This window comes from Bos indicus, chromosome 16 (genome assembly GCF_029378745.1).
Source record: "Bos indicus isolate NIAB-ARS_2022 breed Sahiwal x Tharparkar chromosome 16, NIAB-ARS_B.indTharparkar_mat_pri_1.0, whole genome shotgun sequence".
Taxonomy (NCBI): domain Eukaryota; kingdom Metazoa; phylum Chordata; class Mammalia; order Artiodactyla; family Bovidae; genus Bos; species Bos indicus.
This window is the reverse complement of record NC_091775.1, coordinates 1,087,796-1,159,255: the sequence shown is the minus strand read 5'-3', so window position 1 is coordinate 1,159,255 and position 71,460 is coordinate 1,087,796. Positions and strand designations below refer to the sequence as shown.

The following is a 71,460-nucleotide window of genomic DNA, read 5'->3' as shown; positions in this document are numbered from 1 at the left end:
CTTGCCTCCTCCCTGTCACCAGCACTTGGGATTACTGAGATGTCCCAGACATGATTGCTTTTGTTCTTAACAACACAACACATCAACAAAGGTCACTTCTGACATCAACAGGGCACGGCAGGTGATGGAACACGGCAGGGTGACCACCAGGGGTCCGTGAGCACTGAATTGCCAGCCTTTGTGTTCACTGAAGAAAATCTATGGACCAGTGTGTAGCATTTGGAGGAAAAGCAAAGACTGCAGAAGAGGTGAGTTTCTGAGAAGACAAGAAAGGACTTCAGTAGAAGAGATTTAGGAAAAAGAATCAAATCTTGGTGTTAATGTAAGTATAAGGAGAGATCAGGTAAGGGCACTTCAGAAGTCCATGAAAGAAGGAGAATGTTAAATCCTATAAAATGGGATTATTGTAAATCTTCAGATGCTGCTGTTCTAAAATTTTTGAAAGGGACGAATTTGAATAAAGTTCTTGAGGAAAAAAATAATCCTATCTTGCCAATAGGTCTCTCCCTTTATAAAATTCATGAGCTAAAAGCAGGATCCATGTGAATGCTGGGGGCTATGAGAACGTGCTAAGTGTTAACTTGAATCTTAAATTGCTTTAATGATAGAAATTTTACATGTTCCTAGAATCTAGGTGTTACCTCTAGCACCTAAACCAAAAATGGAGGACTGACAGTAAACGTAGGAAAGGAACACTCCTTCCTTCGTTATTAATACCTAAAATAATATAATTTATTAGGCATTATGTCAGACGTTTGTCATAATAATGCTAGGAAGTAGGTGCTACCACCACTAGCATTTTCCATTGGTAGAAACTGAGGTTCAGAGAGGTTAAGAATCTGCTCAAGGTCACACAGCCAGTAAAAGGCAGATCTGAAATCGTACGCTGTCGCCGTCTCTAGAGTCTTAATCTTGTTGCTACTGTACTAAATTCTTTGAATCTGTACGTGTGTGTATGTTTGTGTGCATTGAGGTGGGGAACAAGGTTATTCGAAATGCTTTATCTTACCGAGTTCACAATGTATATCCTCAGAAATGCATACTCTACTAAGTCTAGGAGGCTGCTGCCAATAAGGTACTGTGTAATAAAACGGATGGTTAATTTGGTTTTAGAAGGTGGGTGAGACACAGTAGGGCGTGCGCACAGACAAGAAGACAGAAGGGCCCTAGTGACAAACGTGGGAAAACAAATGCTCAGATCCGGAGGGGCTTTGGAAAGACGGCCGAGGAAGTTCCATAAACCCAGAACTTCCAGAATGACTCAGAAAAGCCTGCACCAGCCTTGCCGGCCGTCAGGCTGTGGGGGACGTCTGAGAAACGAGGGAGACTTTCAGACTGAAGAGCCTGAGACGCTCCGGCAGCAGCAGCAGGAGGGAGGGGGCGGGCACAGCGGCCGCTTGCCGGCCCCCGCCGGCCCCCGCCGGCCCCCGCCCCGTCCCTCTCTCTCCCGCTCTGTTAACTCCTCTCCCAGACCGCGGGCGTCGGGGAGGGCTTTGATTGGTTCGCTCTGCCCCCCGGCCAGCCAATCAGCAGCTTGTTGCCGAGCTGCCCAGAGTGGGCGGAAGCTGTGGCGCCTGTCCTGTTGCCAAACTAGGAAAACCGAGTAGCGAGCGCGTTTCGCAGCTTGTCTAGGTCTTAGCCAACTCCTCGTAGGGACTGAGTGACGTGCTGAGTGGCCGCGGGCTCCTCCCTCGCCCCACATCCGGGAGGGAGGTAGGCAGACACCTGCCGGCCCTCACGCCCGCGCCCGGCCCGCCCTTACGCCCGCGCCCGCACGCCCGTACCCGGCCACAGCTTGCCATCGCTGGGGATGTGTGAGTCCGCGCAGCCCTCGCGGTAGTCCGCGGCTGTCCCTGGGTGACAGGCGTCACCGTTGTCCCCGGCGTGTTGAGAGTGGAAAACTGTGTCTCTGGAAGGCGAAGAAAGCAGCCCACCCCCGACGTTTGAGGCTGACCACACCGAGAAGTGAGGACAGGCTGCGGTACATTACACTGTGCCCCACGGTGAAAAGGACCCCCTCATTTCTTGTGCCTTTGTGGTCTCGGCAGGGCTAGTGAGAGTGAGAAGAGCCTCAGGAAGCAGAATTATATCTCAGGTCCCCTAGCCATTTGAATTTGTCATCCCGTCAATAAATTACTGCTAACAATAATGCCCAAACTGCCACGAAGTAAGGGTCTGGACCAGAGGGTATCAGAGCTCCAGACCTGGAGCTGTGTACTCGTCCTGGTGAAGGTGGAAGGGGGTGCAGGTGAGACAGGGGGGCTACCCAAACAAAACTACTATTTTAGCAATAGCAAAAACCACACTTCCAACCATAGCTCATTACAAATGGGAGAACGGGTGGAAGCAAATAACACCTTCATCAAATTCCCGGTTTCACTCAGTTCCCATTGTGTAGCCTGTATGAATGCCTCCTGATCTGGTAATGGTAATGACAATAATATTTAATAACATTTATTGTGTGCTTACAAAGAGCCAGACATTCTTCTAAGTGCTTTACCTATATTAATGCCCTCAACCATACTGATTGAACAATTTTTTATCCTCATTGTAAAGATGAGAAAACAGGCATTGAGAAATAACTTACTTATAGTCTCAGAGCTAGTACATGGCGAAGCTGAATTCAAATTGCATCTAACTAGTATGTTTCTTCTTAGGGACCTAGGGCCCCTATGTTCTGGGGGACATATGCTGCCTTTTGAAGCAGTGTGTGCTGCCAAAAGCAGGACCTCCAATTATTTGCTTTCTCAGTATTTCGATAGATTCACTGTATGGTCTCACTTTATAAAATGAAACTAGATAAATGGTGAATTTTGTTGCAGAAGTTTTACCACAGAAAGAAAGGAAAAATCCTCCTATCCATCTGCCTAGTCCCGGTCACCACTGAACCAATCTGGAGCCTCCCTAAGTGCTATTAGGTTGGTGCAAACATAATCGCAGTTTTGGACTGTGAATTTTAAATCATTATAACTAGGCTCAAATACATCTTTATTAATCAAAATAGGGACCATTATAATCAACACATTTTTGCTAATGAGAAATAAGTTTGTTTATTCCTGTAGCATAAAAATCCGTGCTTTAGGATTTCATGATCTTTTGGAAAGCATTTTCTGCATCCTGCTGGTTGTAGAAGCATTTTCTTTGCAAAAAGTTTTCAAGATGCTTGAAGAAGTGGTAGTCAATTGGCAAGAGGTCAGATGAATGTGGAGATAAGGCAAACTCTGTAGCCCAGTTCGTTCAACTTCTGAAGCATTGGTTGTGCAACATGTGGTTGGATGTTCTGGAGAAAAATTGGGCCCTTCTGTTGACCAATGCTAGCTGCAGGCATTGCAGGTTTTGGTGCATCTCATTGATTTGCTTAGCATACTTCTCAGATGTAATGGTTTTGATGGAATTCAGGCAGCGCTAGTGGATCAGACTGGCGGCAGACCACCAGTGACCATGACCTTTTTCTGGTGCAAGTTTGGCTTTAGGAAATGCTTTGGAGCCTCTTCTTGGTCCAGCAACTGAGTCAGTTGGTGCTGGTTGTCATATAAAATCCACTTTTTGTTGCACATCACAATCTGATCAAGAAATGTGTTGTTGTTGTTTCATAGAATAACAGATGACACTTAAAAAAGAAAAAAGATTTTTTTGATTTGTGGCACCCCACTCCAGTACTCTTGACTGGAAAATCCCATGGATGGAGGAGCCTGGTAGGCTGCAGTCCATGGGGTCGCTAAGAGTCAGACATGACTGAGCGACTTAACTTTCACTTTTCACTTTCATGCATTGGAGAAGGAAACGGCAACCCACTCCAGTGTTCTTGCCTGGAGAAGCCCAGGGACGGGGGAGCCTGGTGGGCTGCTGTCTATGGGGTCGCACAGAGTCGGAAACGACTGAAGTGACTTAGCAGCAGCAGCATGAGGCACCCACTTATCAAGCTTTTTCACCTTTCCAATTTGCTTCAAATGCCGAATGACAATAGAATGGTCAACACTGAGTTCCTTGGCAACTTCTCATGTAGTTACGAAAGGATCAGTTCTGATGATTCTGGGAACTGTTTGCTGTCAACTGCTGATGGCCCGCCACTATGCTCCTCATCTTCAAGGTTCTTGTCTCCTTTGCAAAACTTCTTGAACCACACACTGTATGTTTATTAGCAGTTCCTGGGCCAAATGCATTGTTGATGTTGCAAGTTGTCTCCACTGCTTTATGACCCATTTTGAGCTCAAAAAAATTGCTCGTATTTGCTTTTTGTCTAACTTCATTTCCCTAGTCTAAAATAAATATAAAATAAACAGCAAATAATGTCATTAGCAAAAAAGCATAAAGTGAGAAATGTGCATTAAAATGATGTATAACAACCACATTTATTTAAGAATGTATTCCAGATGAGGAGAATAAGATGGCAGAAGAGTAGGTGGACATGGAGTCCATCTTTCTCCATGGATACATCAGGAATACACTTTCAGACACAGAAGTACTTTCAGAACAACAGCTGAGAGCAGACAGGAGTACATGACCACTGGAAAGGAATATATAGACCCACGCAAAACTCGGGAGGATGAAGGAACCAGGGGGAGAAACAGGAGTGTTAGTAGGACTGGACCTGCCCTTGGCGGGTGGGGGAACTGAAGCAGGGGTCCCATCCCCACAGCGGGGCAATTGTCAGAGTCAGAGTAGAAAGATTTAAGGCTGGGAGTGAAACAGCTGACCTGTGGCAGCCTAAATGGAATGAGAATCAGACAGTCCTTGCCACAGCCATAGAAACCCTGGACAGGGACGCGGGTCCTCTGGAAGGCACAGCAGCTGGGAGCTGAAGTTTAGGGATTGTTGAGCAGTCCCATGGCGAGGGCTGCTGTTGGCTGTGGAGAGATGGATGAAGGGGATGTGAGGGAGGAGACTGTGGTGGGAAATGCCTGTGGAGGAAAGCTGGGAAGCCATGGAAGCAAGGCAATACTGCTAAGTCACACGTAGAGGGTGGAACCATCACCATAGCCTCTCTCTCCCCAGATGCCAGGATCGGCAGCTGAGCACTAGAGAGGCTGGCTGGCCCATCAAACGTCTGACACACTGAACTACAGAGCAGGACCCTACCCAGGGTGCTCCTTTAAGTGACTGATGCGCCAAACTACAGAGTAGGACCCCAGCCAGGGCGGCCCCTGTATGTGCCTGATGTGCTGAACAACAGAGAAGGACCCCAGGCGAGGGAGCCCTCTAAGTGCCTGAATAGGCGGAGCTACGGAGAAAGACTGGCCAAAGAGGCCTTTCGATTGCCAGCTACCAAAGGCTCGAAAAAAGACTCCAATAGGGCCATAACTCCTGCGGCGGAGGCAGTCCGTGTCCCTACATACTTGGTGCTGCCAGGGTCCCCGTGACCCAAGCAGCTGCACCATCTACGTGCTCACAGGGGCAGAGCTGCCACAAGCAAAAAAAGTCTTCTGTCTATGCACACTGGGTCATGTCGGTCGTGTCCAGCTCTTTAGACCCTCTGGACTGTGGCCTGCCAGGCTTCTGTGTTAGTGGGCTTCTCCAGGCAAGACTACTGGAGCGTATTGGCCACTACTGGTTGCCATACCCTCCTAGAGCACTATATTTCCTGCTGTCCTAGCTGCCAACTTCCCTGAGTACCTGGTGTTGCCAGAACCCTTGTGACCCAAGCAGCTGTACCACGTCCACACCTGGCCTTCACAGGGGCAAACCCAAGCCATCTAGGACAGCCTCAGGTGCTAAACCCCAGTGGACGACCCACATGCAGAGGTGGAAATAAAACCATGATTGAAACCCAGGGGTGGTGTGACTAAGGAAGAAGACCCAAAACCTTCCCACCAGCTGTACAAGTAGCAGATCAACTAGGCAGACTCTGTGTCTATGGAATATATAAAAGAATATTGAGAGTGCTCACAAAAGAAAACGCACTAGCTCTGATAGCTGTGGACATTGGAGGCAAGAACATAGGAGTAGCACCAGATTAGAATCTGAGCTGTCCCCACAGCAGGTCCAGAGACCAAGACAGTGTTGGAAGGCACCCTAAGGGAGCGAGGTGGACTGTGACTTCCAGGGAGGGAAAGGACCCTGACAGCAGTGACTCAAGAAAAATATTTACTATTGACTTGTTCTGCAGTTTCTTTAGGATTTTTTTTCTTTTTCTTTTTTTCCCTCTGTTGTAGTTGTTGATTTTATTAGCACTATGGAATCTCATTAAGGTTTTGAGGTTTTTTTTTTCAATTACACTTTTTCTTGTTGTTATAAACTTCTGCCTCTATGTTGGCCTTTTGCAGTTCTATGGATTTTTCCTTTTATTTATTTTTTTTTCCTACTTTTTTTTTCTCTTTCTATATTTTAATTAAAAAAATTTTTAAACCTATTATTTTTTCTACATTTATTCCTTTGTTTGCTTTTCCTACTGTTCTCTTCCCCTTGCAGTTAATCTTTAATGTATATAAATCTTCTTTATCTACCTCTATTTAACTTTGCATATCTATTCTTTCTTTACTTTCTTTGCTTTCCTCTCAACATATTTGTTAGTTAGTTAGTTTATTTTTAATTGCTTTATTCCCCACTTGGCACCTTGCTTTAGTTTTGTCTTCCAGTTTGTGCTTTAGTTAGTTTTGTTCTTAACTGGTAGATATCATTTTTGGTTTCCTTTGTTTGCTGGGTCAATCTGTTGTACTTTATTTTTGTTGGACTGTTTTGATTTTGTTTATGGGTGTATATATGTATATTCCATTATGTTAAGTATTACTTGCCTGATTCTATAACTGCCATTTGTCTGGGGTTCACCTTTGGTTTCCCATTTTTGGGTATTTGCTTTAATCTCACTTAATGTCATAACAAACCACTTGTGGAATCTTCATTCCTGACCAGAGACCAAGCCCTGAGCCTTTGGAGTGGGAGCACTGACTCCAAGACCCTAGACTACCAGAGAACTAACCGGCGGGAGTATCAAATAGTGAGAACTCCCACAAAGGAAACCACTTGAATACAAGGCCTGGCATCACCCAACCAAAAGTAGCACTGTGTGCAGGATGCCTCATCCAAACAACAAACACAACAAAAATACAAACCCAGTCATCAGCAGACAGGATTATCACCTCACTCAGCCCTGCCCATCAGAGGAAAACAAAACAAAACAAAACTCAGCACAAACCTCTCCCTATACGAAGCTTACACAAACCACTGGACCAACTTTAGGAGGGCAGAAACCAAAAGGAAGAAAGAATTCAACCTTGAAGCCTGGGAAAAGGAGACCTCAAACACAATAAGTTTTTTTTTTTTTTTTTTTTTTAATGAAAAGGCAGAGAAATACAGCACAAATGAAGGAACAAACTAGAAGCACAGAAACCCAGATAAATGAAGAGGAAATGTGCAAACTACTTGAAAAAGAATTCAGATTAATGATAGTAAAGGTGATCAAAAACCTTGAAAACAGAATGGAGAAAACGCAAGTATCAATTAACAAAGACCTAGAAGAATTAAAGAAGAAACATACACAGACAAACAACGCAATTACTGAAATTAAAAATACTCTAAAAGGAATCAATAGCAGATTATCTAAAGAAGAAGAACGGATCAGTGAGCTGAAAGATAAAATGGTGGAAATAACTGCTGAGAAGCAGAATAAAGTAAAAAGAATGAAAGGAACTGAGGATAGTCTCAGAGACCTCTGGGACAATATTAAACGCACCAACATTCAAATTATAGGGATCCCAGAAGAAGAGAGAAAGAAAGGGTATGCGAAAATTTCTGAAGAGATTATAATTGAAAATTTCCCCAACATGGAAAAAGAAATAGCCAATCAAGTCCAAGAGGCACAAAAAGTCCCATACAGGATAAACCCAAGTAGAAACACGTCAAGACACATACTAACCAAACTAATAAGATTAAACACAAAGAATATTAAAAGCAGCAAGGGAAAAGCAACAAGTAGCATATAAGGAAAATCGCATATATTTAACAGATAATCTTTCAGCAGAAACTCTGCATGCCAGAAGGGAATGGCAGGATGTATTTAAAGTACTGAAAGGGGAAAAATCTACAACATGGGTTACTGAAACTGGTAAGGATCTCATTCAAAATTGATGGAGAAATCAAAAGCTTTTCAGACAAGCAAAAGTTAAGAGAATTCAGTACCACCAAACCAGCTTTACAACAATTGTTAAAGGGACTTACATAGTCAGGAAATACAAGAGAAGAAAAAGATCTGCAAAATCAAACCCCAAACAATTTTTTAAAAATGGCAATAGGAACATATATATCAATAATTACTTTAAATGTAAATGGTTAAATGCTCCAACCAAAAGACACAGACTGGCTGACTGGATACAAAAACAAGACCCATATATATGCTGTCTACAAGAAACCCACTTCAGACCTCAAGACACAGATAGACTGAAAGTGAGAGGATGGAAAAATATATTCCATGCAAATGGGAAGCAAAAGAAAGCTGGAGTAGCAGTCCTCATATCAGACAAAATAGACCTTAAAATAAAGAAGATTACAAGAGATAAGGAAGGACACTACATAACAACCAAGGGATCAATCCAAAAGGAAGAAATAACAATTGTAAATAACTATGCACCCAACATAGGAGCACCTCAATACATAAGACAAACACTAACAGACATAAAAGGAGAAATTGACAGTAACACAGTAATAGTAGGAGACTCTAATACCACACTAACACCAGTGGACAGATCATCAACCCAGAAAATTAGTAAGGAAACACAAGTCTTAAATGATACATTAGATGAGATGGATCTCATTGATATCTTCAGGACATTCCATCCAAATGCAGAAGAATCCATCTTCTTCTCAAGTGCACATGGAACATTCTCCAGGATAGACCACCTCTTGGGTAACAAGTCAAATATCAGTAAATTTAAGATAATTGATATTATATCAAGCATCTTTTCCAACTTCAACACTATGAGACTAGATATCAATTACAAGGAAAAAAAACTGTAAAAAACACAAACACATGGAGATTAAACAATACACTTCTAGATAATGAACAGCTTACTGAAGAAATCAAAAGGGGGATCAAGTAATTCCTAGAAACAAATGACAATGAAAATACAACTCAAAACCTGTGGGGTACAGCAAAAGCAGTTCTAAGAGGGAAGTTTATAGCAATACAATCCTACCTCAAGAAACAAGAAAAACATCAAATAGACAACCTAACTTTACACCTAAAACAACTGGAAAAAGAAGAACAACAACAAAAAACAAAATTAGCAAAAGGAAACAAATCATAAAGATCAGAACAGAAATAAGTGAAAAAGAAATGAAAGATATAATAGTAAAGATTAATAAAACTAAAATCTGGTTCTTTGAGAGATAAACAAAATTGACAAACCTTTAGCCAGACTCATCAAGAAAAAAAGAGAGAGAATCAAATCAACAAAATTAGAATTGAAAAAGGAGAGGTTACAACAGACAATGCAGAAATACAAAAGATTATAAGAGATTATTATGAACAACTATATTACCATAAAATGGATAATTGGAAGAAATGGACAGATTGTTAGAAAAGTTCAATCTTCCAAGACTGAACCAGGAAGAAATAGAAATTATGAACAACCCAATTATAAGCACTGAAATTGAAGCTGTGATCAAAAAACAAAAGCCCAGGATCAGATGGATTCACATGAGAATTCTACCAAAAATTTGGAGAGAAGTTAATGCCTGTCTTAAAAGTCTTAAAAAAATTGCAGAGGAAGAAACACTTCCAAACTCATTCTATGAGGCCACCATCAGCCTGATACCAAAACCAGACAAAGACAACTCAAATAAAGAAAACTACAGGCCAGTGTCACTGATGACCATAGGTGCAAAAGTCCTCAACAAAATTTTACCAAACAGAATTCAACAACACATTGAAAAGCTCATACACCATGATCAAGTTGGGTTTATTCCAGGGATGCAAGGATTCTTCACTATATGCAAATCAATCAATGTGATACACCATATTAACAAATTGAAAGATAAAAATCATGATAATCCCAATAGATGCAGAAAATGCCTTTGACAAAATTCAGCACTCATTTATAATTAAAACTCTTCAAAAAATGGGCATAGAATGAATCTACCTCAACATAGTAAAGGCCATATATGATAAGCCCACAGCAAGCAAACATTATTCTTAATGGTGAAAACTGAAAGCATTCCCTCTAAGATCAGGAACAAGACAAGGGTGTCCAATTTCACCACTACTATTCAACATAGTAGTGGTGAGTCCTAGTTTTTTTTTTTTTTTTGAAGTCCTAGTTACACAGTAATCAGAGAAGAAAAAGAAATAAAAGGGATCTAGATCAGAAAAGAAGTAAAGCTCTCACTGTTTGCAGATGACATGCTACTGTATATAGAAAACCCTAAAGATAGTATCAGAAAATTTCGAGAGCTAATCAGTGAATTTAGCAAAGTTGCAGGATACAAAATCAGTACACAGAAATCACTTGCATTCCTATATACTAACAATGACAAATCAAAAAGAGAAATTAAGGAATCAATCCCTTTCATCATTGCAACAAAAAATTAAATATTTAGGAATAAACTTATCTAAGGAGACAAAAGAACTGTACACAGAAAATTATAACACACTGATGAAAGAAATCAAAGATGACATAAACAGATGGAAAGATATTCCATGTCCCTGGGTAGGAAGAATCAATATTATGAAAATGACTATACTACGAAATGTAATCTACAGATTCAATGTGATCCCTGTCAAAGTACCAATGGCATTTTTCACAGAACTAGAACAAAAAAGTAAGACCTGAATAGCCAAAGCAGTACTGAGAAAGAAGGATGGAGCTGGAGGAATCAACCTTCTTGACTCCAGATTATACTACAAAGCTACAGTTGAGACAACACGGTACTGGCACAAAAACAGAAATATAGACCAATGGAACAAGATAGAAAACCCAGAAATAAACCCATGCACCTATGGGTACCTTATCTTTGACAAAGGAGGCAAGAATATATAATGGGGCAAAGACAGCCTCTTCAATGGTGCTAGGAAAACTGGATAGCTACATGTAAAAGAATGAAATTAGAACACTTCCTAACACCATACACAAAGATAAGCTCAAATGGATTAAAGACATAAATGTAAGACCAGAAACTATAACACTCTCAAAGGAAAACATAGGCAGAACACTCGATGGAATAAATCAAAGCAAGATCCTCTATGACTCACCTCCTAGAGTAATGGAAATATAAACAAAAGTAAACAAGTGGGATCTAATTAAACGCTTTTGCACAGCAAAGGAAACTATAAGCAAGGTGAAAAGACAACCCTCAGAATGGGAGAAAATAATAGCAAATGAAACAACTGACAAAGGATTAATTTCCAAAATATACAAGTAGCTCATAAAACTCAATACCAGAAAAACAAACAACCCAATCAAAAAGTGGGAAAAGGACCTAAACAGACATTTCTCCAAAGACATACAGATGGCCAAGAAACACATGAAAAGATGCTCAACATCGTTCATTATTAGAAAAACCAAATCAAAACTGCAGTGAGATATCACCTAACACTGGTCAGAATAGCCATTAACCAAAAGTTTACAAACAATAAATGCTAGAGGGTGTGGAGAACAAGGGAATGCTCTTGCACTGTTGGTGGCAATGTAAATTGATACAGCCACTAAGGAAGATGGTTTGGAGATTCCTTAAAAAACTAGGAATAAAACCACCACATGACCCAGCAATCCCACTCCTGGGCATATACCCTGAGGAAACCAAAATTGAAAAAGACACATGTATCCCATTGTTCATTGCAGCACTATTTACAATAGCTAGAACATGGAAGCAACCTAGATGTCTATCGACAGATGAATGGATAAAGAAGTTGTGGTATATATAAACAATGGAATATTACTCAGCCATAAAAAAGGAATGCATTTGAGTTCTAATGAAGTGTATACAGATGGAGAAGTGTAAACAGATGGAGAGATATTTCATGTTCCTGGGTAGGAAGAATCAATCTTATGAAAATGACTATACTACCAAATGTAATCCACAGATTCAATGTGATCCCTGTCAAATTACAAATGGCATTTTTCACAGAACTAGAATAAAAAATTTCAGCACTAGAGCCTGTTATACAGAGTGAAGTAAGTCAGAAAGAGAAAGATAAATATCATATAATAATGCATATATATATGGAGTCTAGAAAGACGGTACCAAAGAATTTATTTGCAGGGCAGCAATGGAGAAACAGACATGGAGAACAGACTTATGCACATGGGCAGAGGGGAGGAGAGGGTGAGCTGTATGGAGAGAGTAACATGGAAACTTATGTTACCATATGTAAAATAGATAGCCAATGGGAATTTGCTGTGTGTCTCAGGAAACTCAAACAGGGGCTCTGTACCAACCTAGAGGGGAGGGGTGGAGAAGGAGATGGGAGGGAGGTTCAAGAGGGAGGGAATACCTATGGCTGATTCACGTTGACGTTTGGCAGAAGACAACAAAATTCTGTAAAGCAATTATCCTTCAATTAAAAAATAAATTAATTAAAGTATAAAATAGAAAAAAAAAGAATGTATTCCAATATCAGACGGCAAATTTCAACTGTCAAAACTGCAATTACTTTTGCACTAACCTAATAGAGAAGGGGTAATCCCCTTCACTTCACAGTTTCATTGTGTGTTTCCAAAATATATACCTCTTAGGGCTGATATGAATTTTGAAGTTGAGGCGTGGTGGGCAGGAGTGCAGAAAGGAGAGAGACCTGCCCCAGTTGGTGTAGGGAAAGGTTATGTGCAGGGCCTGCTTGGGTCTGGAGGGCAATCTCTGTTTCACTTCCCCTCCCCTATTCTCTTCCTTCCTGAGCTCTGACCTCTGGTTCAGCCCTCCTAAACTCTCCTACCCCCACCCTCACCCATCCTGCACCTGGTTCCCAGGTTCCCAGCAGCTTGGGCACACCATCTGCCTATCCCCCCCTTCCCCAGGGTTTTGGTTCCTTTTATTGAGACCTTTAAATAATTAAATGCCCTAACGCCTTCCACATACTGATCCCAGTCCCTGACCTGGGGTGTTATTCAAAGACCAGGAGCTGGGCTGAAAGACTGCCAACCCCACCACCTCTATTCAATTCCCTTTTTTTTTTTCCTGCTCAGCTGCTGGGTGGCTAATGGGTCTTTCCTCATGCTCTGGCTGCTCCAGCTGCCAGGCCTTGTACACACAGAAACCAAACAGAAAGAAAAATTCTGTAAGGGTGGTCCCACCTCAACCTGGGAAACGAATAGGAAGAGAGGGTAGACAGAGAGACAGAAAAGACCAGGGCAGCTTTTCCTGCTCCTCATCCCTGCAAAGGAGCCGGGGCCACCCCCTCTCCAAGCAGGGAGCTGCTTGGCCAAAGCGGAGGTGAAGGGGTGTGTGAAGAGGGAAGAGGGCTGGGGTTGTCAGTCATGAGGGTGTCTGGGGGCTTGGGCAGCTTCCTCGTGTCAATCACCCTGATGAATCACTGAAAGTTTGCTCCAGACACAAAGCAGCTGCTTCTCTCCCCCCACTGCCTCCCTCCGCTGCCCACGGACTGCAGCCCCACCCGCAGTCGACCAAACAAAAGGCCAGAGCCCAGTGGTGCGTGAAGGAGTGAATGGGCAAGGCCATTCGCGCAGCCGTCCCACCAGACAGATGGCAGCAGTGGCCCCACACGGGCTTCAAGCCTCTTTTCATCCATCTGCCAGTCATAATGGAGAACGGCCTCTGTCCCTCCAGAGTGCATCAGCTCCTCAGAGCTAGCCCAAAGACAGACAGCGGGTGGGGTGAGGTAGGGGGAGAGGCTGGCGGAAGCCGGAGGTGAGAGGGGAACGGACCCTGGATGTGTGGCTGGAAAAGAAAATGCGTTATTCAGAGTGCTGATGCTGCGGCCAGCCAGCCCATCTGCTGTCCTTTGGGGTGCTCTACCCCACGCTCCTCCTCTGCTTCTGGCCAGCTCTGTGCAGGGCCAGGCCCTGGAAGCGAGGCTTCGCTTTGGGGCAGCAGTGCTACACTGTGGTAGCTTGGGGCCTTGTGCTTGGAAGATTTTCGTTCAGTAAAAATGCCTTGACTGGGCGTTGTTTTGCCTCTTAAAAAATAGGGCTGAATGGAAAAACCCAAGACTTTGGGAACAGGTGGAGAGTGGTGGGATCTGGGTACTCTGTCATTAAGTAATATAGTTTGGGTTGTTCTAAAGTGGGATCCTATCAAAATAACACATGGGTGCTTTCAAACATTAAGAGGCTAGGTGAAAAGGAGTGGACCAAGAATCAGGAGACCTGGCTTCCACGCTCAACTTATCATCTGCCTGCTATATAATCCTGGGCAAGTCATTGAGCTTGTTTAAGCCTCAGTTTCCTCTCCATAAATGGCAAAAAATTTACCTGCCACCTGTATATCAAAAGTAAGCTGATATGCAATCCAATGCTCTATAAACAGCAGACGCTCCACAAATAGGAGGCTTTGTTTTCTTTCTTCCTTCCTTTCTTTCCTTCTTTTTCTTTTTTTCCTGGTGGGATCTTAGTTCGCCAACCAGGGATCTAACCTGTGCCCCCCTGCAGTGGAAGTGCAGAGTCTTAACCACTGGACCACCAGAGAAGTCCCCCATGGAGGCTTTACTTTCAATTTCCTGACAGCTATAACTCCCAGGAGGTGGAGTGGGCAAGGGACTTTAAACATTTTTCAAAGTGCTTCACATCTATTATTTTGTGAGGCAGTTGAGACCAGAAAGGTCCAGGCAATGCAAAGATCTTTTTTTTTTTTTTAAAGAGTAGGGGTGAACGGTCCTCCTGTTCCCTAATCTCCTGAATTTCTGATTTTTGTTTCCTTTCTCCCTCCACCCTCCAACATCAATCCAGTCTGGTTTGGGAGGATTAATGGGAACTCTAGGTTAAGGTGCTAAGAGATCTTAATAAATCCAGAATAAAAGGCAATCATTACCTGTGTCTTAAAACAGTAAAAAGGTATAGGAAATGCAAAATTATGGTTCTGAGGCCACAGCCTGCACTCTTCTGGGCTGAATGCCCCAGGTTGCTCTTTCTGCTGAAGAACTCAGCTGTAGTGCTGGAGTGAGGGGCTGGGGGGTGGGGTGGGTAGAGCGGCTCAGAGAACAGAGCTCACTGCTCTTCTCTTACCTGGCTCCCCACCCACCCACCTCGTTAGTGCTGGCCAAGGTGTCTGTGCTCAGAATTGTGTGGGGTTTCTTCTTTCTGGCATAAGATAACAAAGGCATTTCTTAAACCTCTCTCTCTCAATCCTTACTCAATCTAACGTTACTCATTTCTAATCTTTTCCATTTGTCTAGCAACCATCTAAGCATTTATGTATAATGTATCATTCTATATAGTTCCATTAGTTTGTATTTAATCCCATATTAGTGTTTTATGTATTCACATTTATAATTATCCCATCAACTCCTTTGGTCTGGCAACACCCTGTGGACAAAACCTCAGCTCTGCCCACCCCTACACTGTGTTTCTCACAAGGAACCATCTCTGGACATAAGAGAGCCCTTACTCCAGGACACATAATTGCCTGCCTGCCAAGCAGAAAACTGAAAACTGTTTATGCTGTTGAGCATAAAAATGTCCTTCAAGCTGCATGTGCAACTGGCCCTGTGCTGGAGCCTGGATATAGACCCTGGATTCCAAGACCTACACTGACCCGTTTTAATCCCTCATATTCAAATAACACTATAATCAAGTGCTTTTATATCCTGTTCCACTCTCCTGGGTATCTTTGAATCTCATCCCAGGACACAGTGTTCCATTTTTTTTCTCCCCCCTGGAAGGTGCCATGGGAAAAGTCTATTGGTGACTATGACAGGGAGATTATTTTCCTTTTGCAAAAACAAAAGAATCCACAGAGACCTAGGCTTCCACCCTGAGCAGGTCCTAATAAGAAAGGAAGTGGGTCACAATGAACACAAGGAGTTCCTTTCTTTTGTACAAGAGCTGGGAAGTCAGCAGCTGAGGATGAAGCAGTCCATGTGGCCGGTTGGTCTCTACTGGATTGGGATTTCTCCAGCCGGATAGATGCAAAGAGCAAAGAGGGGAGAGAGGGAGAGAGAGACAGATCGAGAGATATCACTGTGCAGTCGGGGGAACTCCACTGAAGGGCATAGACTAGACTATTCGATCCTCCAGCCTTATTGCGCTCAGGCTCACACCCAGGTACTGCATCAGACCCAGATGCTGTGGTGGCTACTGAGAAATACCAGAGGTGATCTCTAGGACCTTAAATTGAAATATGACACCTAAAAAAGAAATTTGAGGAAGGCATACACAAACAAAAGACCAAATACATGAATAAGGAAGGGAATGGCAACTTCTTCCTATAAGAATTCAGAGGGTTGTTATATAGTTAGTCAAGGCTGGGATAAACAGCAGGATTTCAGAGGACAGGCAGTCTGAGTTTGGACATAAAATATATGTAAGGTTGAGATTCCAGACTTCTTACCTTTTTTGACTATTTGCAATATGAACTGTGGCTCAGTATAAAAGTTTCTGGAATCCAGAAGACCAGAGGACTAAAGGGGACAAGGAAAATTAGAAGACAAGACACCCTGTGTCCAGTTTTACCTTAGTTTTTCTTTCTTCTTCTTTTTGTCCCCTCTATTCAGCCAGTCCTGGATTTGACCCAGTTCTACCACTTACTAGCAGTATGCCTGAAGGTAATTTGCTTCACCTTCCCTGAGTCTTAGTCTCTTCATCTGTAGTCTAAGAGTAATAATGTCATCCCATGGAGTTACTCTGAGGGTTTAATGAGATTATATTATCGCATTATATCTCATTTGGCCTTTTGTATGTGTATGTCTTCCTCAGATTTCTTTTTTACGTGTCATATTTCAATTTAAGGTCCTAGAGATCCCCTCTGATGCTTCTCAATACCCAGCACCACAGCATCTGGGTCTGATGCACTATATATGAGATTATATGCGCTAGTGCCGTTTATTATTGTGTTATTCTGTTAGCCCATTGCAAACACAAAGGCAGAAAAGAGGGAGGTAACATTCCCATTCGTCACTTAATATTTTTTGAGATTTTTTTTTCTTTCTGATGTGAACCATTTTTAAAGTCTATGTTGAATTTTGCAATACACTGCTTCTGTTTCAAGTTGTAGTTTTTGGCCACAAGGCATGTGGGATCTTAGCTTCCCGACCAGGAATCGAACGCACTCCCTGTATTGGAAGGTGAAGTCTTAACTACTGGACCACCAGGGAAGTCTCCAGAATATTGTTGAGAACCTACTAGATGCCAGGCCCTATGCAAGCACTGGAGATACAACGTAGCATCAAGATAGACAGCCTAAGCTCCCAAAGCCAACAGCCTTCCTGGGAGACATAGATGGAGTAATCATCCAGATGAGTGGATCACTTCAACTAAAATGGAAACACTTGAACTGCAAATACTGCCCTACCTCCTGGGAAGAGTGGCTAGGGAGAAACCCAAGACAGCATTTGTCTCTATACCGACTGTCTGGGGTTGGAGAGGTTTGGTGAAAACGGACTGTATGGTCGCTTCAGCTCTTCGATAAGATAACAGAGGCTCTGTCAAGATGGCCCCTTCTACTCTCGCCTGTGCGTCTAGCAGCAATGCACTCCACTTAATGGCGGGTGACCCAGCACCACCTGCCCTTGTCATGTGAGCACGAATGTTGAGGGCGACCAGGCCTTTGTCCTGTGGTCCCTATGGCCCCACACTTTAGACCCCGATCCTCTCTGGGGAAAGGGGTATTGGGGTGGGAAACTTGTGGACACCTCACTTGTGAAATGACCACTCTGTTCTGACCCAGCTGAAGCCCCTGCCCTGCTCTGCTTCTCCCTCTCGGCCGAGCACTGCTCACGCACTCTCAGGAAGGCAGGTGTCAGGAGGCAGCTGCTGCCTGTGGCAGTTCCCCCAGATACAGGCAGCCGGGCCCACCCCCACACTGCTTCCATTGGCTAACAGGAAGCCAAACCAGACTCCCTCTCGCAGCCCGCAGCCACCAAGCCAGCAAACAAAGAGCTACAGGAAACACCTGGAGGACCGGGCAGCTGGAAGGGAGACGCTCTGCCCAGAAGAAGAAAGGGTTTTCAGGATTACTGGGGTCAGCCAGGAGCTGGGGGAGGGGTGCAGCTGCTTAACCGTCCTTCTCTGGGTACCCACCAGCTGCTGAGAACTAATGGCTGAGTTGCTCAAACACATGTCACTCCCCTACCACACACACACACACACACACACACACACACAGGGAAGGGGTCAACTCTCTCCAGCACCAGCTTTCCTGGAACTAGGGCAAAAACACTCATAAAGGAAAGACTCTGAGGAGTCTTGTGCCTCTGGCCCTCTCCTTCCTTCAATAGCCTCCTCAGTCTCAGCCAGAATGTTTAATCCCTTTCAGACCATGTAAATTTAAACCCATGGTCTAAGCATGAAGACAAAATCCTTAAATGATGTATCAGCCTATGGAATGTGAAAGCATTTTCCTGAAGATGTCTCCATTTATTTCCAAACTTATTTATCTAGATGTGTGCATTCCTGCCTCATGTTCATGCATGCTCTTGTGTGCTCAGTCAGTTATGTTGACTTGTGCTCAGCTGTGTCTGACTCTTTGTGACCCCATGGACTGTAGCCTGCCAGTCCATGGATTTTCCAAGCAAGAATACTGGAGCGGGGTTGCCATTTCCTCCTCCAGGGGATCGTCCCGTCTGAGGGATAGAACTCAAGTCACCTGCGTCTCCTGCACTGGCAGGCAGATTCTTTACCACTGAGCCACCTACTTACTGCTTATTATTTCAAGTTATGGTTCCAGTTGTATGTGGAACAGACCTAACCGAAAAGACCAAATGAAGTCCGACCGTCAGAGCTTGCTGGTGTGTAGATCATATGTTGGGAACTGTGATGTAGGCAGGGGGTCTCAGCTCACAGAGCTTCCTTACCTCTCTCAGGAAACTCCCAAATTGGACAGTTTCCTTTTCAGGTCCAGAGGAGGATTAAAAGAGAGCAGTGAGGAGAGGTGGCTGCCCCACAGCCACCTGTGGGCATACCACAGTTCACTCAGCCCAGATCCTTTCATTCAACTGCCAGTGTACTCAGGCAGTGTGCTTAGACTATCTCATGCAAGTTGTGAACAGCACATGGACGCATAAAAAGAAATAAAACACAGTGGTTCCTCCTGCAGTAACAATTGGAGATGGGATGCAAGCTTGCAAAGCCACCAGACATCAGCCAAAAGCGAAACACGAAGATGTGATGACTCTTTGTTATGGAAGTATGAACAGTGATAAGTGACACATATATATCATTAAGAGATTCTGAAGTAAGAAATGTGTTATAAAAGTGTACAAATATTGAAAAGCCCTGAGACAAGAATGTTTTTAAAGAGGACTAGTAGGATTATCCAGGGAAAGTATTTTGAAGAGGCAGCAGAAGAAACTCTAGAGTGTCCCCTAGGCTTTAAACCTGTTTCCACTAGCCTCCTCCTCTAGGTACTGGTGCTTTGCTCCATCTGTGAGCCTGAGGTAACAGTATCTCACAGTGCGCTGTGGACATTTCAAGGGACATTCCATGTGTAAGGCACCAGGCAGAACGTCTGGTAATAGTTGATGCTCAGCATACGGTCAGTGCTCATATTCTAGGGGAAAGTGTGTCAAAGTCTTTTCTATGAGGAGTTTTTGGCCATAATTATCAGAGTAGAGAAACTTGCAAATGTGGACAGGACCGCAAGGAAAGGCGAGCAGGTGAGAACTGACAAGGTGAGGGGTCCTGGTGCAGATAGGCCACTGCACAGAGTGTTTGAGGTTGGAAAGACTGGACTAAGGGACTCAGAATGACCAAAAAAGGCAGCAGGAAGGGAATGGCATGATAAGAACAGTTTGCATTTATCCCGGGCTGCTGACCAGGCCAGGTAGTAAAGCAGGTAGAAGCCTGTTGTGTTATTTCAGCTGTGACATGTCCAGAGCACAGACTTGGACTCTGTGCTGGTGTAATGGGAGGGGAGAATCAGATTTTCCTGTTATATGGAAACGGGAACGCGAGTGAGCATAAATAACTCATTTCACAGATGAGAAAACCAAGATTCAAAAGGGGGAAGTGACTTCTAAGTTGTCAAAGGTGTCTATTACTAGATATTATCAGACCTGAAGCTAAGGCCCCGATTTCCCAGCTCCTAAACCTAGAGTTATTTTTGCCACGCCACAGCTAGACACTGGGAAGGATTTCTGCAGACAGGATCAGTGTTCCGAAATTGTGGAGTCTATTGTCTCTCCTGCACCTCGGTCAGAATTCCTGTATGACAGCAGCCCAGCCTTTGTTTTCTCCAGGTGATTACCCTCCAGGTAAACCCATTTAGGGAGTTAATTGTTAACTGAGGCTCTCCCAAATTATGATTTAAAGTGTGTCCACCCGTCTCTAAGTGATATTTACATTTCAACAACAGGTGCTTAAAGATCTACGAGACTGCAAGAGTCTAAGAATTTTTTTTTTTTTTTAAGGAGCAATCACAGGTTGGTATTTTGAGCTGGGACCTCTCACTGAAAGACCTTAAGGGGACCTGAGTTTTTTCTTCTACCCCTGATCTATTAATAAATCCCTTTCATCTATTAGCCTCTGCTCTTGGGCTTCCATAGAAAAGCATCTGCCTGCAATGCAGGAGATTTGGGTTCAATCCCTGGGGTGGAAAGATCCCCTGGAGCTAGTCCATTGGGTCACAAAGAGTTGGAGACAACTGAGTGACTAACACACACACTCCTTGGCTACTCTGACATTCATTCAACCAATATTCAAAAGCACCTACATCAGACAGACACTCCTCAGGTAAGGCCCTGGCCTACACTCTAGCTGTAAACTCAGGTTACAAGGACTAGGACAGTGGAAAAAACCGAGTATCCTGGGAACGCACATCCCAGGTCTACATCTTTATAGACAAGAGTTAACCAGATCAAGTGAGCGGGTAGGAGGGGGCAGAGCAGGCTTGAGAAGAGGCTCGGAGACCACAGTCCCAGGCACAGGTTGAGGGAAAGGAGAGCTACTTCTAGTTGAGTCCTTGGAGGGGGAAGAGGCCCCAGATGTGCCCTTGTCTCTATCAGGGGTGTTCTTTCCTAAAGACCATGGCCACTGTGGCAGTCCACACTGGTGTCCTTAGTGCAGAGCCTCACTGTGGGGGCGGGGGTCAGAACCCCCACACCCTAGAGGTATCATAGGTCACAAACTGGCAGCCTAGGCAGATGTAGTCTTCGTGATTAGAACTTAAGGAGATGTCAAATAGAAATCTACATTTCAGGTTTCTCTAGAAAAATTACAGTAACTGGTATTACTGGTGTCCCAGGATAACTAGGGCTAATAAATGGGGTCCTATTCAGACAAGGCTTGCGCTAGCTCTGCAAGTTCACTGCGTCCTCTGTCCAGCTAGCCTCATCCATTGACTGTCTGGTCTTTCCCTCACCTCCCTGCTACCCACCAAACTTTAAAGGGTCCCTCCCTGCTGGTAAATCAAGTAGCTCTTGCTCCAGCCTGCCCAGCCATCACCTCTTACCTGATGTGCTCTGGGCAACCCATCAGGTTTACTAGGCTAGGACTGAATTAAGACCCATCCTTGTTTATGGGAAAGAGGGTGGGCAGTGGAATAGCCAGGGTTCTGGTGGGAACAAAATGACCTGGAGCTGATGGGAGATCAGAGAACCTGGCTTCTCTCAATGCCAGGGGAAGGCCTGGCTGCATGTGTGGGGTACACTTGTTTGTATAAAATCATTGTTATCCAGTGCCCTGGTAATCTTTTAGACTAAGCTCAAACATTTTCTTGCTAGCTCTGCAAACGGTGCAGAAAGAAAGGCAGAACTCTCTAGAACTCATCACCCTTGCCTTTCTCAACTTCCCCATTTCTCTGTCTTCTGGGGAGGGAGAGCAGGTAGGTGTGATTCCATAAGTAGGCAGGATGGAGGTAAGCAAAGTCGTTATTGGGAAATTTCTTTCTCCACCCACTTGGTGTGTGAATGAGCATGTAGCCACTTTGGTATAAATCCACAGCAGACCCTGAAGCCAACAGGTTAAAACTGTTTAGGTTTCAATGAGGTCAGCTGTCTGGAAAGAACACTGTCCATTTCAGCAATAATGACAAAGGTCAGACATCAGTTCATTCATTCATTCATCAGGTACTTAGAGAGACTGCTTGAATGGGGTTCTCTGTAGCTGCTCTTGGAGGCCCTCACAGGAACTATTACTTTTATAATGGTTTCCTTCCAGTTATCAGAATGTCAGAGTCCTTACTCATCTTGGGACCAATTCAGAGCCCTTGAAGAGATGAGGTCAAGTTCTACTTAAAACTACAATTCTCATTTGTTTAGTAATTAATAGAATACTGCAAAGCACTATTCAAGAATATGGATAGAATAAGGATCTCATTTAATCCTCACAACATTTTGAGATGGATTCTATTCCTAATCCTATTTTACAAATGGGGAAATGAAGGCCTGGTGAAGTAATTTGCCCCAGGTTTCATAGCCAGTAGGTAGGTGGTGGTGGTGTTCAGTCGCTAACTTGTGTCTGATTCTTTGTGATCCCCAGGACTGCAGCATGACAGTGCTGTCCTTCACCATCTTCTGGAGCTTGCCCAAACTCATGCTATCCAGTTGGTGATGCCATCCAATCATCTCATCCTTTGTCTTCCCCCCTCTCCTCCTGCCTTCAGTCTTTCCCAGCATCAGGGTCTTTTCCAATGAGTTGGCTCTTCATATCAGGTAGCCAAAGTATTGGAGTTTCAGCTTCAGCATCAGTCCTTCCAATGAATATTCAGGACTGATTTCCTTTAGGATGGACTGGTTGGATCTCCTTACAGTCCAAGGGACTGCTTTATGGTCCATCTCTTACATCCATACAAGACTACTGGAAAAACAATAGCTTTGACTGTATCACTTTGTTGGCAAAGTGATGTCTCTGCTTTCTAACACACTGTCTAGGTAGGTGGTGGAGCTGAGATTAGATTAGATTAGGTTTCTAGGCAGTCTGACACTAGCGTCTGAGCTCCTGACCTCTTGGCAGCACTGCCTCACTAGACCTGGGAGTTGAAACCTTATCAGGCAGGAATCTGATCCAAACAAGGGAAGATTATTACTGATCCCATTTCCTAGCCCAAATGAACTTTCGGTTCAACTAACTGAAAATAATGAATAAGAAATGTGCTAATTTGCCTTCCAGTGATTGCCAGGATAAAGAAGGTGATTTAGAACCAAAAGGTGAAGAAAGGAACAGAGGTCACCTCCTAATTTCTGAGATAGGAAAACTTAGGGACTTATCCAAACTTACACAGTTAGTTGGGAAGAAGAACCTGGACCACAACCCATAGATTCTCCCTCCCAGCCCAGAACTCCCTGCTGCACCACTCTTTCCAGCACTCTCCTGGAAGCCAGGATTCCCCACGATCTTTCCTGACCACAGGCTGGTAAAGGAGCAGACGTCAGCCTCACTGAAGTGGTTTTTTTTCCACTGGGGCTCGTTTGCTGCAGCATCAAGGACTCTCCCACCCAAACCTTCTTATCAGGAGCCAGGATGGGCTGTTAATCTGCAGCTCTTAGAGCCCTGTCTACACTTTCTGGGGTGGTGCCTATCATCCAGAAACAGCTGACCGAGCACAGGTCTCCCAGGCTACCACTGTTTACCAAGTAGAGAAGCTAGGAGCAGAAGGGACCAACCAATGCTTGGGCCCTGAACACAAAAAATCCACCAACTGCAACTCTTCAAGCAATTCCTGTTCACAGCCTGTTTCCTCACCTGGCTAAGGGCAGCTCTCCACTCTTATTGCCAGTCAGATCTAAACTAAATAACACACTGCTCGATCACAGAACCCTCTATGTAAATTGAGGGACTACTAGTCTGTCTAGAACCAAGAGCAACCCCAAGACCAATCTGCCATTCTACAGTTTCCCTGGCTTGGAAACAGAAGTGGTTGATTGTATCCTCTCCACTTCCAGACAACCCTTCCTGAATTTCAGGACTTTGACTAAACAATGAAATATCCTTCATGAGAGGAGTCTATTGGGAAACAAGAAGATAGATGCTGATTTTGTACCTAATAAGAGAAGAGCAAAAAGTCAACCCTAACCTCATTTGTAAGGACCTACCAAAAGAGTAGGTCCTTGACAAATGAGTACCTAGGACATTTGTGTTAGAAGGTAGCCATGGAAATGGGGCCATTTCTTTTAAACAACTCCTCGACACAGATGGGTCTCTAACCAATTCTATTTGTGATATAGAAGAGCTAGCTTCCCTGACTGCCATCTCCTGGCTCACCTACCCTCCCAGTGTATCACACATAGCTTCCCAGGCCTACTTGATCTAGGACACCTAGGTCAAACTGCGTGTTTGTTGATGAAGGTCATGGAGGTATGAAGTATGCATATGGTGGGGGTATGCCACTGTTCATAAGTCGACATATTTAAAACTAAGTTTAAGTACAGTTCACTTATGCAGTGGTCAAGAATCTGCCTGCCAATGCAGGAGACACAAGAGACTCAGGGTCAGGAAGCTCCATTGGAGTAGGAAATAGCAACCCACTCCAGTATCCTTGCCTGGAAAATTCCATGGACAGAGGAGCCTGGCAGGCTACAGTCCATGAGGGTCGCGAAGAGTCACATGACTGAGTGACTAAGCATGCATGCATAGCCCACTTATGGCCAACAAAAAGATAGCCCAGGTCAAAAATTCACTTGTGACCTCAGTCTGAACTGCAGAGCTAGCAAGTGAAGTGGGCGTGGAGAAGCCTGTGTCAAAACCTCATGGGTAGAACCCAAAAGTCAGGGACAAGGAAGGCTGTTCGTATGTCCTTAACACAGATCCCATCCGTACAGTCAGAGAGTTATAAATGGGTAACAAACCTTTGCTCTTGGTGTTTGATGTCAGAAATAGCCACATTTTAGTTAACTGGTAACATTAACCTTCTGTCACATGTTCAGCACCAATGCCTGTATCCTGAGGTTCAATTGCTCTAACATAATAAGAATAGTCAGTGTCATGTGGGAGCCCCAAAAGATTACAAGGGAACAGGAGAAGAATTTTAAAAATTCTGCTCCAATCTGGAAAGGGGTTCAGTGTCCTCTGTTCACTACCCCAGTCTGTGAACGGACCGTGTCTTAATCATTTTTAGTATTTTTAGTATCTAGCACATACAATAAATGCTTGCTGAATGAACTAATGAGCATGGCTGAGCAAGAACAGGATGCGTAAGATGAGCCCTGGGTAACCTAGGAAAGCTCAGACTAGATCATGGGTCCATCTAGCATTTTCACATGGAAGTTAGAATATGCATTAAAAGGAGTAAGAAGCTATTTCCCAAGAAAGAGGAAATGCTTGGAAATGTCCCTCCCACCTATGCCACAGGACTTCTGAATCCAGCTAAAGAGAAACACTATGAGACACAAAGGATTTGGATCTGAGGGAAACGCAAATTAGCAATGTGGGAATTTTATCTTCTCTATACCACAGGACTTCATCTGCTACATTTTTATTAAAGTAACCCAAAAAAGTGTACATGTGTCCATAAAGCTGTACATTCTTCCATATAACAACACTGTTATACAATTAGTAACCTTTGTTTTTTCTGTCAGAATAGCTTACAAATATATTTTTACTTAAAAGGAGAGACAGGCCTGCTCAACAGTCCAGCTCTGGGTGTTTATTGTCTTTAAAGTGAATTTCAAAAAGAACAGAAAAAAGATTAAGTATGAAACCATGAGGCTGCTTATAAAAAGGCAGGAACTTGTTTGCAGACAAGATGTAACAACAATCTGCAGGGATTCACAGCTTTGTTTCAACCCATATGCCAGAAAATGAGCACTTGGGTCTACGGGCCTGAAGTCAACGTTAAAGCAATAAGGACTGGAAACAGGGCCTGGGAAGGTAGCTTGGGATTTGGAAAGTTCAAGAGGCAGAACCGGCAGGAATGGGTAGGGAGAGTGTTTGGTAAATAGCACCTCTGAGTCAGAATTGAGTAGTTAAGCAATCCAGGAAAGGGGACCGGCAGTGGAGAGCAAAGTCCCTCACTACGGGCCACAGCCAGATAGCAGCCAGGTTCACCAGACGCCCAGCTGTGGCCTTCGCAAGGGGACTTGGGTCTGGGAAACTCAAGGTCTTAAAGACCCCTCACCAATGTCACTGAGAAACTGAAGCAATGGAATTTCTTCCCTGTGAAATTTTCCATTTTCCTCAGACCCAGAACAGTAAATATTGCACAAGTCTGTAGACAAACTTGGATTGTACGGAGAGAGACGGCAGCCTCTCCCACGGGTGCTCTGAGCACCAAGGAGGAAAAAACAATGCCCAACGTCTGGCTGTTAGAGTCAGTTCTACAAGAGTACCAAGCAGTAACTTGGGGCATTCTCTCATTCAGCCAAGGAATACCTGCAAGGCTAAGCATAAAGCCATAGTCCTGAGGACGGAGGGAGAGAGAGTTTCCTAAGCCTACCAGGGCGGCCAGGAGGTTGTGACAGCCAGTTCTCCTCCAGCTCCTCCTGGGACCCAGGAGGCCATATTGCACAGTGAGAACTCTTGTCCTAGAAAATAAGGTAGTTCCATGACCCAACCAGAAGGGGAGGGGTGTGGGGTACGGTTGGTGGGTTGGGGGACAGTTGGAGAGGAGTGTGTGCTTTTAAAAAGAAGGCAATAATCAAGGACCTGAAGTTCCCGTAGCTTTTGAGCTACTTCTCAAAGAGATAATGGTAGCATCATTAGGACTTCCATCTGGTTACAAAAAGAAGAGTTTTGGCCAAAAAAACATTCCAGTGGAGACTCTTTGGATTCTAAAATTCCATTACAAGTCACCCCCAAGTTAATCGCCACACAGAGCAGCATTACAGCAAGGCAAGGGTCGGTACATGATGCCCTTCTGTCCCGACTCCAGTAACCTCCAACCCCTGCCTCACTCCCCTGACCTCCAGAACAAAAAGCTTTATATTCTTGGTGGGAAGTAACATCTACAGGTCTCTGAGAACAGAATTAGAAACAAGTCACGGTTTCAAGAAAAGCTACTCAGGACAGAAGGAATTAGGAAAGGCCTTTTCATTCTGTGCCTAGGATCTCATAAAAAATAAAAATAAAAGAGAAGATTAGGCAATATAGTATGAGTTGAGTCCAGGCTTGAATGCCCTTGAGTAAGAGAGGGGCCAGGGGTGCAGGTGTCCTGGCTGGGAGAGTGAGAAGTTTGAACTCAGCCTCTTTTCTCTCCTGGGACAGATCCTGAGCTCTCTTGTTCACAGCTGCTAATCCTGTTTGCCCCCTCCTACACCTCCCTGGGGTGTTAGCCAAGCTTCTCTCACCTCGACCAGGACACCGTTCCCCCCTCCCACAGGCAGACACTGGCTCCCAGATAAAGCACACAATTCTCTCCAAAGGCACCTGCGGAGGCCACTTCCAAGCAGCGTCCTTTAAGGATTTTTTTCTTTAAAAAATCTTTAGGTTTTTTTCTCCCCTTTTCTTAAAAAAAAAAAAAAAATATATATATATATATATATATATAAATAGCTCTTCATTTAAAATACAGTTCCCCAGGTTGAGATATGCAGTGGCCTGCTGTCACAGCAGAGTTGAGTACAGTAGAGTGCCAGCTGGGGCAGGCGAGGGATCTAACTGGAGACTGCCATGATGTAGTTCTTTGAAGGACTGCTCCTGCCCAGTATCATTTGGTTCTTGCAGGTGAGAAGCCCATAGGATGTGGCCACTGGGGCCTCCTGGTACAGGACGCAGATGGAGCCATCCTCCCCAATGCGGTAGGACACCTCGTAGGGGTCCACCCACAAGGTCAGCTCACTGGGCAGCAATCGGTGCAGCTGAGGCTGGCTGAGTCCAATCTGGCTAGCCACTTTACTGATGATGGGGTCCATCTTGTGGTTGATGCGGATGCAGCGGTAGCCAGAGCCCTTGGATGGTTTTTCAGGAAACCAATGGTGTTTGTAGTGCTCTGTGGAGACAGGACAAGGGGGAGATGCACTGGTTAGTGCAGCTGGGCCATGGATGCGACCACAAGGGGTGGGGGGTGATGGGATGTGTGCTAAGTCGCTTCAGTTGTGTTCATGCGACCCCACGGACTGTAGCCCGCCAGGCTCCTCTGTCCATGGGATTCTCCAGGCAAGAATACTGGAGTGGGTTGCCATTCCCTTCTCCCCGGGATCTTCCCCACCCAGAGACAGAACCCAAGTCTCTGTCCTCTGTACTGGCAGGTGCGCCACCCGGGTGAGGGTGATGACAGGAGAGGAAAGGGCCTAGTTATTTTAGGTAAGCAACATGGTTTCTCATGAGTTTTAAGACCCTCCTGAAACCCTCCTGACATTGTAGCAAAAAAAAAAAAAAAAATTATGGAATCTGGAAAGACCCCTCCTTCTAAGACATGGGTGTATGTGTATCGAGAGGGTGTCCCAGAGCTCTGAGGCAATCCTTTGTGGCCAGTATATTGCCTTTGGCACATTCCCGGTTTAAGGAGGAGGATATGCCTGGGACTGACATGTCCAGGCAGGGCCTCTGGGAACCTCTGAGCCAAAATTTCAAGGCCAAGAAGGCCGTCCTCACTGTTGGACCCACAGCAAGTCATGTCTCCCACCCAGTGCCTCGGTGGTTTCCTCTGCCTTGAAAAGTCAAAGACCTGTCACAGTGGCTCAGGGAGGCAGAAGTGGGATGTTTTAACGAAACATATGTTGTCCCTCAGAAAGTGGGACTGTGTGGGCACGTTTAAATGTGGCTATTGCTGCCCAAGCCCGCCAGCCAACAGCTAGGAGACAGGTCTCTCCCCAGCCAGCAGCTGCTTATCTCTTGCCCACCTCCTCATCTCACGCCGCACCACCACCAAGCCCAACACAGGCCCGCAGAGCGCAGTTACGGCGTACCAGCCTCTCTCGGTACCAGAAAGGGTGGCAGATGGCTAAGAGAGGCCGGAGGATAGAAAGGGGACCCGGATTCTAACTTGAGGTGCCAGCCACTGCCCCAGGCACGGCGCGGCCCGCGCGGCCGGAAGAGCCTCGGCTGGGAGCCCGAGTTGTTTGGAAGGTTCCACTGCGCCTTCTCGTTCCATAAGGACCCTCGGCTGGTCGGGCTGTCGCCTGCAGGGTCTTGGGTCCAGTGAGGGAGAACAGCCCGCACGCAGACCCACAGGCACCCCGCTTCCGCGGCACCCAGCGGCGACCCGGGGTCGCAGTCAGGACTCTGCGCCCGCGACAGCGCAGAGGGCAGCAGCCAGCTGGAACCACGGCGCACCCAGCCCCAAGCACTGGGCCGAGGACCACGACCCGAGGGAGCGAACGGGCCGGGGCCGCTCGGCGGGGAGCCCGCCCTCGGTGGGGACTGAGCCCGAGGGCGCCGGGCCTTCCGCCCCGTGCTCACCCGTCAGCGCCGCCTGGAGAGCCCCGCGGAACACCTGCAGTCGCTGCTCGTTCACGCAGCCCCGAGTCCTCAGAAGGCTGGAGAGGAAGCCCACGGCGGCGGCTATCTCCGGGAGCATGTCTGCTCTCCCCTCGGCTCTGCGTGTCTGGCTCCTGTCGCGGGCCTGAACGGTCTCCGACTGGACGGCCTGTCCAGGTAGCCTTTTCTCGCTTCGCCGCCCCTCGGCTCTGCCGGGACTCTCCCGGAGACGCGCTTTTCAGGCCACGGCGAGAGGCGGGGCTGGGGGCGGGGGGGGCTCCGGCGCGGGGGGGGGCGGGGCCTGGCGTCCGCCCCGCCCCGCCCCGCCCCGCCCCCCGCCCCCTTCGCCCTGAGGTCATCGCCCCCTGACGTCAGTGCTGGTAACACGAGCTGAGCTTTTCGGGCCTCGGCGAGAGGCGGGGGTGCTGGCGGCAGAGGCCATTGGCCGGCGGCGCGAAGGGGACGGGGCCTATATAAACCCCGCCCACGCGCGCTCGCCCCCGCCACCCCCGCCACCCCCGCCGCCCTGAGGTCATTGCCCGTGACGTCAGTGCTGGGAACCGGAGCCCCGCTTGCCGGCGGGGCAAGCAGGGGAAAGGGAGACCGGGAGCTGCCGGGGTCTCTGGGAAGGAAAGCAGCGCGTCAGGCTGGGCGTGGTCTGACCTCCCCTCTCCCATCCTTCCTCACAGCTTAAGGAACACCTCCGACGAGAGGCCTTCCTGGACGCCGCCTCCCCCAGGCGGTCCCCTTTTCTGACTCCCACATCTTCAGCCACACCCTGTCAAGGCCACTCACCCGTTTTACCACTTTCCCACCAGTCAGAGTGGCTTCTTGACTCTCCGGAAACGGAGACTAGCCTTCTGTTTACTTCTACGATAATGCCAAGTTCCCCAAGTTGTGCTCTTCCTCTCCAGAAATGCCTGTCCTCTTGCCTAGAACCGTGGCCTACTCTCACCTAATGCTGCTGGGCAGGGGTGGCGGCAGTGTTGGCGGCAGCAAGACTGGCGGGCCTTGCTCTTCCACGTGGGGGCCATCCTCAGAACCTGGTGCCATCACAGGCTCTCCTTGAGGTCTGCTGAATGAGGATAACGCCTAACCAACATCCCAGGGTTCAGAATTATGTAGGTGCCCCGTACATATATATTAATATCGAGTCAAACCCGATGGCCTCTGTAAATCTTTATTTTCCTTCACTTTGGGGGCAGTCTCCTCTTTTCTTCCCTGACCCCAGATTCCTCTGCCTCCTTCCTCCCCGGCTGTGTCTCCCATGGATCCCTTCCTGTTCCCCTTTCCTCATTATGTCCACTGATTCCTCTTCCTTTTCTCTTCACCTTTTTTCCTCACAGAGATCTGGTTCATGTTGTCCACTTTGATATTTACTTTGTTTTTACCAGTGACCTTCCTATCCGCAAGTCTGTTCACATGTCCTTTCATCCCGCTCATCCTATCTGCTGTGTCTCTCCTCTTGGATGTCCAGCCACTACATCAATGTCAGTCTAAATTCCACTGACTTCTCCAAGGCCAGCCTCCTTCTTGACCTCCATTTCTATCAAATACCACCGGTTCCCCAGTCACTCTACTCAGAAAACTCAGACTCACTTTTGGCTTGTTACTTTTTCATTAGATCCAGTCTGAAGACCCGTTGCTTCTTCATGTCTAGATGACTGCAGTAGACACTATCAAATCCAGTCCCCAGACCACACTTCTCACTGTTAGATTTACTTTCCTAAAGTTCTGCACTCACGTGCTCTTCTTTTGCTCAGATCATTCTGAGATATCCTCCATTTGTCTACTGCATTAAGTATGGACCCCTTTGTGTAATAGTTAAGAACTTTCATCATTTGGCTGCATCTACCTTTTTAGGTTTCTGCCACTTTGTGCTCCCAGGTGACTCTCCTCACTGTTCTCTAAGCGTCAGAGCAGTTCTGCATCCCAGAGCCCCCAGCATTTGCCCATGATCCCTATCCCTGCTCTGTAATATGGTCCCCATTCCAGGTGCTATGAATGTGCATGGCCTTGCTGCACTGTAACCCATGCCATTACCTCTTGGATACCTCGCTGCCTCCTTGCCGTCTTTCCCAATCCCTCACACTCCTGAAGGCACAGCTTAAGCTGGGTCCTCCACTTTGAAAACTTGTGCTGATCATTCTCTCACTACAGAGTTAACATTATCCATACCATTCATTTGGCATTTATAATCTGTTGTTTGATAAGATTAATGATCTTTTTAGAGGCTCACATCTTGTTTGCAGACTACTGGAAAACAGGTTGCTGCTGCTGCTGCTGCTAAGTCGCTTCAGTCATGTCCGACTCTGTGCGACCCCATAGACGACCTCCTACCAGGCTTCTCTGTCCCTGGGATCCTCCAGGCAAGAACACTGGAGTGGGTTGCCATTTCCTTCTCCAATGCATGAAAGTGAAAAGAGAAAGTGAAGTCGCTCAGTCGTGTCCGACTCTTAGCAACCCCATGGACTGCAGCCTACCAGGCTCCTCCATCCATGGGATTTTCCAGGCAACAGTACTGGAGTGGGGTGCCATTACTATGCTTATATGTTCTATATTTCTAGGACAGTTTGGGTTTAAAATATTCTGCTCCATTGCTTCATATAACCCATTAAAATGCCCTGGAATTCTAGTGTTTTGGCATTGAACAAATCTCTTAGATGAGCTCTTCACTGACTCCTCCCCAAAGCTGGATCAGGCTGTACCTCTGCTCATTGAGGGGGAAACAATGTGTGTTCAGAAACAGGACTGGAACTGGAAACAAGATAACTTAGAGAACATCAAACAAAAAGATCAGCTGTCAGCAAGACCAGGGAAACAGGCCAAGGTATAAACATGTGTGCAGAGTGATTTAGCACCAAAATCTGAAAATAACATCTTCCTGGGTATGCTGTTGACAGGGGTGTGCTGTTCTGGGCCTTGCTCTAGTCCATAATTGATGGGGGGAAAGTTTTGTGACAGATCATCACCTGTTTTTTGCCTTAGGAAATAGAATTCTGTCCTTATGTAGGTTTTTTTATATCATTCGCCAGGTCACACAGCTAGTTCTCACTAGTGCCAGGACTAGCAGATCTCTGGACTTCAAATATCATGCCCTTCTCATTAGACCGTGGAGCCCCTGTTCTACTACAGTGGCCCCTCGTCCCACCTCATCCCACAGAGCTGTCATTCTAGATGATGATGCAATGAATTGGAGGGGAATATTCTTCATTTTGAAATAGGAGCAAGGTCTTATCCCACAGATTCCCCCATTACCCAGGGAGTGTCTTAGTCTCATCATTGGTGGTTAATTCCTCAACTTTGTAGAGAGCATTGATAATAAGAACCAGAAAGCACTTCATGTACTTTCTCATCCTCTCTTCTTTCTACACACAAGCCTAGCGAGAGGAAGTTTAATGTATCCAACATGCAAAGTTTCCAAGTCACTTTATAGGATTTGGACTTTCAATCAGTTTCTTTTAAAGGCAAATACATTATAATAATCCAAATTACTTTTGGAACTCTCTGAAACTTCCCTTAAACTGCTAGGACCAGGGTCCTGAGAAGCTCTGAAGTCCAGATTTCACTTCTGTTTCCTGCTGCCTCCCATTGTTTGGCATAGCCAAGGGATAGTTCTAGCATCCGGATAAGAACCATGGGTCCCTCCCTCTTTCTTCTCTTCTTCCTGTTCCTCTTCCTCCTTACTCATCTCTTCCCCTCTCCCCAAATGCCTTGAGTTGAATTTTGAACATTAAATGTCCTAACATTCTGCTGAACTATGACTCTACCTACTGCCATGTTGGGCAGGTAGTGTGGAGGTGGGGGTGATGCCAGTGTATGCCTCAACTGGACCTGAAATTTTTCTGTGCATGTGACCCCAACCCACTGTTTCCCTGGATGCCCATCGCACCCACTTGCACAGCTTACCTGTGTGGCCTCTCTAGAGTGACCCACAGCTTCCCAAACAACCCTCCTCAGATCAAATCCCTACCCAGAACTGGGTTCCTCTCCTCAGTTCTCAGCCCTAGCTTTGTCTGTGGGGTCATCACGCATGCTCTGCTTTCCACTCCCCAGTGTGGCACAATCAGATCATTGTACGTGACCATCTCTCCCAGCAGCCTGCTGACCCTGCAGGGCCTTACCCCGGTTGTCAAGACTACCTCCCAGTTTCCTGACCACATGTTGAAACCTGAGGTTAAGTAAAGTTGATCTGCAGGCTGAGGCTGGGCTGCAATCTTCTAGGAGGTTATATCAGCTCATTCTAACACTGTGCAGTGCATAGTTTCAGTAAGTCAGTGTGTGAGTGTGCATGTGTATGTGTGTATGTATGTGTGTATATACGTGTGTATTCATGTGGGTAGGTAGGCAGTATATATGAATGTACATACTTAAATGTGCATGATATTTGTGGATAGAAGGGACTGTGGATATATGTTTGCAGATATTAGCATGTACATAGTATATATTGAAGGACATCATTTTGTGAAGTGCTTGTGTCTGGGTGGAGTGTGTATTTTGGCAGGTGTGTCTGAGTGTGGCTGGTATAGATGTTAATTTGATCTTTCCTCTCTTCAGGCCTCATCGGTGATAACCTTGCTCTGCTGCCCAGAGCTGATAAGAAACATCACCCAGGGAGGATGAATGCCTCTTCTTCTAATCAGAATGAAAATATTGCTAAATATATTCATAATTCTTTGCAAACATCATTGGATACTGTTCGGGATATGTTTTTGAGTTCCCTATCACCGTCTCACAAAGTTGTACCCTTCAAGATCAGCTCTAGACCATCAGTCTGAGAGTTACTCTTTAGAATCAGGAACAGGAATCAAAGACAAAAAGAAGATAACATTGTTCCTAGAACTTGTTAAAGAAGACTAAGAAATTGGGGATGTTAGTGATTTTTAAGTATCTGTCTTTAATTCCCTTTCCTCACCCCAAAGTGAACTGAGAACAGGGACAGAAACATGTAATGCAAAGATGATTAGGGTTAAGTGGAAAACTACCCATCTGGACTGAAGGAAGGCTTGGCAAAATATAAATATGAAAAGGACTTTCTAATCCCCGGGTCACAACAATTTTCAAGTCTGTAAGGATCATTTCTGAGAAACTGTTGAGGGTTGAAGAAGAGTCAGAAAGCTAAAAAGTAACCCATTTCCCAATGGCTCTGAAGGAAGATGCAAAAAGAAGATGCCATTGCACAAAAAACACCTAAATTTGGCAAGAGAACTTCTTTATAGGAAAGTGAGCAAGTAGATCTGCTAAACAAGATATCTGCTTCAGGACTCAGATGCTCTGAGGTACACAAAATCTTCAGAGTGAAGGCTGAAGATAGCCACAGACGGCAGCTGCTGGCGGTGTGCAGCCTGTAACCTGCGCTGGATCACCCTCAGCAGCTTCCCACACAGTTTCCAAGTGATGAATAGAAACAGCCATGGCAGATGCACCCTGCCACCCAACCTGGGAGCCCATCGGACACCTGGTGGCCAAAATAACAGGCCTGCCTAAGCTTTACCAGGCTTACCTACAGGCAAACTTGGGAGCTGGGGAGGGTCATGGTTCTGCATAGTACACAGTCTCTGGATTTCCTCTCTCTACCAATTACCATCCATATAGCTCAGAAGTCACAAGTTGGAAGCCTGTGAAGCAGACTCAATCATAATATACATTGTTTGGTTTGAATAGTGCTTAAGCATTTAAAATATTAGCTCTCAATTTTTAACTATTAGGTAGTGTCGTATACGGAGAAGGCAATGGTGCCCCACTCCAGGATGCCCACATGCCCACAGGATGGAGGAGCCTGGTGGGCTGCAGTCCATGGGGTCACTAAGAGTCGGACACGACTGAGTGACTTCACTTTCACGCATTGGAGAAGGAAATGGCAACCCACTCTGGTGTTCTTGCCTGGAGAATCCCAGGGATGGGGGAGCCTGGTGGGCTGTTGTCTTGGGGTCGCACAGAGTCGGACACGACTGAAGTGACTTAGCAGCAGCAGCAGCAGCAGCAATGTTGTATCAAAATAAAACCCAGAATTATAATTTCTCTTTAAAAATTAACATATCTATTTACACTGATTCCACATTCTTATTTACTGATGACTGGTACCTAAGACAGGGAATGTGTCCTTCAATTTGTCCAGTCCCCACCCACTCTTTATAGCATCCCTGCTAAGACCAAGTTGTGATTATCACTTACCATGGCTGAATGCTGGGGTTTATTATTATTATTATTATTACTTGATAGGAAAGTAGGATTTATTGGTGGGCATGAGTAAGGAGGGGATAACACCAAGGATCTCGTGAGTACAGGGCTCGCCGTTTGTCCAGAGGCCACAACTGGGGATGTATTTGAGCCTATAGCCATCCAGGATGAGCTGCTTTTCTGCTACACTGTCTTCACATTTATCCACATTAAACTTAATAAAGCCCCACTTCTTGGAGACGTGGATCTTCTGGCAGCCAGGGAACTTGAACCTGGCCCTGCAGAGTTCAATCACACGCTCCTTGTTCTGCAACTTGGTGCAGATGGACATTATGACTTGGCCGATGTGGACCCTGGCCACTGTGACCTGGGGCTTTCCAAAGCCACCACTCATACCTGTCTGGAGCCTATGAGCTCCAACACAGGACAACATCTTGTTGATGTAGGTGACAGGGAAGGGTTGGAGCCACATTTGGATGTGGAAGCCACCTTTGCCACAGCTTTTCACCATGTACTTGTTGGCACAAATGGAGGCAGCCTCCAGGGCTTCGGAGGAGAGCTGCTCACACTCGGATGACACCATGTGACCTCAGAGTGGGAACTCATCCACTTTTGCCTTCTTCCACTCCAGGTCAAAGATGTGGATCTTACAATCAGGGATATCTTGGCAGAAGGAAGACTTTGAGTACGGCTTGTTCGTACAATATCTATAACACCGGGTGGGGCAGTGGCCCATGGTGACACCAGGATTTCCAGTGGTGAGCCAAAGGGAAAAGGCTGGGACTTATTATGATTTTTATATACTTAATCTTCATTTGCATTATCTACCTTGATCCTGGAAGTGTTTGAATTAGCATCTCCCTATACAGAGCAAATGTCAAACTATCATTTCTAACCCTAACTTTCTTGCTGAACTGCCAACTGCTTTTTATTTCAGTTGAGAACTGGACATTTTGAAATATTTTTTCTGGTGTTTTAATCTCAGCCTATAACAAGCCTGTAACAAGAACGGTAATGCTATTTTGAGAGAATGAAATCAGAAGTTGAGCATAAGGGAAAAAATTATCTTGACTTGCTCAGTTCAGTTCAGTTCAGTCACTCAGATGTGTCAGACTAAACAAGTCAAGATACTTTTTTCCTTTATGCTCAACTTCTGATTTCATTCTCTTTCAAAATAGCATTAATGTTCATTGTCTAGACACCAGGCCGAGTTTGACAGACATCTTTAACCCTACCCCTTCTGATCAGTTGCCAAGGCCTAGAGTTGGACCATAAAGAAGGCTGAACATCGAATAACTGATGCTTTCAAGGTGTGGTGCTGCAGAAGACTCTTGAGTCCTTTGGACAGCAAGAATATCAAACCAGTCAATCCTAAAGAAAATCATCCCTGAATATTGACTGGAAGGACTGATGCTGAAGCCGAAGCTCCAATACTTTGGCCACCTGATGCAAAGATCTGACTCACTGGAAAATGCCTTGATGCTGGGAAAGATTGAAGGTAAAAGAAGAGGGCGGCAGAGGAGGAGATGGTTAGATGGCATCGCTGACTGAATGGACATGAATTTTTTTGTCCCTTTTAGGGACAAAAATCCCCAGAAGGCAGTGAAAGACAGGGAAGGACTGGTGTGCCACAGTCCATGGGGTCACAAAGAGTTGGACATGACCTAGCGACTGACCAACACAACAACACAACTACATTTGCAACATCATTCCTGCCTTTGCCTCTTGCTATGGGCAAAATTCTCCCTCCCCAGTCCTTCTGTTCCATCTAGACTATTGCCATAGCCTACTGGTCACCTTATGGCAGAAAGTGGAAAAGAACTAAAGAGCCTCTTGATGAAAGTGAAAGTGGAGAGTGAAAAAGTTGGCTTAAAGCTCAGCATTCAGAAAACTAAAATCATGGCATCCGGTCCCATCACTTCATGGCAAATAGATGGGGAAACAGTAGAAACAGTGGCTGACTTTATTTTTGGGGGCTCCAAAATCACTGCAGATGGTGATTGCAGCCATGAAATTAAAAGACGCTTGCTCCTTGGAAGGAAAGTTATGACCAACCCAGAGAGCATATTAAAAAGTAGAGACATTACTTTGTAAACAAAGGTCCATCTAGTCAAGGCTATGGTTTTCCCAGTAGTCATGCATGGATGTGAGAGTTGGACTATAAAGAAAGTTGAGCGCCGAAGAATTGATGCTTTTGAACTGTGGTGTTGGAGAAGACTCTTGAGAGTCCCTTGGACTGCAAGGAGATCCAACCAGTCCATTCTAAAGGAGATCAGTCCTGGCTGTTCATTGGAAGGACTGATGTTGAAGCTGAAACTCCAACACTTTGGCACCTGATGCAAAGAACTGACTCCTTGGAAAAGACCCTGATGCTGGGAAAGATTGAGGGCAGGAGGAGAAGGGAACGACAGAAGATGAGATGTCTGGATGGCATCACCAACTCAATGGACATGAGTTTGGGTAAACTCTGGGAGTTGGCAAGGACAGGGAGGCCTGGTGTGCTGCAATTCATGGGGTCGCAAAGAGTTGGACATGACTGAGTGACTGACTGACTGACTGGTTATTCTGCCCTCCAGTCTCTCTTTACTTCAATCCACACTGAAGACTTGACAGAATAATTTTCTTTGAACAATATCCTAAACATGTCACTTTTTCAGCTTTTAAAAGACTTCAAAGTCTTCCCATTGCCTACAGCATTAATCAAGTATCCCTTTTCTGGCATTCAAGTCCCAGCACCCTAGGACTTCTTAGTATAGTAACTCAGATCACTAGAGAGTTTGGTAAAAATTCAGATTAAGCAGCCTCTTTCTTCCCTGAGGCTCTGATTCTGTGGTTTGAGATGAGATGTAGGCCTATTTGTCATAAGAACCCAGGCCACTCTGATGCAATGGTCCATGAACCTCAAGCAACACAGCCTGTCTCAGAGGCACTCTTAGGGCACCAAAACACCTGCCACATCTGCCCAGACCCCGTGATCTGTGTCAGCGCCTCCCTTGCTGCAGCACCGGGCTCATAACTGTTGGCTGAACTGGTGGGGATCAGGCCTATGCAAAAAGTGGTCTGTACCCCCAGACAGCATTCTGAAGGCCACCTCAGAGACACCTTGTTTATTCTTTATATTATTTACTATTGCTGTTGTTTTGGCTGCATCACATGGCATACAGGATCTTAGCTTCCCTGACCAGGGATCAAACCTGTGTCCCCTTCAGTGGACTGCCAGGGAAGGCTCCCTCAGAGGCCTAGTTTAGAAGAGCAAATAGCAGTCTCTTTAAACAGGAGGCCTCTTTCATCTTGATACTTGAGACACATTCAGACACACTTGTTTTTGTTGACCACAACAAAAACAAGTTTTTGTTTGGATTCTAATCCTGAATCAGCCACCTACTATCTATGACAAGGCAAATCTTTAATTTCTTTTATCCTCAATTGTTTTCATCTTTATAATGACAATAAGTTCTTCCCAGAGTTATTGGGTAGATGAATAGTAATATATAGAAAGTGCTTAGTGCAATGCTTAAATATCATAGATAAGTATGTATACTTATTTTTGACATAAATATCATAAATAAGTAAACCACAGCCTGGTACTGCTAACAGTCAGAAGCGGCGTTTTCAGAAATCATCTACACAAAATTTTTAATTTTTCAGATGAAGAAAAGGAGGCCATGCGATGGGAAAAGATGCCCAATGTCACACAGCTATTTAGGGCAGGATTAGGACTAGAACCTCTGTCTCTCACCTCTAGAGAGCCCTTCCCATTTTTCCACATCCCTTCTTGTGACACATGCTTCATTCATCCCCTCATTCATTTATTCTCTTACTTAGGGAGTATTTATTGAGTACCCTTGGTGCCAGGCTCTGGAGCAACAGTGGTGGGTTTTGGAGTGGCAGCTGTTGGGAGGCTGAAGGCAGGAAACGGTCAGGTCGGGTGGGAGGTGGAGAGCCCACGGGGCAGAAAAATTCAGCTGTGCATACACACAGTGATGTTTCGTCAGGGAAAGGCAGAAATTTGGGACAGAGAGAAAGACTGGGAGCCTTGCAGGGGCAAGACATGGGGTCAGTGAGAAAGAGTGACCAGGAAGGTCAAAGATGATGGTACAGCAGGACGAAACGACCTTCAGAGAAGTGATGAGGAGCGATGGTTGGAATAGGGAAGGCAAAGCAGGAGGATGCAGCCTCACCAAGTGGGCCTGGAGGGGTGTGGGCTGTGATGGAGCAACAAGCTCCCCTCGAGAGGGTCATGTTTCAGGTAAGGTCAGGAGTTGCAGAAAGCGCTTGGATGAGGTTGAGGTTAGCAGGGACTTTGCTGGATGCGAGGGTTCGGAGGGAGGTGGGGGGAGTCACGTTAGTGGAGGGCACTTACACAGAGGTGTGGGAGTGAGTGTGTTTGTCCCTTGCACAGTGGCCAGTGTGGGAAGGAGTGAAGGTTCAGTCCTGCCTGTGCCTCGGGAGACAGCTGAGCCTAGGGTCTCAGCCACAAAGATACGAGGCCCAGAGAGTTGCTCCTAGGGGTCAGTCAGGGGACTGCAGGTGGCCTCTGTGGCTTGGAAGACTGAGGCCTCCAGGTTCCTGGAGCTGGGCTCTCAGAGCCTGCTTTTCGCTTCCCAAAGCCACCTTTCACGCCTTCACGCCATCCTTCACCGCACTGGCTCATGCAGGCTCTCTCTCCTGCTGGGGGGAGTGATGGAAAGTGTTACTAATTCATCAGACTTGTGACACAGGCTGACGGTATGAAGGGGATCTGGTCCCCCAAAGACAGCGGTGCCCTTGAGGGTCCCTTCTCAGCTGCTGACCCACGAGAGGAGTGCTCCAGCTCCGATCTCCTTCACCAGCATGGGCCTGCGGCAGGGGCTGAGTGTGCGTGAGAGAGAGTGAAAGAGTGACGGGGTGGGAGCTTGAGCAGGGGAGATGTGGACAGATGGTCAGACCAGGATTTGGTTGGAAAGGTCCCCAGAGATGTTTTTTGCTTTTGTAATTCCCTACGTGCATCATAGGAGCAAAAGGATAGAAACTGTTAAAAGTCTGATATCCTGGAGGCCCCTTCCCCCAAGAATGTGACCTCCACACCTTCACCCTCTGGGCCTTCTCCAACAGCGCTAGAAGGTGTGACTGCAAGTGCCGGAAACTCAACAGCGGAACACATGGACTTGGGGACAGCAGCACATCTGAAGCTGAATTTATTGCCTCTTTCCCAAACTGAGAGGACAGACACGTTGTAAATACTCCTCATCCTCACTCCCTGAAGCCCAGGACAAACCCCCTTCATCTCCAGACAGAAAACAAGAGAAGAGCTGCCGCAGATGTTGTTTTGGCAAAACCTTAATGGGCTGGGCCTCCTGTGGCTAGGTGTCTGGGGTAGGCAGGAAGCTGGCATCACAGTTGTGATGGCCAGAAACCCCCTGGGGAAGGAGCTAACGTGTGGAGAAAGACAGACTCAAGAAATGGGGACAGGAGGAAGAATCTAAAGAAGAGGTACCGTAGTGGCCAGCTCTGGCTTCAGGGCCCAAGGTGTTTCTCAGCTGTGCGTGGCTCCCAGCCCAGGGAGGCTGAGCATTTCATCCATGTGGTTCACAGAAGGGAGCCTGGTGGGCAGACTGGGAGTCACTTCCCTGAGCCACACTCTGCGTATCTATAATAAGAGAGTGTGGGCCAGGAGACCCACCTTGCTGCTTCCATAATCTGTGTGAATACCTAATGCAGGAACATGGGATCCGAGGAATCTGAAGTTATTCTCGGTAGCATTTAGTGTTATCCTCAACTGAGCTTTAGTGAGAGCCCATAATGACAAGAGTAATCAGGTCAGGATAATAGCTGGGAAAATAATAACCAACATCCTTTCCCATGTTTCCTTCTGTGCTCAGCTCAAGTCTTCCTTCATGGCTCAGGAAACTCCCCTGAGGTCAGGGGTTGAGTCCCACTGAGTCAGAGAATCAGGTGGTCCTGGGTATTTTCAGCTGCTTTTCAGCATTAGAGATGCGGTCCCATGGTGAAAGCTCCTGAGGAGAGTGGAGACAGGGATATTATGAGATATGTCTAATAGGGCTTCGAGAAGGTTGAGCCCCTAAAGTTGAGCAGAATGAATTATATTCTTAGTGGGGATGGGTAAGCTCCTAGAAAGAGAACAACTCCCTGACCCCCCGGTTTTGAATTCAAAGAGGAATTTAAGTTGCTCAGTCATGTCCGACTCTTTGTGACTGTATGGACTGCAGCATGCCAGGCTTCCCTGTCCTTCACTATCTCCCTGATTTTGCTCAAACTCATGTCCACTGAGTCAGTGATGCATCCAACCATCTCATTCTCGGCTCCCCAACTTCTCTTTCTGCCCTCAATCTTTCCCAGCATCAGGGTCTTTTCCAAGTATCCTTATTTAAAAATGCATGTAAGTCCAGGAAGACACCAACCACCCTTTTCTAGCCAGATTACAGGAGGAGGGAATCTGCCTAAGAACTTGAACAGACAGAAGGTTTGGGCCTGCCTCACTGAATTTGTAGAGAGGCACAGAAGTGTGGGTAGGGATTAGAAAGAGCTGAATTACCGTGCAAAAGAAAACAGGAAGAATCTGTAAGGAAAGGGCCTGAAATCTAGCTCACATAGCAAAAACACTCATGGATCAGCAACACAATTCCTAAACTAATTTGACTTAAGAAAAAGAGAAGCTCAAAACTAGAGCCAACCTTGCTCCCAGAGGAATCTGGAATATTTTGAGGAGGGGCACTGGATTTGCTATAGGCCTTAGAATGAAGTTCTGAACCAATCTTGGCTAGCACCTAAGGAGCAGTGAACCTCAGCTGACAAACACCCATTGGGAATATGGCCTTAGGTGTCACACTCAAGCGCCTGACTTTAATGAGGACAACCACCTCCAAAAGGAGGGTAACTGCCAGCCCACTGTGCAATTTACTTCTCAGCAACTCAGCACAGTTCTCCCTGGCAGGGAAGGGGTTCTGTGGGGATCAGTGAGCCAGGAAGTGGAGAAAGAGGGCGAGGTGAGTATTGCAGAGATTCATCTTGTCTGACCCTCCCATGTCTCGGTGCCATGTGTATATGAGTCATAAATCAATCACTTGACCCCAGGATCTGAACACCTTTTCTCCTCCTTGTTTTAAAGTGATCAAAAGGAAGGAGGCTTGGTCCCCATCCTCAAGGGTGGAAGGTGGAAGTTTTTCAGTCTACTTTGAAAGAAATGATTCCTGACCTCAAGAAACTCCAAGCTGGGGACAAGGAGGAGACATGCATACAGAGGACATACACGCAAAGCTGCCAGCGAACACAGTCTGAAGTGAATGAAGGGGTTGGAATGGAGGCAGTAGCAGACAGTTGGTGTCCAGTATGAAATAGCTTGCTGGCCCTGGAAGTTCTGAGCTAGATTTGCAGGTCTTATTAGTAGGGGCAGAAGACAGTTCAGTACTGTACAAGCATTCACACGACTGCTCCCCCACTGGCTTTTGGCAATTCTGGTTTCCTTCCCGGGTTTAACTGGAAAGGTCATCTCAAGCATGCTCACCATACCTGCTTACTAGTGGGGGCCCCAAACAGTCTATCACGGCCGCGGCAGCACAGACGGCAGCCACCAGGTGATTTTGTTTATAAAGCTTAAGCTTTTCCATAGGGTCAAAGGGCATCCCAGAGTGGCTGGGCGAGGCTCCAGAAAGGCAGGTTCTGGAAGCCAAATCAGCATCTGGGCTTCTGTTGCTCCCTTCCTTAGAAGGGGCACCTGCATAGGCTCTTCCAGGGTACATTGTCATCCTGCTTATTTAACTTATATGCAGAGTACATCATGAGAAACACTGGGCTGGATGAAGCACAAACTGGAATCAAGATTGCCGGGAGAAATATCACTAACCTCAGATATGCAGATGACACCACCCTTACGGCAGAAAGCAAAGAACTAAAGAGCCTCTTGAAAGTGAAAAAGGAGAGTGAAAAAGTTGGCTTGAGGCTCAACATTCAGAAAACTAAGATTATGGCATCCGGTCTCATCACTTCATGGCAAATTGATGGGGAGACAGTGCAAAACAGTGACAGACTTTCTTTTCTTGGGCTCCAAAATCACTGCGGATGGTGACTGCAGCCATGAAATTAAAAGACGCTTGCTCCTTGAAAGAAAAGTTATGACCAACCCAGACAGCATATTAAAAAGCAGAGACATTAGTTTGCCAACAAAGGCCATCTAGTCAAGGCTATGGTTTTTCCAGTGGTCATGTATGGCAGTGAGAGCTGGACTATAAAGAAAGCTGAGCACCAAAGAATGGATGCTTTTGAATGGTGGTGTTGGAGAAGATGCTTGAGGGTCCTTTGGACTGTAAGGAGATCCAACCAGTCCATCCTAAAGGAAATCAGTCCTGAATATTCATTGGAAGGACTGATGTTGAAGCTGAAACTCCAATTCTTTGGCCACCTGATGCGAAGAGCTGACTCACTGGAAAAGACCCTGATGCTGGGAAAGATTGAAGGCAGGAGGAGAAGGGGACGACAGAGGATGAGATGGCTGTATGGCATCACCAGCTCGATGGACATGAGTTTGAGTAAGCTCAGGGAGTTGGCAATGGACAGGGAGGCCTGGCGTGCTACAGTCCATGGGGTTGCAAAGAGTTAGACACGACTGAGAGACTGAACTGAACTGAGGGTACAAAATGACCACCAAAATTTTGCACAGCACTTCAGTTTCCAAAGCTGTTTTATGAGAACAAGTTGAACGCCCATATGATGCTCACAACCACTCCATAAGGCAAGAACCTTCTATACTTCAGTGATAAGGAAAATGAGGCTGGCAGCAACTATGAGGCTTGTTTAAGGTTACCCAGCAGAGGCTAGGCTGTCCTTCCCACCACGCAGCACTGGCCTATCCTCACAGCCTCTGGCTCGGACTTGAGGGCCCCAGAGCATGACGGGGATCATTTGAGTGTGTCTATCAAAGGCCAGCTGTCATCTGCATTTCAGTCCTTCTCTAAATGTTTCAGGAGAAACATAAGGCGAGCATTCTGGGAGACAGTGTCTGGGAAGGCTGCCTCCCTGGGCGCTCCAGCTCTCTGTAGGAGATGGAAACCCACCTCTTCTCTCTGAACTGGCTCACCTTTGCGGGACCGGTGAGTCGTTCGGAAGATGAGAGCCAGGCCAGAGACCGCGGGCGGCTGTTGCCCGGCTTCCGGCCCCGCGGAGCCCTCAGGACTCTGCGCCCTACAAGGGCTGCGCTTCCGGTGGTCGGGTAGTCACCCGCGGTGGCCACGTCAGCGACGGGGAGAGCCAGCGGCAGCGACTAGGCTGGGAGAGCGGTGACGCTGGCAGGGAGAGGGAAGGGGAAGGAGCGGGGAGGGGAAGGGAGGAGTGGGGGGAGGGGAGGGGAGGGGAAGAGGGGCGGGGGAGGGGGCGGCCCCGACTCGGCTGGGAGAGCGGTGACGCTGGCGGGGGAGAGGGAAGGGGAATGAGGGGGAGGGGAGGGGAGGAGTGGGGGGAGGGGAGGGGAGGAGGGGAGGGGAGGGGAGGAGTGGGGAGAGGGGAGGGAGAGGGGAGGGGAGGAGTGGGGAGAGGGGAGGGAGAGGGGAGGGGAGGAGTGGGGAGAGGGGAGGGGAGGAGTGGGGAGAGGGGAGGGGAGGAGTGGGGAGAGGGGAGGGGAGGAGTGGGGAGAGGGGAGGGGGAGGGGAAACGGAGCGGGGGGAGGGGGCGGTCCCGACTTGGCTGGGAGAACTGTGACCGAAGCGGGGGAGAGGGAGGGGGAAGGAGGGGGGAGGGGAGGAGAGTAGTGGCGGGTGTGGGGAGGGGGACAGGAGGGGGAGAGGAAAAGGGGCGGGGAGAATGGGCGGCCGCGACTCGGCTGGGAGAGCTGTGACCCTGGTGGGGAGGGGCGGCCCCGACTCAGCTGGGAGAGCGGTGACGCTGGTGGGGAAGGGGCAGAGGGAGGTGTGGGAGATGGGGAGAGGGAGGGGCGGCCGTGACTAGGCTGGGAGAGCGGTGACGCTAGCGGGGGAGAGGGAGGGGGAAGGAGGAGGAGGGGAGGAGAGGAGTGGGGGGAGGGGATGGGGAGGGGAAACGGAGCGGGGGGAGGGGGCGGTCCCGACTTGGCTGGGAGAACTGTGACGGAAGCGGGGGAGAGGGAGGGGGAAGGAGGGGGGAGGGGAGGAGAGCAGTTGGGGGAGAGGAGGGGAGGGGGAGGGGAAGAGGGGCGGGGGGAGGGGGCGGCCCCGACTCAGCTGGGAGAGCGGTGACGCTGGTGGGGGCGGGGCAAGGGGGAGGGGTGGGGAAGGGCCGGCAAGGTTAACTCGTGCCAGGGCAGCCAATTCTGAACTTCCTCTTTATTCTGTGTGTGTAAATGTGGGTTCACCACGGGGGTCGCGTGAGTGACCATTTTCCGTCCTTGTGAGGGCGCAGGTGTTTGTATTCTGGGCAGTCTGTTTTGTCTCTAGTTGTCAAGCACGCGCGCTTTTCACCTTAGAGCCGTGGTGTGTATTTTCGCCTTGGAGACAGATGAGCAACTTTGCTGGGTAAGACAATCGCAGCTTCCATTGTTTCCCTTGTTAAACAATCAGAGTCTTGGTACTTGTGCTTCCAGAGACTCTCAGACCTCGAAAGTCTCACTGCAGGCACTGGTGTAAGGGACTGGCTTCCCTTTAACTAAGCTGCTTCCTTTTGCTGTGCTGTGCTGTGCTTAGTCACTCAGTCCTGTCCAACTCTTTGCGACCCCATGGACTGTAGCCCACCAGGCTCCCCTGTCGATGGGATTTCCAGGCAAGAATACTGGAGTGGGTTGCCATGCCCTCTTCCATGGCATCTTCCAAACCCAGGGATCGAACCCAGGTTTCCTGCATTGCAGGCAGATTCTTTACCCTCTGAGCCACCAGTGAAGCCCCCCACCACCCTAGCCAAATAAAATAAAAACAGGTCGGCCCTGGATTTGAAGGGGAAGAAGCAGAAAAAAAGGAAGGTTTCAAGGTACCTAGTGCCAGGTGCTAAGTCACTTCAGTCATGTCCGAGTCTTTGTGACCCTATGGAGTCACCAGCCCAGCAGGCTCCTCTGTCCATGGGGTTTTCCAGGCAAGAATACTGGAGTGGGTTACCGTTTCCTTCTCTAGTAAACAGAAAAGGAAGAGAAATCACAAGAGAAGCTCAAGGCTCACATTTCAACCAGGCTTCATGGAGCCTCCAGTGGGGGGTGGGGGGTGGGGGGTGGTGTCAGGAGTGGGGGTACTACTCATTTCTGAGTTCAGCTTGCCTGGGTGGAACCTGTTAGAGCGCCTCCTTCCCCCAGGCCTGCCTTGTCTCAGCTGAAGTTGGGAGGGAGGAACGGGTGAGGAGAACAATGGGTGGTAAAGGGATTCTAAAATGAAGCGAGGGGGGTTACACGACAGAGGGTGTGACAGAAACAGGACATGGAAGAGTCAGAAACCCAGCTAGAGGCTGGGGTGCTGGGGCACTTGGCTGCCCTACCGGAGAAGCTCAGGCATAGGGGAAAGTCCCCGGGGCCTCCCAGGCGGTCCCTTTGCACCCACCCACTCTCCCGCCCCTAAAGACTCACTTCCTCTCTCTAGTTCCCCTGGTAGAGAACTGCCTGGGTGAAACTGTACTCCACTCCAAGGTCTGGCCCCAGTCAGAGAGTGGGAGTCACAGGAATGGAGAGAGTGACCTTTCTTGTCAGAGGATCTGCCCAGGATGTGGCCACATTGCCCTTTGCCGTGGCTGCAGATATCACCCTACCGCTGAGGCCTAGGCTGGTGGGGTGGGGGCAATGGTGGGGCAGTAAAAATGTTTTAAGCCTAGGAATTTAAGACTATAAAGAACAGTTCAGTTCAGTTCAGTTGCTCAGTCGTGTCTGACTCTTTTCGACCCCGTGGACTGTAGCAGGCCAGGCTTCCCTGTCCATCACCAACTCCTGGAGCTTACTCAAGCTCATGTTCATCGAGTCGGTGATGCCATCTCATCCTCTGTCGTCCCCTTCTCCTCCTGCCCTCAGTCTTTCCCAGCATCAGGGTCTTTTCCAATGAGTCAGCTGTTCACGTCAGGTGGCTTCAGCAACAGTCCTTCCAATGAATATTCAGGACTGACTTCCTTTAGGATGGACTGGTTGGACCTCCTTGCTGTCCAAGAGACTCTCAAAAGTCTTCTCCAACACCACAGTTCAAAAGCATCAATTCTTAGGGACTCAAATATCTTTATAGTCCAACTCTCACATCCATACATGACCACTGGAAAAACCAAAGCTTTGACTGGACGGACCTTTGTTGACAAAGTAATGTCAGTTTCCTCCTAGTCAGTCTCTCCCATCAGGAAGCTTCCATAAGCCTCTTATCCTTCTCCATTGGAGCGCAGACAGAAAGAAAACCACAAGCACAGAAAACTAACCAATCTGACCACATGGACCACAGCCTTGTCTAACTCAATGAAACTATAAGCCATGCTGTGTAGGGCCACGCAAGACGGATGGGTCATGGTGGAGAGTCCTGACAAAACGTGGTCCACTGGAGAAGGGAATGGCAAACCAGTATTCTTGCCTTGAGAAGCACATGAACAGTGTGCTTTCTCAGGCACCAGCGTTCTGGGGCTGAATGATGCCAAAGGTATAGAGGAATAAGAACAACGGGGTAGCATTTGTATCTCACCTGGGCAGTAGTGCACAGTGGTTATAAGAGTGGCCTTGGGAGTCCTGTGAGGTCTCAGGAAAGTTCTGAACCTCAAGCTCCTTGTCTGAAAAATAGAAACAAAAATATTTATCTTATGATTCTTTTGAGGGTTAAAGATGATCATGTTTCTAAAGCATTTTGTACATTAATCCCTTCCACAGTATTTATGTATCTAGTACAAGGAAAACAATAAGTAGTAACTGTTATTACCAATAGTAGTAGTAGCAGTAATAGAAGTCCTCTCCAGAACCCCACATGGAAAGTTAGCCAGCAACACCAGGTGTTCCAGGGCTGCCTTTGGGGGTCACTGTCCCTCAGTTTTCTTACCCCTCTGGTACCTCATCACCTCCTCCAGTTTCTCCTTCATGCTGATTCCAGCCAGGCGTCAAAGAAATGACAGTGAGTGCAGAAGCACAAAATAGGTGTTTCCATGCTGGCTATACCCTTCCTGGGGCCTCGAGCTCCTTGTCACTGAAATGGAGGAGAATCCTTTCTGGCTGGTGTCCATTTTTGTGAAAGTCAAGGGACTAAAAAGTTTGTGAAAAGACTTTGAAAACTGTCCCCCTGTACCAACTCTCCACTTGGTGAATTCTTTCTGAGCCTCAGCTCCTATACCTAACCACCCCCCACCACACACACACACACACACACACACCCACCCACCCACCCACCCTGTGCTTCAGCCATCATGGCTTTCCTTTAATCTAGTAGTGATGGAACCGGAAGGCGGTGTCACAGTAGATTTGGGGAAGCAGTCTGTGTCCTCTGGGAGCTTGTGGAGGAGAGGAGGGCAGAAAGAGGGGAGGAGGGGAGCCAAGTCCTGGCGCTGCTCAGACTCAGGGATTCCTGCTGGTCCCATCACACAAAGCCCAAGATCAGCCCCATTTCTTCAGGGTACATTGTGCTGATTGGTCTTCCTCTAGGTTCCCGGGGCTGGGAGAAAGCTCTGCCAGCCTCTAACCCCTGCCGCTCCATTCTTCCCAGGAGGAGAGCAAGTGATCCAACAGGGACCTTGACAACAGGTTCTACTTGCTCATGCAAGAGCTCTAATCCACCCCCCTTCTCTGCCCCACACCCTTAACCTCGCAGCCCATTTCCTCTCCTGCTGGTTCCTGGAAACAAAGAACCGCCCTCTTTGGTAGTAAAATAGGAGACTAGTTCATCTTACACCTGCTCCTGGCCTCCAAAATCCCAGACTCAGTCAGGTGCCCCTCAGGCTAGGCCTCCACGCCCGGGCCTGGGGCCACCCCCGCCCCCCATCTCTGTGGGGCATGGAGCCACCCCACGCGGGGTGGGCAGCCTGGCCCGAGCTAGGCCCGCAGACCCCTGGCTGCTCCTGCTGCTGTCCAGCCACCAGCCCTCATCAGCATGGCCCCCTTACTTTTTATCACTGTGACTTTCCAAGGCCTGCAGTGGGCCTTGCCCAAAGTTGGGAGGAAGCTGCCTTTGTAGAAGACAAGGTTTCCTGCTCCATAAGCTTTTACAAGACTTCCCCAGGCAAACTGCCACATAAGAGAAAGAACTTGAGTCAGAAGCCACTTGAGTTCATGGCCACTCAGAAACGTCTCTAAGCCTCAGTTTCCTCGTCTGAGAAATGAGGGTGGAGGAATCTGCTTACAGAGTGGTCATCAGGGTCAAATGAAGTGTGGTTGTGAAGATGTAAGTGGTGTAAGCAGTGCGTTGTTACTTCTGCCTGCTACTCACATAGAGCCCAGGTCACCACCATCTCCAAAAGGGAGACACCTTCCTCGAACATCAAATCACGTCTCCCCTCCTTGGGCGGCTACTGTGTCCTCAGGACTTACCCAAATTGTACCGTGGAGAAGAGTGTGTGTTACTTAAGGGTGTGGGAAACATCTTTTACGTTTTTTTCCATGGTTTGTGTGCTTGTCTTACCTGCTTCCCTTTAGGTATGGCTCAGATGGTAAAGAATCTGCCTGCAATGCGGGAGACCCGGGTTTGATCCCTGTGTAGGGAAGATCCCCTGGAGAAGGAAATGGCAATCCACTCCAGTATTTTTCTCTGGAGAATTCCCTGGACAGATGAGTCTGGTGGGCTACTCCATGGGGTCGCAGAGTCAGATACCTCTGAGTGACTACACTTTCTTTCTTTGTGTGCTTGTCTTATCTGCTTCTACCCCTTTCTCAGCATCATGAAAATTTAAGCTCATTCCCTGTATTACCCCACAGTGCAGAGTAACAAGTATACTGAGCTGAAGCGTGTACTTGGGAGAGGGCAAATAGCCAGACAGCTTCTTGGGGGTAAAACTTTATTTTTAACACATAAGGCTTCATAGACAAGTCAATTTTTGGCTGTAGAAGGGTTTTGTATATTTTAAACTTACGGATCAAACTAATTTGGGATCCACTAGGCATTCAAAGGGAGAAGGCAATGGCACCCCACTCCAGTACTCTTGCCTGGAAAATCCCGTGGATGGAGGAGCCTGGTGGGCTGCAGTCCGTGGGGTCGCTAAGAGTCAGACACGACTGAGCGACTTCAGTTTCACTTTCCACTTTCATGCATTGGAGAAGGAAATGGCAACCCACTCCAGTGTTCTTGCCTGGAGAATCCCATGGACGGAGAAGCCTGGTAGGCTGTAGTCCATGGGGTCGCACAGAGTTGGACACGACTGAAGCGACTTAGTAGTAGTAGTAGGCATTCAAAAAGTCAGCTGCCTCCAGGAGGAGGCCAGATAGTGAAAGTCGCTCAGTTGTGTCTGACTCTTTGCGACCCTATGGACTATACAATCCATGGAATTCTCCAGGCCAGAATACGGGAGTGGGTAGCCAGTTCCCTTCTCCAGGGGATCTTCCCAATCCAGGGATTGAACTCAGGTCTTCTGCATTGCAGGCGAATTCTTTACCAGCTGAGCCACCAGGCAACTGAGCAAAGCCAAACCCTGTGGATGGGGTGGGGGGGAGTCCGTCCTTTTAGAGGATAAAGTGTCATGGTTTCAGCTCTGAAGAGTGTCCCTCCCAGGCCATGTCATCTCTCAGAGATGTGGCAGAGAGCAAGCATACCCAGCAGCTTCCTGTCCAAGCTGGCTGGCACTGCATGCCATCTGTGAGCTGCCCTTATTTGCTGGCCCAAATGAGCCTCTAGGGTGTCAATCCTTGGCCAAATAAACTCCCTGCTGCCCCAAGGAGCAGAAGGTTCTAGAAGGCACAGGATGGCTTTGTTCTTGGCTTATTAAGCAGACCTAGAACTGGAATGGAGAGGGGTTTTGAATCTCTCTCCAAAGGTCCAGAGAAATTTCCTTGTGGTTGATTGTTGTAACAAGAGCTGCTCTTCACCCAGCAAGCACCCCCAGAATGATCTTCTGTAATAGTCAGAACTGTGTAATGAGGGGTCAGGGTTCAGGCTGCAGTGTCAAATTGCTTGGGCTCAAACCTTAGTTTGAACAAGCAACCTAATATTCTCTGTGCCTCAACCCCTCCATCTGTAAAATGGGAACTACAGGAGTTTCTATCACATAGGATTGTTTGTGACTGATGAGGTAAGGGGTACATAACACTTATGGCTCAATGAATACTGTTATTATGAGAAAGGACTTCAAGAAGTCTCCTATTCTGTTTCTCTGCTATTATGAAAGAAAGTTCTCTCCCTGATTCTGACACTTCTGAATCAAGCACATGTGCGCACACGCTCACATGCACGCGCGCGCGCGCGCACACACACACACACACACACACACACACACACACACACATCTTCTGGCTTCTGAACTCCTGTTTCAGCAAGAGCAAAAAGTTCAGTCCCTTCCTCTGGGTGATGATGGGATAGCAGTCACTCTGGGCACCAGGAGGTAGAAAGTCTGAGAATCTTTTCAGTGTAAGAAATCTGCCTGGTGGAGCGTCCCTGACCTGATTGTTTTCAGTCCCTCACCTGACAAATATTTTATATAATGACGGTGTTTATATTCCAGAACTTTCATATATGTTGTGTCATTTAACCTCCATAATGGTCCCACAGAATAGCCTGTAAAGATATTATCAGAGAGGCCCCCTGGGACCTCAGCTCTAGCAGGCCACTCAGAGTGAGGAGGGGCCCGTCCAGTGTGGCCCTGGGCTATTCCATTGCAGAAGCTGCAAGATGGCTCCATGGGGGCAGAGCTCAGAGTCCCACAAGGACAGGGGGACTTAATAACAGGTAGTGGGTTATTTGGGAGCAGACAGTGTGAAGGGAAAAGGGCTACTCCTCTCCCCTCCTCAAATCCTCCCACTTAACCCCTGACCTCACAAAGTACAGGAACTATGTGACACCACTGCTAGAACCAAGATGGCAAAGCTGAGTGCACTTCAGCCTGCAGACAAGACACGTCAGGTGCCCCAGGGGTGGCAGCGCTGGCCTGAATGTCCGAAGAGCTGGCTGGGTTCAGGTCCACCCTGGGCAGACTGTGTGGCTGAGAGTCACACAACCTCTCTGGTCACCTGAGCAGGGCCGTGTCCTGCCCTGCTCACAGAGAAGGGGGACAGAGGCTGGTCGTCCAGCGTGAAGCCTGGACTCAAGAGCCCTGTGAACTTTCAGGCTCTGCCATCAATTTGCTGAGCTTCAGTCCCTTCCACTACACAGTGAGTGAGTGTGTTGAACCAATTGTTCCTAAGGTCCCTGTGAGCTTCGACAGGCTGTGATGACCTTCTCTTTTCAAAATGACCTCAATTCCTTTCATCTTTTGTAATTTGCCTTTAGTTCATTGATCCAATTTACATCCTTTAAAAAAAATTTTTTTTCAGTTTAATTCAACATTCTCCAAACAACTATTATATGCTAGACATTGAGCTGGGTAGTAGAAAATCAGTAGTGCCAAGATAGCTGTTTTCAAGGTGCTTCCAGACTAGTGGGGTAAGACAGTTCAATTCAGTTCAGTTCAGTTGCTCAGTCATGTCCGACTCTTTGTGACCCCATGAGCTGCAGCATGCCAGGCCTCCCTATCCAGCACCAACTCCCAGAGCCTAGCCAAACTCATGTCCATTGAGTCAGTGATGCCATCCAACCATCTCAAGCACACTGTAATGCAATCAGGGTTTCTGGAAGTCGCAGGAGTCAGGTGTCCCTGGGAAGAAACTCATCCCCCTCCAGGAAGAAGGGGAAGGAGGATTAACCTTGAGTACTAACCTCTTTTGGCCAAACTCTGTGCTATGTATCTTATAAATGCTACTTCATTTCATCCTTATAACAATCTTTGGAATTAAGTATTAAGCCCATTTTATACTTGAACAGTGACTTAGCATGCAAGCACATAATTGAGCAGACTAAGATTCAGGGTACTTAAAGCCATATGGAGACTTAAATTCAAGTCAGCCTGACTCTAGAGGCCATGCCTTTTTTGTCCAACTGACAGAATGTGAAGGGTGTGAGTAGTTGAGACCGAATACTGCTCAGTATGAGCCCTGCTGACCTTTGCTAAATCTTCCTTGTCCCTCCCTCTGGCCAACAGGAGAAGTGCCACCTCTTTCTTCCATGGGTTGGTTTCCATCCATGTTTAATGGCCCAGCTGCTCTGGTCTCCCCGTTTCCCTGCAGACTAGCCAGGGAGTTTCTGGAGAAGGAAATGGCAACCCACTCCAGTGTTCTTGCCTGGAGAATCCCAGGGACAGGGGAGCCTGGTGGGCTGCCGTCTATGGGGTCGCACAGAGTTGGCCACGACTGAAGCGACTTAGCAGCAGCAGCAGCAGCAGCCAGGGAGTTTCACGGCAGCTGAGCACCATGCTCTGACCTGTCCATGTTTAATGGCACCAAGAATCTTATCTCACTTTCCTAAATTGTTTGGGTTACCTTAGCACAGGGAGCTGGGCATTGGGGGAGGCAGCAGATGGCAGATTCTTCAGTCACTTCTTTGCTGTGCAGAAGGAAGAAAAATTGTTGGAGCATAAACTATGAAAGGGCAGGAGGCATGGAGACTGGCATGGAGAGACAGTATAGTGGTCAGAACACCCAGCTGCGTGTTTGTGTGGCTCTGACCGTCCTCTCCTCCACCCTGCCTCCTCTCAGCCATTTCCAGCAGCAATTGCATGGGGTCTTTTCACTGCCCATTCAGAGTCTTCTTGGGAGACCCAAAACTTGTTGAGGGGAAGGTGTGAGTGGATGAATTTCTATAGGGCTTAAACACACATTTCTTTTGAGCCCAATCTTGTGCCCCCTGAACATCTGAATCTGTTTATTTCCAGAGGAAAATACAGCAACATTTGTCACACTTATGAACTGTTGAAAACAGGGACATAGGCCTGTTGCAAAGGTCACACTGACCATATTTCAGCAGAACCCTGCCGTTAGCCTATGAGTCCTGGATCCTGCCGCTAGAGTGCCCTGAGTGGGGATGACAGGGTCCAGTCTTACCCCGGGTGCCCATGGAATGCCTGGAGCAGATAGTCAAGGTCTGTTTGGGGTGTAGAAAGTCATGATTCAAACACAGCAGCAGAGACAACTCAGATGTTATTTACAAGCCCAGTTTCCAAGCTGAGAGGGAGGGGAATGGATTTGCTGCCTTCTCCGGTCTCTCCTGCCCTCTGGCTTTCTCACCCCGTCACCAGTCCTTGCCTTTCCGTCTTCTTTCTACTACTCAGGAGCACCCAGGAGTATCTGATGTGTCACTCCCAGCTGGGAGCCCGGACAGCGTGTTCTCAGGATAGAGAGAGGTGCTTGGGAGTGGGGCCAGGGGCTCACCACTGGTGACAAAGGATCAAGAGAGGTTCCTAGTCATGGGATTGGTGGGGCAAGGAGGGGCAGAGAGGTCCCACTGGGTGGGTTGACATGGCCCTGCCCCATAGGGCCTCTGTCTGGTGGAAGTTAAAGAGGGCAGGATCCTTTATTAGGAAGACTTCTATGGGAAGCAGGTGGGAAATAAGGACAGGGAAGGGTGATTTCATATTTACTTCACTCCCAATTCAAATGGGAAGAAAGCCAGTTGAAAAAGTCAAAAATGGCCAGCATACAAATAAATGTTCACAAACATTGGACCCTTGATTCCTAGGTTGGGTTTTTGAAGGTTAAACCTCAAGAACTGGGAAATTCTGAATGACATTCCTGAGACGTATCAGGACTTAAGGCATGATAGAGATGGAACTGACTCTGCTGTGAAAATGTTATGCTACCTCATATATGTGGGGTTTACACACTGATGAAATTCCTTTTCCTGATCTGTTCATTGATCTCTCAGCACACAAGTTTGGCCTTCCCACCAACACTTCATAGTCTTTATCCCTGAAATAGCCCTGATTCTGAAATGCATGTCACGTGTATAATAATGTTCCCTATCTTGAAATATTATGAGAATTAAATGAGATAATCCTTGTGGAATGCTTCGAACTGTATTTAGCACACAGTAAATATTATATTAATGTGAGCTGTTATTCCTGGAGGTAATAGTAAGAGGAAATAGGTAGGCAATTTAGTTCTAACATCAAGGCAAGTTGCTATGTAGTCCCCCCTCCATAGTTAATCCTTGTATGATAGAGCTTCACAGAAAGGAAAACTCCACTGTTGAGCCCCTTCTGTGCCCTAGCATACACCAAACCCTGAATATAACTGCATTCCACGTGCTTTTCTTTTATAAAGCCACAGACTCATGACTCAGTGGGCCTCTACTATAATGTAGCTACTGGCAGTTCAGTTCAGTTGCTCAGTCGTGCCTGACTCTTTGTCACCCCATGGACTGCAGCACACCAGGCCTCCCTGTCCATCACCAACTCCTGGAGTTTACTCAAACCCATGTCCATCGAGTTGGTGATGCCATCCAACAATCGCATCCTCTGTCATCCCCTTCTCCTCCCACCTTCAATATTTCCCAGCATCAGGGTCTTTTCCAATGAGTCAGTTCTTTGCATCAGGTAGCCAAAGTATTGGAGTTTCAGCTTCAGCATCATTCCTTCCAATGAACATCCAGTACTGATCTCCTTTGGGATGGACTAGTTGGATCTCCTTGCAGTCCCCAGGACTCTCAAGCATCTTCTCCAACACCACAGTTCAAGAGCATCATTTCTTCAGCGTTTAGCTTTCTTTATAGTCCAACTCTCACATCCATACATGACTACTGGAAAAACCATAGCCTTGACTAGATCGACCTTTGTTGGCAAAGTAATGCCACTGGTTTTTAATATGCTATTGAGGTTGGTTGTAGCTTTTCTTCCAAGAAGCAAGTGTCTTTTAATTTCATGGCTGCAGTCACATCTGCAGTGATTTTGGAGCCCAAAAAAATAAAGTCTGTCACTGTTTCCATTGTTTCCCTGTCTATTTGCCATGAAGTGATGGGACTGGATGCCATGATCTTAGTTTTCTAAATGTTGAATTTTAAGCCAACTTCTTCACTCTCCTCTTTCACTTTCATCAAGAGGTTTTTTTGTTCTTCTTTACTTTCTGCCATAAGGGTAGTGTCATCTGCATATCTGAGGTTATTGATGTTTCTCCCAGCAGTCTTGATTCCAGCTTGTGTTTTACCCAGCCCAGCATTTTGCATGATGTGCTCTGCATATAAGTGACATAGGTACTGGCAGATGAAGGTAAATTAGACAGAGTCTGTACTGTCAGCTAATGGCGCTAGTGGTAAAGAACCCACTTGTTGATGCAGAAGACATGAGACATGGGTTCAATCCCTGGGTTGGGAAGATTCCTTGGAGGAGGGCATGGCAACCCACTCCAGTATTCTTTCCTGGAGAATCCCATGGACAGAGGAGCCTGGCGGGCTACAGTCCATAGGGTCACACATAGTCAGATACAATGGAAGCAACTTAGCGCGCATGTGCACACTGTTGGCAAACTCACAGTCTGTTTAGTGTGGAAGAAGCAGGATGTCTGTGAAGGGCCCACTGACAGTGCAGCAGCCAACCCGGCCATCGGTGCTCAGATGATGGTACTGCCCCCTGGTGCTCCTAAGGGCTCACAGAAGGAAAAGGGGGCCTGCTGGGTGCGAAGGGGCCTATAGAATGGATGGTAATTATAAGGCAAAAGAAAGGAAGTCCTGGGAGGGAAGAAAATGGACTACTTGTTTTAAGCCCCATCACAATGTATCCCTACTCTTCACAAAGTGGTCCAACCCTTAGGTCAGCAGGTGAAAGGTGCATCGGTGACTCAGGAGGAGTTCGCCAGGATCGCTTCTGGAATCCTGTGGCTTCTCGAAGTCCCTTGAGGGCAAGGGTACTCTTACTGTAAGAGGAGTACTATCCCTCTGCCCTCGCCTCCTTCAGTAATGAGCTCTTAGTATGGAGGGCTTTGGATAAGGATTTATTCATAGGACAACTACTTATAAAGCACTTACTCTGTGTCAGGTGTTTATGCATTGGGAATACAGCAACGAATAAAACAGACAAAAAATCCTTTCCTGGTGTGTACAAGGGAGTGGTGGAGGATCAGATAATACACAGGATAAGTACGTGGAATGCGTACATTCTATGTTAGATTACATTGTGTTAAGTGCTAAGGAGGAAAATAAAGCAGGGGAGGGGGTGAAACTTGGGACCAGGTGGCTGGGCTGTGAGAAGGACGCAATCCCCACCCCAAGGAGGCCACTATCTGATGGGTGGCTCTCATTTGAGTATAAAGAATCTCCTGGCTTGCACAGAGAGTCTGATAGTAGGCCTGGAGCCGGGCCCAGAAATGTGATGTCATGGACCCACACTGAGGAGCGTTGCTTTTTTGGGAAAACAAGTCCAAGAAGGGTAGCACTGATTTTTTTCCTGAGAAAGTTACCTGTGGGAACCCCAAGAAAATGGAACAAAAGGCAGCTTCAGCAGTGTCCCCCTGCCTTCAAGTCCTAGGGTATCTTCACATGCCACTCCTTCCTGCAGCCTGTACTATGCCCCTGTCTCTGTAGAGAATAGGAGGAACTTGGAGTTCCCAGCCAAGCCCTCTACTGGGCAGGGCAGAGCTGGGTTGGGCTAGAAAAAGAGGAAAATCCAGTCTGAGGATTGGGGTTCTGCTTCCTGAGTCAGCTCTGACTGCCTAGAGCCAGCAAGGAGTGGCCCAAGCTCAGCCCAGACACTGCTGTCCCTGTATTTTATAGCAATCTAAGATTTTATCTTTTCATTTCAACAAAGTACCTACTGAGCATGTACTTTGTACCAGATATGGTTCTAGATGCTGGAGGTACAGCAGTGAGCAAAACAGGCCTCTGCCTTCTTAAAGCTTATATTCTACTAGGCGAACAGATGGTGAACAAAATAATAAAAATGTCTTTCTATTAATGATAAAGGCTAATAATAAAGAGGGAAGTGGGACAGAAAGTTCAGTGAATATTGTTGAAAGCTTAGATGGAATAGCCAGTAAGAGTCTCCTGGAGAACGTGACTTTTGAAAATGAAAACTAAGTTAGCAAAGGAGGCATGAGGCTTTCTGGAGAAATAGGATTCCGGGCCAAGGAAATGGCAAGTGCAAAGGCACTGGGGCAGGGAGGTATGCAGCAGGTTTGAATTATAACACATTGGCCATTGTGGCTGAAGCTGGGAAAGCAAGCGGGAGAGTGAGGAGATGGAATCAGAGGTAGCAGCAACCTTGTTGTCTGCAGTGGGGAAGGGAAGCCAAAGGCAGATTGTGGCAGAAGAGTGATCTGATTGGATTTATGTTTTTAAGGGATTGCCTCTGGTAACTGTGTTGAAAATAGATATGGGACAAGGAAGGAGGCAGAGAGACCAGAGAGGAGGCCACCAGAACATGTCTGTGGGAAACGACTGTAGTTTGAATTGGGCTATTAGCATTCAAAAGGTAAAAAGTGGCTGGATATTTTAAAGGAGGATCCTGCAGGGTTTGCTGATAGACAAAATGTGGGTTTTGAGAAAAATAGTATGTGCCTATGCCAGGAATACCAGACCATCCCACCTGCCTCCTGAGAAATCTGTATGCAGGTCAAGAAGCAACAGTTAGACCTGGACATGGAACAACAGACGGGTTCCAAGTTGGGAAAAGAGTACATCAAGGCTGTATATTGTCATCCTGCTTGTTTAACTTATGTGCAGAGTACATCATGAGAAATGCCGGGCTGGACAAAGCACAAGCTGGAATCAAGATTGCCAGGAGAAATATCAATAATCTCAGATCTGCAGATGACGCCGCCCTTCACAGAAAGCAAAGAGGAACTGAAGAGCCTAAAATTTGGTTTAAAATTCAACATTCAAAAAAATAAGATTATGCATCTGGTCCCATCACTTCATGGCAAATAGATGGGGAAACAATGGAAACAGACTTTATTTTCTTGGGCTCCAAAATCACTGCAGATGGTGACTGCAGCCATGAAATTCAAAGACGTTTGCTTCTTGGAAGGAAAACTATGATCAACCTAGACAGCATATTAAAAAGCAGTGACATTACTTTGCCAACAAAGGCCATCTAGTCAAAGCTATGGTTTTTCCAGTGGTCATGTATGAATGTTGGACCATAAAGAAAGGCGAGCACCGAAGCACCAATGCTTTCAAACTATGGCGTTGGAGAAGACTCTTGAGAGTCCTTGGACTGCAAGGAGATCCAACCAGTCAATTCCAAAGAAATCGGTCCCGAATATTCATTGGAAGGACTGATGCTGAAGCTGAAACTCCAATACTTTGGCTACCTGATGCGAAGAAGTGACTCATTGAAAAAGACCCTGATGCTGGGAAAGATTGAAGGCAAGAGAAGAAGGGGACGACAGAGGATGAGACGGTTGGATGGTATCACCAACTCGATGGACATGGGTTTGAGTAAACTCCAGGAGTTGGTGATGGACAGGGAGGCCTGGCGTGCTGTAGTCCATGGGGTAGCAAAGAGTCAGACATGACTGAGCAACTGAACTGATGCCAGGAAATCGCTTGTACACACATCATTAAATTTTCACATAAGTGGGGTTCCCAGGTGGCTCAGTGATAAAGAATCCTCCTGCCAATCCAGGAGATGTGGGTTTGGTCCTTGGTCCTGGAGGATCCCCTGGAGAGGAAATGGCAACCCACTCCAGTGTTCTTGCCTGGAAAAGAGGAGTCTGGTGGGCTACAGTGAATGGAGTCACAAAAGAGTCAGACACGACCTAATGACTAAATAACAAAAACAACAACCTTACAGATTAGGAAACTGACAGAGAGGCTAAGTGACTGGAAAAATCCTGTGACTAGCAAGTGGTGGAGCTGGTATTTCAGTCCAACCTTCCACCAAAAGCAGGCCCTGAGCTCTTAGCAGCTGTAAACATTCCATCCATTCACTCAGTAGCTCTCCAGTGCACATCTACTCTGCTGCGGGCACTGGCCCAGATGTTGAGGAGGCAGAAATGAGTAAGAGAGAGTTCTTGACCTTGGAGAGGTCATATGGGAGGAAGAGACAGATATGAATAGAAACACAACAGTGAGATAAGAGGGCAGAGTCCTAAACCCTCAGAGGAATGCATAACTATGTCCCTGGGGACAGTGTGAGCTGGATTTGGAGATCAGGTAGGACTCTGCCAGGAGAATAAGGGATGGAAAACCTTTCCGGGCTGGGGGAACTGCATGTCAAGGAGAGAGGTATGAGGGAGTCTGCCGCATTCAGAAGACTGGACATACAGGGATTTGGGAGAGGTTCAGGGAGCCCTAGGAAGCAGGACTGGGGCTGGAGCAGTTAACTGGGCAGTCAGGCCTGCCGGGGAAAGCTTACCCTGAAGACAAGGGGAAATCCCTGCAGTCTTCCAAAGGGAAGAGAGGTGCTTAGGTCTGTTTTCCAAAGATCTCTCTTCACTTCACAGGTGGATGCCAGGGAGAAGACAGTTTTCCCTGTTTCAGGATGACGCGACTTGGGGTATCTGGTGAAACAGCGAGAACTGGCACCTGTTTCCGGGAAACAAACAGTGCTTTCCCACGAACGCGCGCACGTGTGTGTGCGCGACGATAAATGCACCCAGCACTTGGCTGGGGTTCATACAGGGCCATGACAGCAGCCTGCCACACTCCCCGAGCTGCTCCGCCACTTTCTTCCCTTCTCTTGGTGTGCCTTAGTCCCATAGAGCATCAAACTTCACTACCCACCAGGCAAGGCCAGTTTCTGACCTCTGTCTTATCACTATTTCCCTAGCACACTAAAGTGAGTATTCAAACTGCAGTACAAAGGATGTGAGTTTGGCCTAAGGAGGGAATTTGAAACCGTCAGATTCAGGCTAAGTGTGGACTGACTCCTAGCGGTGAGAAGTGGGACTTTGTTTGAAAATCTGACCCACATCCAGTGGTTCAAGAACCAACCTGTAGTGAATGTTTGAGAAAACTCTTGTCCCATCCACATCTGTGATCCTTCAAGTTAGATCAGTGTTTAGGGACAGAGACAGAGAAATACACATGTATGCACATGTGTGTGTGTGTGTGTGTGTGTGTCTGTGTGTGTGTGTGTGTGTATATATATATCATATTGAAAAGCAGAGACATTACTTTGCCAACAAAGGTCCATCTAGTTAAGGCTATGGTTTTTCCAGTGGTCATGTATGGATGTGAGAGTTGGACTGTGAAGAAAGCTGAGCGCTGAAGAATTGATGCTTTTGAACTGTGGTGTTGGAGAAGGTTCTTGAGAGTCCCTTGGACTGCAAGGAGATCCAACCAGTCCATTCTGAAGGAGGTCAGCCGTGGGATTTCTTTGGAAGGACTGATGCTAAAGCTGAAACTCCAATACTTTGGCCACCTCATGCGAAGAGTTGACTCACTGGAAAAGACTCTGATGCTGGGAGGGATTGGGGGAGGAGGAGAAGGGGACAACAGAGGATGAGATGGCTGGATGGCATCACCGACTCGATGCACGTGAGTCTGGGTGAACTCCGGGAGTTGGTCATGGACAGGGAGGCCTGGTGTGCTGCGATTCATGGGGTCGCAAAGAGTCGGACACGACTGAGCGACTGAACTGAACTGAGATATATATATATATATACACACACACACACATACACACGTGTATGTAAGTATGTATTATATATGTATATTTGTATCTATGGAAAGAAACAAAGACAGACACAGGAAACAGGGGAAGAGACAGACAGAGATAGAAGATGGGGCAATCAAATATTTTCAACCATGATAATCCTCAAGGTCCCAATTAGGGCAGACCTGCTAAAATTGATTCACAGAATTAACGTTGATATGCAGTGGAGTCCAGCCCGATTCCCCTTCCATATTCCTAGCTCAGAAATTTGTATCACCTTCTCTCCCTTATTGTCAGCTCTGGAGCAAAACAAAATAAAGCAAACAAAAAAAAAAAAACCAAAAAAACCCAGAGTTAGAGTGAAACAGGGAAAACTCAGCCTCGCAGGGATTCTCAGAGTGAAGGTAGGCTCTCAGTCAGTTCAGTTCAGTCTCTCACTCATGTCTGACTCTTCACGATTACATGAACTGCAGCACGCCAAGCCTCCCTGTCCATTGCCAACTCCCAGAGTTTTCTCAAACTTATGTCCATCAAGTCGGTGATGCCATCCAACCATCACATCCTCTGTCATCCCCTTCTTCTCTTGCCTTCAATCTTTCCCAGCATCAGGGTCTTCTCAAATGAGTCATTTCTTCACATCATGTGGCCAAAGTATTGGAGTTTCAGCTTCAGCATCAGTCCTTCCAATGAATATTCAGGACTGATTTCCTTTAGGATGGACTAGTTGGATCTCCTTGCAGTCCAAGGGACTCTCAAGAGTCTTCTCCAGCACCACAGTTCCAAAGCATCAATTTGTCAGCGTTCATCTTCCTTTATAGTCCAAGTCTCACACCCATACATTACTACTGGAAAAACCATAGTTTTGACTAGACAGACCTTTGTTGGCAAAGTAATGTCTCTGCTTTTTAATATTCTGTCTAGGTTGGTCATAACTTTTCTTCCAGGGAGCAAGCCTCTTTTAATTTCACGGCTGCAGTCACCATCTGCAGTGATTTTGGAGCCCAAGAAATCTCTCACTGTTTCCACTGTTTCCCCATGGGCTTCTCCACCCATTAGCTCTAGGTGAGTGATCACACCATATGGTTATCTGGATCATGAGGATCTTTTTTGTATAGTTCTTCTGTGTATTCTTGCCACCTCTTCTTAATATCTTCAGCTTCTGTTAGGTCGATTTCTGTCCTTTATTGTGCTTCTGTTCTGTTCCAGGCCAAAGAATTCAGGTTTCTGACAGCTCTTCTCAAGGCTGAGCTCTGTCTCAGTGGTCAGAAGCTGGGTGGGGAAGGGCTGGCCACCCACCTGCTCTCTGGAGCACCAGGGTTGGCATCTCTCACTAGGCAGCTAAGCTGGGTGTGTGTCAGCCACGCTGCCCTCCTTGGCCTTCTGGCTTGTCTGGGACCAGTAGAAACTGAGCTTATCTTGGGAGAGAGCTGAGTCCTGTTCTCCATATGACTTTAGAGTGAGGGATATGGTCCCTTACTCTTTAAGCCCCAATCTCTTTATCTGTAAAATGGGAATAAAATGTTTGTTACTGTGTGATATTACACTCAGAATCTAAAAAAAAAAAAAGCACAAACAAAACTCCAAGCTCATAGACGCAGAGAACTGGCTGGTGGTTGTCACTGGAAGGGTTTGGGTGAGCAAAATTGGTGAAGGGGGTCAAAATGTTATCAAATTAGTAAATTATGGGGATTAACTAACGTACAGCATGGTGATTACAGTTAATAATACTGTATTGCCTATTTGAAGTTTCTAATAGAGTAGATCGTAAGTGTTCTTATCCCAAGAAAAACAATTTTTTCTAACTGTGTATGGTGGTGGATGTGATCACTTCACAGTATATGCGAATGCCAAATCATTATGTTGTATACTTAAAATTAAAATGTTAATTAAATTAATTTTAATTAATGTTAATTAAAATAAAATGTTGTATGCCAATTATACTTCAATAAAGATTTAAAATTAAAATTAAAAAAATCTGTTCTCCATTTTACAGATGATGAAACTGAGGCAGAGAAGTTAGGTCTCCCACCCAAGATTGGACCTGGGCCATCTGGCTCTGCAGTCTGTGCCTCTAACCTCACTTCTTTGCTGCCTTTCTTCTTTCCCAGAATCAGTGAAGGGCTGCTGCAGTGTAGTGAAAGCTTTTGATTAAGGATGTGAAACTCTAACATCTGAATAAAGCCATTCACTTTAACACTAAGTTTAAATTCCAGTTCCTTCGGTTGCATCGACTTTGGGTTGGAAGACAGTTGCCTCCGTGTCGAGGCTGGTGTAGGACAAATCCTTGTGTTACCCAAATATTCAAGTGCAGAGCCTATGCCACAGTATAGACTGCTCCGTACCTGACGCCAGAGCACCGAGCCTGTGGAAACAAAGGCAGTAAACCTCACAGCATTAGGAAATGGAGATGGTTGAATGTAGTCTAGAATCTGGTAGAATTTTAAATGCTCAAGATATAAGTCATTATACATTTAGTACTTGTCACAAAACCTCTTCTGAGTCTTGTGGTTTAGGGACCATTAATAACAGTTGCTGAACTGTGAAGAGAAGCCAACAAGCCCCTCCCGAATGCCTGCCCCACAGCACTGCTCGTCGGACGTGTGCAGCCCAAGCATGGGCGCCGCCACTGTCCTACGCAGTCACACGCTTGCGGCTGCTGCTAAGCCGCTTCAGTCCTATCTGACTCTTTGCCACCCTGTGGACTGTAGCCCACCAGGTTCCTCTGTCCTTGGATTCTCTAGGCAAGAATACTGGAGTGGGTTGCCATGCCCTCCTCCAGGGGATCATCCTGGCCCAGGGATCAAACCTGTGTCTCTTGTGTCTCCTGCATCGGCAGGCAGGTTCTTTACCACTGGCACCACCTGGGAAGCCCCTAATCCATACCCACTGGCTCCAAATCACAGCAGATGGGCAGCAGATATGAGTGTGCTTTCTTGGCAGCTATGCCTGAGGTGGTGTCCCTGAGAAGACCTGTTTTAAGACTGCCTGCCTCCTTCAGGAGTTTGTGTACAGAGAGTGTGGGGTGGGGGTAGAGGCAGGGAGGGGGTCTGTCAGGGAGAAGAAAGGCTCTTCAGAAAGGCCTCAGTCTTCCTGCCTCAGCTTCTTCTCCACCCACCCGATCCCAAATCCCCAGACTCATGGAGAGCCCTCAGGTCTCCAGGCTAGAAATGCCCTGGTGACGCAGGAGGGCTCAGGGAGCGGACCGTCCTGCAGGGCGTCCTTCTCCCCACCCCCTTTCCTCAGATCGCACTGTGGATGCTCTGAAGGGGACAAGCGGGATCTAAGACAGTGATGGGGGAGACACACGAGGGGATGGGTGTGAGCAGACCTGGTCCAAATGCCCACAAGGAACCTCCCCTGTCTTCCTCTTTGTGAAGTTAACTTTTCCACCCATGAGCTCTAACAGCAATTCACGTATAAGATCTCCAGAGATAAATCCACGCACCTGTGGACACATTTTTGACAAAGGAGGCAAGAATATACAATGGAGGAAAGACAATCTCTTTAACAGGTGGTGTTGGGAAAACTGGTCAAGCACTCGTAAAAGAATGAAACTAGAACACTTTCTAACACCATACACAAAAATAAACTCAAAATGGATTAAAGATCTAAATGTAAGACCGGAAGCTATAAAACTCCTAGAAGAAAACATAGGCAAAACACTCTCTGACATAAATCACATCAGGATCCTCTATGACCCACCTCCAAGAATATTGGAAATAAAAGCAAAAATAAACAAATGGGACCTAGTTAAACTTAAAAGCTTTTGCACAACGAAGGAAACTATAAGCAAGTGAAAAGATAGCCTTCAGAATGGGAGAAAATAATAGCAAATGAAGCAACTGACAAAGAATTAATCTAAAAAATATACAAGCAGCTCATGAAGCTCAATTCCAGAAAAATAAGTGACCCAGCCAAAAAATGGGCCAAAGAACTAAACAGACATTTCTCCAAAGAAGACATACAAATGGCTAACAAACACATGAAAAGATGCTCAATATCACTCATTACCAGAGAAATGCAAATCAAAACCACAATAAGGTACCATCTCACGCTGGTCAGAATGTCTAATATCAAAAAGTCTACAAACAATAAATGCTGGAGTGGGTGTGGAGAAAAGGGAACCCTCTTACACTGTTGGTGGGAATGCAAACTAGTACAGCCACTATGGAGAACAGTGTGGAGATTCCTTAAAACCTGAAAATAGAACTCCAATACGACCTAGCAATCCCATAGCTGGACTTACACACCAAGGAAACCAGAATTGAAAGAGACACGTTCATCAAAGCACTGTTTACAATAGCCAGGACATAGAAGCAACCTAGATTTCCATCAGCAGATGAATGGATAAATAAGCTGTGGTACATATACACAATGGAATATTACTCAGCTATTAAAAAGAATGCATTTGAATCAGTTCTAATGAGGTGGATAAAACTGGAGCCTATTATACAGAGTGAAGTAAGTAAGAAAGAAAAACACCAATACAGTATATTAACACATATATATGGAATTTAGAAAGATGGTAATGATGACCCTATATGCAAGACAGCAAAAGAGACACAGATGTATAGAACAGTCTTTTGGACTTTGTGGGAGTGGGCGAGGTTGGGATGATTTGAGAGAATAGCATTGAAACATGTATATTACCATATGTGAAACAGATCTCCAGTCCAGGTTCAATGCATGAGACAGGGTGCTCAGGGCTGATGCACTGGGATGACCCAGAGGGATGAGATGGGGAGGGATGTGGGAGGGGGGCTAAGGATGGGGAACACTTGTACACCTATGGCTGATTCATGTCAATGTATGGCAAAACCACTACAATATTGTAAAGTAATTAGCCTCCAATTAAAATAAATTAATTAATTAAAAAAAAAAAAGATCTTGTCATTAGTATACTCCAGTTACACCATGGTTACATAGACAAGGTCTCTGAACTTGAAGCCTGTAAAACCTACACCACTATCATAATGACAAAGCAGTTACCATTTATTAAGTTCCCCCACATATTGGACAAGGTGTCATATACATTTCAAGTCTAATCCACTTCAACAATTCTGCATTGTCCTATGATTGTCTCCAGATGAAGAAGCTGAGGATTAAGTAACCTGCCAGGGACACACAATCAGAGGCTGGTAGAGATGAGATTGCAACCCAGGTTGCTCCAGAGTCACCTTTCTTCAAGCTTCCAGAACATCCTGCTTCTCCATCACTTGATCTGATGGACTGGTGAGTCCTTCAGAATGGGCTGGCTCCGTTTGCTTGGGCTCTGCATTTCTGGGCATTGCCATGGAGGAATGGGTGGCTTCAGCAAATTCTCAACACTAGCCTTAATGACAAACCTATGCTGCCTGTAAATGAGCATACTGGGTTTCTGTTTGCCCATCCACCTCCTGTGTGTTTGGTTGGCATGAGCCGGGTCTCCATATGTGAACCAACTTGAAAAAAACAAGTTCTAGACACGTTTTCAACAGGGTTCTGTCTCTGGGAGTTGGGGGTAGAGGCTAATAAAAAACTAGTTGAGGCTTGGAATGTGGGATCAGAGCTTCTTGCTGTGTGTCCTGGGGTTAGTTATTTCACTTCTCTGAACTTTATTTTCTGATCTATGTCACAGAATAAAGGTAAATGAAATACTCAGTGAGCTAAAGTGCTCTGTGGTCTTCCATGGGTCATACTGACAGTTGCATGAGTCTGCCTGGCACTGACCCTGGCTCCCTCTGGGGCAGAAGCTTCAGCGGGGCCTTGCTCCTGTCATCTACCCAGATCATTTTGATCATTTTTCTGCCTCCTCAGTGTGAGCATCACTTCCTTGCGGTTTCCCTTCAGTGTGAGTATCACTTCCTTTTAGATGTTGGGAGGCAGACCCAATACCTCTCCCCAGGCAGAAGCCTCCTACATAGCTTGTCGCTCCATGGGAATAGCCCAGCACCCACCCTACTCTGCAAGCTCCTTGTCGGTACCCCCAGCTTGGGGAGGACAGGCCCACAGTGGCCCTTCGGTAAGTGTTTGAAAGGGGATAACCTGGGCGGTCAGAAGACCAGAGAACCGCTGACTGGGCCATGGGAAGGGACTCAGCAATTTGTCTGAGTTTAAATGCTTTGTGGTTTAGATTCATCTCTGCCTTACTTGGCTGCAGGCCCCTTTGGAAACAGCCTGATTTATCCTTGGTGGAAAATGGTCCTGCAAGCTGTTCCCTCCTGTGGTTTTCTGAGAGGAAGGCAGCATCCGTCCCCTGGGCCAGGAGCTCCAGGGCAGGGGCTCTGCTCCCCCGCCCACCCCATCAGATTGCCCAGCCAGGCAGCCTCTCTCTGGGACTCAGCAGGGATAGAGGCCAGGTTGGCTGACTTGACTTGAGCAATGACTTGCCTCTGGGCAGGACAGTGATCTCACTGAGCTTTTTATTTTGTGTTTTGTTTTGCCTTCTTGTCCAAGAACCCAAGGGCTTTATTGCAATCTCTTGGCTCCTTTCCTCTGGCCAGAGAAGCAAGGCCAGAAAGAAAAGCAAGAAAGAAAGCAAGAAAGAAGCTCCTTTCTTCTGTCCTGGGCCCACGATCACCTGGAGAGCAGGAAGGAGAAAGGGTGGAGGGAAGTGGGTGGGGAGCTGCTGCAGAGGTCAGGGGCTGGACTTCCTCCCAGGACTGTCTCTGTGCCTGGTCCATCCTCCTGCAGGGCCTATAGAATAACTCCTTTCTGGGCTGGACAAGGAGGTGAATGGTTCAGGACTCCTCTGCAGCATCAGCAACCTCTCTGAGTGCAGAAGTGTGCAGCCTGGCTGCTGCCTGGGGCCTTGGACATGAGCTGATGGGAGAAGCTGCACCCACAGCTCAGGACAAAGCCCAGAGGCACACCGGGAATCCCCCAGACTGCCGGCCTCGGGCTTCTCTGCACTCAGCCGCTTCCAAACCCATGGCCAGAGGCAGTCAGAAGATGGCTTGAAATAGGCTGGTGTCTCTAGCAGGCAGCCAGGTCTAGATCATCGCCTCCTTACCGTAATTCCCTATAAACTCTCCTCCGTGCTCGGCATCTCCAGGATCACATGAGGCATTTGTGTACCCTTCTAGTAACGGAGAGACAGTGCACATGTCTTGCTTTTCTTGGCCCCATGGGCCTCAGTTCCCCCAGGAACTCCTGAACCTCAGGCTGAAATCAGCCCTCATGAGTGACTGTAGCTCACCAAGGATCTTGCCTTTTTCAGGGTCACTGAACAGTGGTGAGGACCTCTTCCCAGTCCTATCTGGTCCTGGCTCTCTACCCTTGATTCAGGGCAATATGCAAAAGAGTCCCAAACAAGTCCCAAGCTGGTCCCCTGCTATTAGTTGAAGCATCTCTCTAGCCTCAGGCATCTTGGTAGGTTGATTTGGTGGTAACTCCTGGAGTCAATGGCCCACAATTCCTGAAGCTCAATCTCGTCATCTAGGAGAGGCCTTCCTTCCTTGGACCCCTTCCTTGCTGACTCCCCTGAATGGCCAAGAGCCCTTAGCAACAGGTTCCATTACCAGGTGGTGGGTAGCCCCTACTTTCTTACATGATGATTACAGGACAAGGATTTAGAGCCAGAGGGGCCATTTCAACCAGTTATTCTTTGTCTTTCTTTTGGCAGTCTGGGTAACCTCTCAAACTCAATTTCCAAATCTGTCCGTCCATGTCATAGTTCATATCACATGGGATTGTACACGAACATACGGGATGATGCCATGACTCCAAAGGGCATGAACAGTGGGCTGAGGACAAGCGAAGGTAAAGGACAAACGTGGTATACACTTCTGGAGTGTAAATTTAGTTGCAGCATTTAGGGAAATATATTTTGAAGTAATGGGCTTCCCTGGTGGCTCAGCAGTAAAGAATTCACCTGTAATGCAGGAGCTGCACGAGACCCTGGTTCAATTCCCGAGTCACGATGATCCCCTGGAGGAGGACACAGCAACCCAGTCTAGTATTCTTGCCTGGAGAATCCCATGAAGAGAGGAGCCTGGCAGCCTCAGTCCATGGGGTCACAGAGAGTCCCTGAAGATTGAACAGACTTAGCACAAACACACATTTTGAAGTAACTACAGTAAGCCCCTGTATATGAATGAGTTCCCCTCTGAGAGCACATTCCTAAGTTCAATTTGTTTGTAAGTCCGACAAAGTTAGCCTAGGTACTCAACAGACACAATTATCTATATAGCAGTGTACCATAAAAGGTTTATAATACTGTTCACACAAATACTACATACATAAACAAATACAAAAAATAAAAACATTTTTAATCTTACAGTATGGTATCTTGAAAAGTACAGTAGTACAGTATAATGGCTGGCATACGGAGGCTGGTGTCAAGTGAACTGGCAAGGAGACTTACTGACTGGAGGAGGGAGAGGAGGTGAGAAAGGCAGAGCTGAAGGGTCGGCAGTGAAAGGAGACGGAGAGCAAGCTGCAATTTCACTCACGCCTGATGTTTCACATCTTTGAAAGTTCACAGCTTGAAGGTTCATATGTATGGAACCTAATGTAAGTACTTTACTGATGTAAAATTTGAACAAATTTTAAAGAAAAAAGAGAAGACTGAAGGAAATGTTTTTATTTATTGTCACTTGCTCTGGGTTATACTCTAAACGTGGGGGTCAGTGGTTATGTGATTAAGGGTTGCTCTCACTGCCTTAGAGAGATTTGATGAGTCTGACACCAATGTGTGAGAGGAGCTGGTCCCTGCCCAGCGAGCCCTCTTCACTGGCGCTGCCTCAGCTTTCCCACAGGCTTTTGCACATCTGAGATCTCTCCTTGAATTAAGTCTCAGCTCTCTTGGGCTTCAGCACCCGCACCAGGGCAAGAATCAGATCTGGGGCTCCCGTGAGGGGCTGGGCTGGTGTTTTCTTACAAAATTGCTAGCAGTATCAGAAAGGTGAGTGAGAAGTTTCTCTTTTCACAGATGTCACAGTGGTAGACGTGAAGGTAAGGCAAGTTCTTGCTGCTTACTCTAGCGGTTGACAGCCCTTCTTTGTCCCTCCCTCTATTTTGCTGTTTGGAAGGTGAGAGCCACCCTGAACCACTGAGAGCACAGAGTAACGGTCTGGGATGAGACTGGGGCATCGCACCAGTCCTGAACTCCTTCTCAGGACTTTTATGTGGGAGGAAAATAAGCTTGTACCTTGTTAAAGGCTTTGTTGTTGTGGGTTTTCTGTTACCTTCATTTGTACCTTATCCTGATGAGCTACCTAGCTTAGTAAGTGATGGAGTGGGGAATTTGAACCTGAGTCAATGAGATCTTAAGCCCACACTATCCCACCACAGGGCTTCTCGGGCCCTGTGTGTGCTCCAGCTGTAACCCCATTGTCTGTTAGGTGGAACTGTAAGGGGGTGGGAATTGGAGGAGCGGAGCTTGTCTGATGCGACTCTTTATACTCATTCATTCCAAAGACAGCTCAGGGGCATTTGACAGATACAGAGGCAACTTGGGGACCAAACCCAGGACCCTGAGAGGGTGGTGGAGATGACAGCTCCCCTAAGATCCAGGAAACTCCAGCTCTCTGCCACAAGACTT

General features: G+C 47.0%; 1 protein-coding gene, 1 long non-coding RNA gene and 1 pseudogene across 2 annotated transcripts; 1 reads left to right on the top strand and 2 right to left on the bottom strand.

Annotated features, from left to right (window-relative positions):
• Window positions 1-25,430: 25,430 nt before the first annotated feature.
• Window positions 25,431-29,574, bottom strand: BTG2 (BTG anti-proliferation factor 2). The gene is made up of 2 exons (XM_019976519.2): window positions 29,310-29,574; window positions 25,431-27,897 (listed from the first exon to the last, which is right to left on the bottom strand). The coding sequence occupies exons 1-2, from the start codon at window positions 29,425-29,427 to the stop codon at window positions 27,563-27,565; spliced, it is 453 nt and encodes a 150-aa protein (XP_019832078.2). The 5' UTR covers window positions 29,428-29,574; the 3' UTR covers window positions 25,431-27,562.
• Window positions 29,575-29,675: 101 nt separating this feature from the next.
• On the bottom strand, window positions 29,676-44,851 carry LOC109570598 (large ribosomal subunit protein uL16-like; annotated as a pseudogene).
• A 3,505-nt stretch (window positions 44,852-48,356) lies between these two features.
• LOC109570223 (uncharacterized) lies at window positions 48,357-64,137 on the top strand. Its single transcript, XR_002182428.2, has 2 exons — window positions 48,357-62,999; window positions 63,931-64,137. It is a non-coding gene; the product is annotated as an uncharacterized lncRNA (long non-coding RNA).
• Window positions 64,138-71,460: the final 7,323 nt, after the last annotated feature.

What these genes read in the sequence shown, in the direction of transcription:
- BTG2 (XM_019976519.2), bottom strand. Translation starts at nt 29,427, where the DNA reads ATGCTCCCGGAGATAGCCGCCGCCGTGGGCTTCCTCTCCAGCCTTCTG. An exon ending in TCTCCAGGCGGCGCTGACGG is followed by an intron (nt 27,898 to 29,309) that starts GTGAGCACGGGG and finishes CTGTCTCCACAG; the next exon opens with AGCACTACAAACACCATTGG.